The sequence below is a fragment of the Erpetoichthys calabaricus genome, chromosome 6, assembly GCF_900747795.2.
Source record: "Erpetoichthys calabaricus chromosome 6, fErpCal1.3, whole genome shotgun sequence".
Classification (NCBI taxonomy): Eukaryota; Metazoa; Chordata; class Cladistia; order Polypteriformes; family Polypteridae; genus Erpetoichthys; species Erpetoichthys calabaricus.
In genome coordinates, this window is record NC_041399.2 from 181,760,013 (window position 1) to 181,832,101 (window position 72,089).

Below are 72,089 nucleotides of genomic sequence, written 5' to 3' on the forward strand. Positions count from 1 at the left end.
CTGTTCAAGGTTTTCTCAGTTTTATTCAATGTTTTTACATTTAGTTTACTATTACACTGTGCATTCTATGGTATAATTAACGATTTTTGTGCTTAAAAATGTTTAAAAAAACACATTCACATACAGTTGATACGGACTGGAAGGGATTAATTGTATTTACATACAATCCTATGGGGGAAATTACTTCAGGTCACGACCAAATCGGGTTACGACCAGAGTTTTGGAATGAATTATAGCCGTGACCCAAGGTTCCACTTTATGTGGAACACCGAAGCCAAGATTGTGCCACAAGTAAGGGGTCCACTGGGATCCATCAAGAAAGGATTTGAAAAGTTGCTGGAGCTAAAGCCTATTAAACCATATGACGAGCAAAAGAACACACTACTGGGATCTGAACATATTCTGCATAAAGTCTTCTCATAGAGGAAGTCCTTAGAAAATAAACTGACACACTGTTGAGAAAACAAAAAGCGAAATATAATAATAACAGTAATAGTATTTATTGTAATGTGAAAAATAAATGTCTTCACAGTCACAATGTTTTTTAATCTTACCAATGAGGAATGTTTAAATTAGAAAGTCATTAAACAGTTTACAGGGAAAATTGTGCTAATGATAAGTGCTTTTAATTATTTGCTGGCTATGGTTATAACATTAACTTTGTTACTACTAATTGGCCAAAGCAGTAAGACAGAAATAAATTAGGGATGACCAGGAATATCTAACAGTATGGAACCCTATTTTTAGTGCAACCATTTCTGAATTCTATGATTTTCTTATTTATTTTTAAATAAATGAATAAAGAAACAGAAAATGAAAGACTGAAAATTTGGGTTGGTTTGGCACATATAATATTTGATCATTTTTAAATTTCAAATACCATAATGAAGTTTCACTTCTGAGACAAAACTGTTATTAATGAAACCTGAGAAAACTTTTATGAGTATTTTCCCTTTCTGATCTTTGATGTTATCCATTAATTAAAAATCTGTGATTAGCCACTTGATTGATATAATTATTGGTGAATGGGTGACTAGCAGAAAGTTGCATCTTATGACTCATTAAGTAACTAATCACAGAGAAATTTAAAGAACAAGATAAAGAGCTGCTATTATTAGGTAATGCGTGATTGAAGAAGCTCAGGATTTCATAATCTCATAAAATTAAATATAAAATACAAACTGCACTTTTGTGTAAATCAGAAATAACTACTACACCATAAGTAGTTTTACAGAGAATAAGATAATGAGTTAAAAGAACAGAATAAATATTTAAATAAAAAAAAACATTTTTTAATAAAAATATAAATAGTGCCATGAATCCAGTGACAATGGGCTTGTAACATTCACATACATTATACACAGTTACAGTTAGTTGTTATAAAATATGCCATTGAAGACTTTGTCCGTTTATATTCAAGAAACAGAATGCAGAAAACAGTAATTCTTCTCAACGCTGCCGAGAAAAAAGGTTTCTGAAGGCATTGTTATAGTTTTTATTAAAAGCCGTGTAAATGAGAGGGTTGAAGAAGGAGTTGGAGTAGCCAAGCCACAGGAAAATACTTTTCCAGATTGGTGGGATATCGCAAGAGCACAAAGGGTTAATAAGCTCGGTGATGAAGAATGGGATCCAGCAAAGAACAAAGACTCCAATGAGAATTCCAACCATCAGCGCAGCTCTCCTTTCCTTCTGCTCCCTCCAAGTATCCCCGTCAGTCTGAAAGGTGACAGTTGCATGCCGGACTGTAAATACCATCTGTGGCTGGTGGGAGGCCTCCTTAACCTGCAGAATGTGTATTAGACATAGAATAATGAATTTTAATATAAAATAATCAGGGGGCAAAATTTTAGCAAGTGAAGATTTTTTTTAGGAAAAGGACTGGGAGAAAGGCAAAAAAAATAAAGAGCAAGTTATGCAGATAAATTGTTTCAGTTAAATCTTTTTAAAAAAATTTGAATATAACAGTACAACATATTGAATATATTTTCTGCTTCTTTAAATTGACCTAGTACTGTGACATGGTGGAGAAGTAATTAGTGCTTTAACGTTTCCATACTGAGTACGTTCACAATTTTTAACGTTTTTTGGATGCAGTTGTTGACATAGAAAATTTCTTTTATGGAAAAGCATGCGTCTTTAAGGCTACTCTCACATGGTAGGTAAAAGTGACTCTGTCCTGATTTTCTCTATCCTAATTTTTGCTCTGTATTATTTTTTCTTGACTGCTCAGATAAATTTTACGACTGATCTAAATCTGTCTGTACTGAAGAGGCTGGTTGCTGCTCTACATCAAAATTGTGCAAAATTGTCAGCTTATGATAGCAAGTAAGAGAATCAAGAAACAAAAGATCACAGCTGTTGGTTTGAGTACATTTCTCCCTGTTGGTATTCTGTACATATGACAATATGCTTTTGGATCGGATTTTAAACTGACAATAATATTGCGTACTGTATTGAAAAGCACTCAATCATTTGGTTGATGTTTTTTTTCTATTATGACATGATAAAGCTGTTGGAAAATCAAATGTTGTATTGCATTTCAATATACTTAACATTAGAATTACCAAAGCCTACGAAAAAACTCGTAAATCCGGCCCACCTTAAATCCATTCGCAACTCTCCATCAGCGTCTTTTGTTTTGTAAATGTGTCGATAAGCCCAAAAAGCAAGTAGCCTGCTATCCCATTCCCCCCATCGCCGCAGAAAGGGCAAAAAGCTCTCCCAGCTCAAGCCTTGTTTATCAGGGATTGAGGAAGTACCTAGAGCTGTATAAGCTAAATAATATATCGTTATTTGGAACACATGCATTTCATGTGTGTTCTGTGTCTACAAAGATCTTTGTAAGTGTAGGATGACAGGAAATGCAAGAAATGTTGAACACATACCTAAAAGACAAACTTTTTTCATGATTTAGTACTAATGACAAAATTTTGACATGAAGTGTATAATGTGTGAAGACTGAAGTCCAAATATCAAATAAACACTTTCACAAAAGGTACAAATATAGCAGAACATGTGCGCTTTAATTCAAGACTATAACTGAAGAAAAAGAAATCGGGTTAGTGTACTTCATTGTCACAACTTCTTTGGTAAGAACTGCTGACTCATAATGAAGAGGTTGTGGGTTCAAGCCTTCCAAAATAAACATTTTGAGTAGTGAACTGCTCTTATTGTTACTATTATACAATAAAAACATATATTTGATTTGAGTCTTTAACAGCCGGTGTAAATGTATGGTACCTGTAAAGGTTAGCATATTTTTCAAATTCAGTTTTATTCTCTCAGTCGTATTCACACTCCTCCCGATCTGACACTGCTGTTTTCAAATAAAGACGTGCGATAACAGACGTGAACTCAGATGAGGATGAGGGTTCTACATTGGAGAAAGAGAACAGAAGCCATCCCCACAAGAAACGTCCACTCACATATAAGAACAATGCAGCTGCACCAGGCTTAATAATAATAATACACAGAGTGCAGGTTAGTGTGAGGCACAACAAGATTACCAGAATCAGAGGACCTTAGTAGGAGCATAGTGATTTAGAAGGTCACTGATGTAGTTTGGTGCAAGGCCACATTAAGCTTTGTAGGTTATTAATAGAATTTTATATTCAATCCTGTAAGACACAGGGAGCCAATGAAGGCGAAGCAGGATGGGTGTGATGTGCTCACTGTTGCTGGTTAGAGTAAGGACTCTTGCAGCAGAGTTGTGAATCAACTGGAGCTGTGATATAAGATTAGAAGGGGCACCTGCCAGCAGCGAGTTACAATAATCGATGTGGGATGTGATAAAAGCATGGACAAGTTTCTCACCATTAGAAAAGGGGAGGAATGAGCGAACACGGGATATGTTACGGAGATGAAAGTAAGAAAGTTTCTTAATGTGGTTTATGTGGGCGGAATAAAAAAGGGAGGAATCAAAAATGACACCAAGATTCCTTACATCAGAAGAAGATCTGATGAGATCACTGTCAAGACTGACTGAAAAGGAGCTCATTTTCTTAAGTAGCGCTTTAGTGCCAATTTGCAGGAGTTCAGTTTTGTTGCAATTTAATTTTAAAGAGTTCTGCTCCATCCAGGTTTTAATTTCACTGAGGCAAGTTGTGAGCTGAGAAACTCTGATGAAGTTGCACTTTTGACTTTGAAATAGAGTTGAGTGTCATCTGCATAAAAATGATAACCCAGTTCATAGCTACGAATAATATGGCCAAGGGGAAGTATATAAATACAGAAGAGAAGAGGGCCAAGGACAGAGCCCTGAGGAATTCTTTGTGTGACTGGCGCTGAGCTGGATCTGCTTTTGCCAAGACTAACAAACTCTTGCCTATCAGTCAGATAGGACATGAACCACTGGAGGGCAGTCCCAGAGATACCCAGCATATTCTCCATTCTGGACAGTAGAATGTCATGTCTGACAGTGCCAAATGCCACACTGAAGTCTAACAGAAATAATATGCTGGTTTGTCCAGAGTCTGCTGTCGTAAGCAAATCATTGGTTACCCGAAGAGCAGTTTCACAGCTGTGCTGCGCCCCTAAAAACCAGAATGAAAGGGTTCCATCAAATTATTAGAGGTTAAGTAATTGGTGAGCTGGAAGGTTACAACACACTCAAGAACTTTTGACAGAAAAGGTAAGTGGGAAATAGGCCAAAAATTGTTAAGATCGTCACCATCAAGACCAGACTTTAACATGGGAGTTAAAGAAACGATTTTAAAAGTGGCTGGCACAAACCCAGTGTCATTGGATGTATTGGTTATTGTCGTAACAGTCGGGATTATGGCATGAAGGCAGGATTTAAGAAGTGTGGAGGGGATGGGGTCCAGTACACAAGTAGTTAGCCTCATCTTACAAAGCAGGTCATTAACAAATGCCGATGTGACTGGTGAAAATTTAGAAAAGGAGCTGGATGGAGTGGGAAGACAGGGAAGGATATAAATGGATGATGGATTTATGTTAGTTTAATTATTTAGATCTTTAATTTTATTACGGAAAAAGTGGAGGAATTTTTCACAGACTTCAGTAGAGGAGGTAATTGGGCCAGATGCAGGTTGAAGTAATTTATTAACTACAGAGAACACATGGCCACTTTCTATTATTCTGCCATAATGTTTGTTCTTGGCTGCAGTTAGTGCATCCCTGTAAGCCCTTTGATGGTCAGATAAAGCCTGGTTGTGAACAGTGAGGCCGGTCTTATGTGACATTCTCTCAAGACGTCGGCCAGTTGCTTTCATAGATCGTAGCTATGAATTATACCATGGAGCTGAACGCTTAAAGGAAACCTCCTTATGATTTAAAGGAGCAGTTTTATCTAGTGTTGAATGAAGGGCTGAGTTATAGTGATCAACAAGACTATCTAGTGTTGATGGAATAAGTGAAGACAGAACAAGATCAGAAATGGATCCAGCAAGAACAGAGGGACAGATATTTTTAAGATTTCGGAAAGAAATTTGACGTTTACAGGTAAGAGGAGGGAGAGGTAATGAGACAGTGAAAAGTACTGCTTTATGGTCAGAGAGTGCCAAATCACTGCTATAAATGTTCCCAACAAATAATCCAGATGTGCAGATCAGGTCCAGTATATGACCACCAGAGTGGGTGGAAAAATTGACATGCTGCACGAAGTCAAAACAGTAAACGTAACCCCCGCGATAGGTGAGGGATTACTGTACATCTACAGGTTTTACAGCCAAAGAAATTTTGTCATCTGGTACAGTATTAGTTGAATAGATTTGGCACTGCTTCATATCTGTTCACTTCACCTGCTTCTCCTGTTGGCTGGAGTTGAATCTGCTCCTTGGATTCACCTTTTGTGCCAAATGGTATCCATTCAATGCAACTAAACTCTGCAAAAGTAATCCACTTGGGCTGTACTCACTTGCTATAGTTTGACTGTTGTGTTTGACTGTTGAAGTTTTATTTCAAATTAATATTTAAACAAAATGCCCCTACATGTTTAACCAGACCACATAAGAATGTTGATGAAACGCTAGGAGTGAGAGACTTATAAATACGTTTTGGATGGAATAGTGCCACAATGGACCCTGCTTCCTAGATTCAAATCAGTTGACCACATGGGTTTTCCCCACACATTCCCAAAGATGAGCAGGTTACTTAGCAATTCCAAATTATTCCTTGTATGAATGTGAGTGTTTAAGGTTTGTACCTGTGTTGGACTTTTCTCTGTTTAGGGCTGGTTCCTGCTGGGATATACTCTAAACCCCCCACAGCCCTCAGCCCTAAATTAAGTGACATGTGGATTAGATGAGATAAGACGAGTAAACTGTCTTTCTAAATATTTACTTGCTTTTCTTCTTTACTTTTTTTAATGGCAAGCAATGCGGTACAGTGGCTAAAGTATTAGACTAAATTTTTAAGGCTGCAGATCATTTTCTATGTGTACTGTACCTCACTGTGTGACTGTGAGCACGACATGTAGCCTGCCTGTGCTTTAGATGTAAGAAATGTCAGGAAAAAATTGTAATCCATCCTGTTCTTATAAACCACCATAAAATAACACGACTTTTCAACTGAAATATAAACACAGTAAAATATGAAACTTATAACATTCAGCTCAGCTCAGCTCAGCATGTCAATATTGTGACCCTCTTCAGAAATATAAAGAACGAAAATAATGATAATAACAAGAGATATACTGGAATACACTAAATAGTTATTGGGCAACTATACATACATATATTACTTTCAAGATGATACAGCTTAGAACAGTTGCTGGCTCCAATCAGACTGTGTTCTTACTTTGCATTATGGGTAACGTTATTACACCTGCTACTTTGAGTTTTGTGAGTTGTGATCACCAGACACTCATAAACATAGGATTGCGGTTCACTCTCCAGCTTTTTGACTCTGTATTCGCTGACTCAGTTTGGGCAAATGATATCCTTCAGAAAAACGACAGCAACAACAGCAGACACACCTGAAAGGGACACCAAGGGAACCACGCCAAACTGCACAACAGCCTGAGAGCTTGAGCACACTGACCACTGCTGTTCAGTGTCCTACTTACCAATTTCTAGTCACTGGAGAACAAGCTGGAGATAAGAGTAAGGATAAAGTTCCAGCGAAACATCTAGGACTGCAACATCTTTTGTCTTAAAGAGACATGACTGAGTCTGATGGTACCTGATCATGCAATTCAGCCTGCTGAATCTCTCTCTCTTTACCGTATTGAACAGAGCAAAAGACTCCAGCAAATTGAAAGGTGGAGGTGTATATGTCATTGCCAACCTCAACTGGTGTGACAGCAGGAATTAAGCAATTTTATCACACCACTACTTGACCAATCTGGAGATCCTGAGGATTATATTCAGACCATTTTATCTTCCCCAGGAGTTTATTTTGATTAGTGTTATGCCTGTATACAGTATATTACACCTCAAACAGACACTGACACTGCACAGACGGAACTGTATGAGACACTGGGCCGCCATCAGAACAATAACCTGGATGCTACCCTCATCATAGTGATTTCAAAAAGGCTAGTCTCAAATAGGTAGTGTCAAACTTTTATCAGCATGTTACATATTCTACCAGAGGGACCAAGACACTGCATCATTGCAATACTCTGTACAATTTCAACAGTCCGATCCTAGGCAGGTCTGTGGATAATAATCAAATATAAAATAACTACTCCCACCACAATATGTGCAGACATCTTTCTGGCAGACAAGCTTAACAATTTCTACAAATGCTTCGATGTGAATGACACTAATGCATGCCTGCAGTCCAGCCTATCTGCTATAGGAGAACCGGTCAGTGAGGAAGCAGCACTCACTTTCTAGGAACACAACTTAAGGAGAGCATTCAGGAAAGTGAACACTAGAAAGATAGCAGGTCAAGATGGCATTCCATTAAGTGTTTAAGATCTATGCTGCTCACCTTTCAACAGAGTAATATTTAACCTCTTCTTAACCCAGTCTGTTGTTATGTACCTAGGAAATCATATCCAGCCTGCTTAAATGACTAATGTCCTGATATTATGCAACTGGATTTTGAACTTCCTGACAGGAAGGTGGTTCGAGTGGGTGGCTACACTTCATCATCCCTCACTCTTCACACAGGTGCTCTACAGGGCTGTTCTCTGCCGTTATCCCTCTACACATATGATGGCACCAAGGTTATTACAGTTTTGCCTTTTTATATTAGTTTTTATTTCTATATTTTTTCTGACATTACTTGGAAATTCAGTTTAGTTTTAGTTTTCCTTAATCGTATATTTTTAGTTTTAGTTTAGTTTTTATTTCACAAAGACATTTCTATTTTATTTTTATATATATTAGTTTTAGATTTAGTAATTATGGCATGGAACGCATACAGAGTTAGTTTTGTGTCACAATCAGACAGAACTATACACTTAACAGATTTGGGTATGAGTTTAATGTTAGTGGAAGCTTACTACACTGCCTGGTTTACTATCTGGTTTTGTTTTTTGTCTGATAAAAAAACAAGCATAATCAAAACTAGATACTGAATATGAATAGTTTTACACAATTGTATAATTTTTTAAAATATTTTCTCATGAAAGTCATGGGGGCTTAGGAAAAACAGGGCTCTTAGACTTGAATGAGTGTGTAGACCCCACCTAGCTGTACTGAGGGAAACAAAGAACAACAAGCATGTAGTGTGAAGGTTAGGGGTAGTGAGACTTGAATAGCCTACCATAAGAACAGTAAACCCATAATGAGCAGAGCAAGAGCAGGTAATAGGAATATGGACAGGCACAAAACAACAGAGACAGCATCTGAGATTAAGAACAATATATACATTATCTAAAACCTGTTTATCCAGAGCAGGATCACATGAAACCTGGAGACTTCCACAGCAGGTTTGAATGTAAGGCAGGAAAACTCCCTGGTATGCAATATGTATGATATAGCTAATGTTAAGAACAAAAAGAATATGATATTTCAACTATCTATTTTGAGAGAGAGAGAAAAACATTGAAAAAAGGGTGGCAAATATTTTAAAATATAATTCTGCTAATGCATTACATTGCACAATATCAGGTATTTTGAGTTGTGAATATGAACTAAAAAAGATAAATTAATAAATCTAGAATAAATACAAAAACCCATTAGTATGTTTAGTTTTTCATCACTTGTCAGACTCTCTACCTTTGTTTGTATTGCTGTGTTGTTAAACGATGTTTTTAAAGCAAAAGTGACTGGTCAGCAACAATGTGCTGATCTTGTATGATGACCTAGTCAGTCTCTCGATCAGTGCCGTTTGATTTTCAAAAATCAGGAGTGGTCTCCCCTCGACTTTCTTGTATACAGTAATCCTTCTTCCCATCACGGGGGTTGCGTTCCAGACCCCCCTGCGAAAGGTGAAAATCCGCGAAGTAGAAACCATATGTTTATATGGTTATTTTTATATTGTCATGCTTGGGTCACAGATTTGCACAGAAACACAGGAGGTTGTAGAGAGACAGGAACGTTATTCAAACACTGCAAACAAACATTTGTCTCTTTTTCAAAAGTTTAAACTGTGCTCTATGAGAAGACAGAGATGACAGTTCCATCTCACAATTAAAAGAATGCAAACATATCTTCCTCTTCAAAGGAGTGCGCGTCAGAGAGAGAGAGAGAAAAAAAAGCAAACAGTCAAAAATCAATAGGGCTGTTTAGCTTTTAAGTATGTGAAGCACCGCCGGACAAATTAGCTGCAAGGAAGGGAGCAAGCATTTTTCAGCATTTTTTAGAGGAGCGTCCGTATCCTCTAGGCTAGTATGCGAACAGCCCCTCTGCTCACACCCGCTCCGTGAGAGCGAGAAAGAGAGAGAGAGAGAGAGGAAAGCAAACAATCAAAAATCAATACGTGCTGTTTGATCTTTTAAGTATGCGAAGCACCATGCGGGAAGCATATCGCTTGCAAAGCAGCCACATGTAAGCCCTGCAAAGAAGGGAGCAGTGTGAAGGTAATCTTTCAGCGTTTTTTGAGGAGCGGCTGTGTCCTCTAGGGGTGTGAACAGCCCCCGTGCTCACAATATATTTGAGGAGTTTTATTTAATAGATAATACGCGCTGTGGTTGGGTAGCTTCTCAGCCATCTGCCAATAGCGTCCCTTGTATGAAATCAACTGGACAAACCAACTGAGGAAGCGTGTACCAGAAATTAAAAGACCCATTGTCCGCAGAAATCCGTGAACCAGCAAAAAATCTGCGATATATATTTAAATATGCTTACATATAAAATCCGCGATAGAGTGAAGCCGCGAAAGTCGAAGCGCGATATAGCGAGGGATTACTGTACTCAGATATGGGGATGGATATTTGAGGAGTAAACTGCAAGACAATGATTATATTTTAATATTACGTGCATTAAGGAACCATCACCAACAAATCAAATTAATAATATATTGAACAATTATTATAAAAGTAATGTTGAATAAATCGGACTCTGCAGCTGCATAAATAAAAAAAAAATCGTATGTGTTTAGGTAAAGTACCACTTCTAGATGATGGATTTGGCCCAAAAGTTAATACAGATCTACAATTGTGGTGTAACAACCACATGCCGAATTTCATCCATCTATCTAGTTGCATTTTTGAGTTATCTTGTTTACACACACACAGAGACACACACGCGCCCGCACACACACAAAATTCCAAAAAAACAGTATTTTTGGACTCTGGGAGGTCTATAACGTCAAGATTCATCAAAATATCGAGGTCAAATTTTTTCGTGATTACTATATTTTCTCTATACTTCGTATATGAAAAAGTAAAAACGATTTCTCCTGTGCGAAGTGGCAGGTGAATTGCTGTCAACAAAAAGCAGTCACCTGAGAATTAAACTGAAATGTTACTCACTCGTGATTTTTCTGTCCATATGATAAAGTTTTTGTTGACCAGCACATTCTGATTTCAGCCATTGTACAGTGTCCATTTTAGGACATTCTCCTCTATCCGACAAAAACAAGCGCAAAAAAAGAGAGCACGCAAATCGCTTTCTATTTCTCACGCTTTACGCACCCGCACTCAGCTTCCTCTGTCTCTGCAAATGCTGTGTGAACAGACGCCCTCCATCACCAGCCACCATTCACTGGATGAAAATGTGCGGGGACGGCTCGTGGTGGATGACTTTCTGTTTTAGAGTTAAAACTTACAAGGGTTAAAGACTAACGGCAAGAATATTCATTCAAAAAACGAAAACTAAAAATATTTTAGTAAATTATTATTTTATTTCAGTTAGTCTTTCCACCTACTTTAATAGTTTTGTTTAGTTTTAGTTTTTCATTTCGGTTTTGTTAATTATTTTATGTCAGTTTATGAAAATGTTTTTTTAATAATAGTTTCAGTTTTGATTTTAGTTTTAGTTAACTATAATAACCTTGGATGGCACAGCTGCACATGACTTGAAATCATTGTTATGTTTGCTGATGTCACAGGCCTAAATTTCTAACAACAATGAGCAGGTTTACCTGAATGAAGAGCAGAGTCTGTCATACCAGGACAACAGTCTATTACTGAAAGTCATCAAGACAAAGAAGATGATTGTGGACGTTCAGAGATTTCAGCAGAGACACTCCCTCAGTACTAAAAGCACTCAGGTACAGAGGGTGGATATTTTTAGATACCAAGGTGTCCACGTAAAAGAGGACCTAACCTGGTTCAGACCCACCAGCACCTTGGTAAAGAAAGCATATCAACACCTCTGACACCTCAGGGATTTCAGGATTCTCTCCCAATTATCTAAAGAGCTTTTATAAATCCTGACATGTAGCATTACTGCCTGGTTTGTGGACAGCACACAGCAGGACCACAAAGCTCAGCACAGAGTGGTGGGGTCAGCTGAACACATCACTGGGTGTGCACTCTCAAACCTCCAGGACATCTACACCAAGCAATGTTTGACGAGGGCAAAGAAAATTATCTGTAACGCCAGCCATACCAACAATGACCTCTTCTCTGTGCTATGGTCAATTAAAAGGTACTGTTGCCCAAAATCTATTTCAGAGAAACAGTGGAGGAGCTTTATCCCAAAATCTATCCATATGTCGAATAAAGAAAGTGTAGAGTTATATGATTATCTTTAGTTAACTCTTGATCATTGTTATTTATTTATTTAGTTATTATTACTTATCACATATTTATAATTCTATTTAAGATGTGTGCTATTATAAAACAATGTATTATTGTTATTGTCCCTTTATATTCATCTTAAAAGCAGTCATTGGAATTGAGCAACTAAGCATTTTACTACATATTGTACCATATGAATAATCTGTATGTGACAGACAAAATTCAATTTGATTTAAATGAAAAGATTTATAGTTTATATTACAAATTCTGCAGAGTATAAAATTAATAGCAGATGAAAATTATCAGTGTTCAAGGCAGTAGATATTCTTTTTAAGTACAACAATGAATTAATTTATATGACTAGCATTATTTCCCATTAAAGCATCTTCAAAACTCATTTTAAAGGTGTTTAAAAATGCAAACACTGAGCACTTATAGGATACCTGCTTATTAATATTGCAATCTGCTTGCAATCAAATGAACTCTATTTACTATTTAAACTCTTTCAGCATTTCTACATCAATAATAACAGTAGATTAAGGAATATTTTTGTCTAGCTATGAATATATAATCATGTTTTTATGCTGACATGAATTAGCTGGTTTCTCTCCCTAGCCCACTGCCATTATTTATAAATTACAGTGTCACCTTAAATGTTCTGTTGCCAAGACTTGATCTGGCACCCTGCCACCATAAGGATAAAGAAGCACATACTTATTGTTCCTAGGCTTCTTTATATATATATATATTTTTTGATGGGACACCTCGAGAATGAAAAGATGGGGGAAAGCAGCAACTTTTGGACACTGCCTCCCACAAGACACTAGATGGCAGCTCCCCTGGAGTATAGCGGTGCCCCAGATTCCCGCAGGGCATCCTGGGACTTGGAGTGCGGTTTCACAGCCCTGTTGGGTGCCATGGGTGCCGCCAGGGGGAGCTGTCGAAGGACCGGGGGAGTCATACTTTCCCTATAGCCCAGAAATACTAATGGATCACATGGACAGGAGCCCCGAAGTACTTCTGGGCTGAGTAAAGAATTGGAGTTCTACATCTGACCTGGAAGTGCTGGCAAGTCATATTGAAGGAAGAACAGAAGCACTTCCGGGCCGGGCACTATATAAAGGACTGCTGAAGACCCAGCAGGCAAGCCGGAGTTAAGAGGTAGAAGACAAAACTTGCTGAGAGGTCTGGAGGAGAGAATTATATTGATTTATTGTTTATTTAATTGTTTATGGTGGCTGTGGTGCTTGAAAGGCACTTTGAAGTAAAAAAAAACAATTAAAAGAACTTCTTCGTGCTTTTACTCTATGTCCGCGTATCTGTCTGTTGGGTTAAAAGGGGCAACATTGATAGGCAAGTGAGGCCAGCATGTAAGCAAAAAGAAACAAGAAAGTCACTCGCTTAGCCGCTAATACACACGTCAGCAAAATGAAACCTCCTAGGAGAGAGATGCTCACAATAGTTCCTTTCAATTTACCTGACATCTCTAGATTTCAATTTTTTTCTGACGATTTCAATAGTTTCTAGGACCCTGGGCTTTTTACAGCACGGGCATACACAGCTAGTATATATATTGTGGTATATGGCTGGTAGTTCATCTCGGCCAATACCCCCACGCCGCCAGGTGGTGCCCCGAGTTCCAGCAGGGCATTATGGACAGTGGAGTTTTACATCACAGCCCTGCTGGATACCATGGGGGCCTCCTGGGAACACTACAGGGAGGCTCAACAATTTATATTTTCAGTATAACCCGGAAGTACTTCCCAGTCACGAGGACGGAAGAAATAAAGTACTTCTGGGTTGAAGAAAAGAAGAAGTTTTCATCTGATCCAGAAGTGTTGGGAAATCACGTGGACTGGGGGATCAGAAGCACTTCCAGGTCAGGGAATATAAAAGGACTCTGGGAAATCCCAGCAGTTAGCCGAGTTGGGAGGAAGGGTGACTGAGCTGCTGGGAGTGGAGGATTGATTATTGTTTATTGATTGTGTATTGTTTATTGAGAATAGTGGAGTGGAGGGTGCTTTGTGCACTTATTTATAATAATAAAGTCAATATTTGGACTTTTATCTGGTGTCTGACACATTTTCCGAGGGTTCAAGGGGACGACAATAACCGTGCTATTCCTGTTTCAAGTTGAACAAAGCTGATTTTGCTAAAGTACTGAGACTCAGCCTTGTGTTTTGGGGTGCAAGACAGTGACTCATGCGTCACTATATATATATATATATATAATGAATTCCAACCCCTTCACTTTCTGCATGCTTTATTGTTGTGCTAAATGGATACATTTGCCCTTTTTGGCCACCAATTAACATTTACTAACCCAAATTAACAAAGTGAAAACATGTTTACAGAAAGGTTTGCAAATATATCCATTCATCCATTATCCAACCCACTATATCCTAACTACAGTGTCACGGGGGGTCTGCTGGAGCCAATCCCAGCCAACACAGGGCGCAAGGCGGAAACAAACCCCGGGCAGAGCATGCACACACACACATCAAGCACAATTTAGAATTGCCAAAGCACCTAAACTGCATGTCTTTGGATTGTGGGAGGAAACCAGAGTACCCAGTGGAAACTCCCACAGACACTGGGACAACATGCAAACTTCATGCAGGGAGGACCCGGGAAGTGAACCTGGGTCTCCTAACTGTAAGGCAGCAGCAGTACCCACTGTGCCACCATGCCACCCTTACAAATATATTAAAAATGAAAACCTGAGATCTCTCAGTTACATAAGTATTCAGACCCTTTGCTCTGGCCCTCCACATTATGGTCAGGTACTTACTATTTGCTTTAATTATCCTTGAGTTGTGTCTAGAACTTGACTGAAGTCCATCTGTGGCAAATTGAATAGATTGGACAGCATTTAGAAAGGACATTTTTTAGAAGGGCCTATACCTGTGTGTACTTTATAAGGACCCACAATTCACACTATGTGCCAGGAGAAAAGTTGAGGCATGAAATGCAAAGAACTCTCTGTAGACCTCTGCAGTAAAATTATAGATGGGGAACAGATCAGGGTAATGGTTTAAAACATTTCTAAATCTCTGAAAGTTCCCAAGAACACAGTGGCCTCAATAAGTGTCACTAGGACTATTCCTAGAGTTGGCCATCCAGCAAGACCAAGTAACTTGGCTAAAAGGACCTTGGTCAGAGAAGTCCTCTGCTGAGGTGGGACAACCTGTCAGAAGAATGACTATCTCGTCAGTACTCCATCAATCAGCCATTTGTGGCAGAGTGACTAGATGGATGCCACTTAAAAGGCATATGACATTCCTATTGGAGTCTGCCAAATGATCTTTGAAGTAGAATGAGAAGAGAACGATTCTTTGATCTGAGAAGACATAAACTGAACTCTTTTCTTCAGAACTTCAAGCACTATGTTTGGTGAAGACCAGACACTGCTCCAAATTGAACCCCATGAAACTTGAGTGTAGACACCTGAAAATGGCAGTTTATAGACACTTCCCAGGCAATCCAATGAAGCCTGAGAGGAACTTCCCTTCCAAGAAAAATGAGATAAACAGATCAATCCAAGTGAGACTTACGCAAGAACATTTGAAGCTGTAATTGCTGCCAATGGTGTTTATACAAAGAACTGAATTAATCGGCTAAATACTTGTATGAATGAGTATTCATATAAGTTTTAATTTAAAAATAATGTTTTTCAATTTAAAATTAACTCTACAATACAAAAAAAGAAAGTTCAGAAGTGATGGAGTCTATATACTTTATAAATCCACTGTATTTAGAGTATATTTATATGCTGTATACATACACATATACACAGACACATAATATACTAGACTTTTAATAATATTGTTTACCCTTTAAGTCAAGTAAAAAACATTTAATAAAAAACTGTCAAATAGAACAGTAGTGAAGAGAACTAAAAAAGAAACATTCAGTGTAATCTTTGTTTTGTCAATGTACTGTTTGAGAATGATTACATAATTGTCAACTGCCCATGAAATATGCATTTCAAATGTAATTTGATGTGGAAAAATAAACACATCCACCATCAACAAGAAGAAAAGGCTTTGTCAAATGAAATGCCTTTTATGTATATTTTCATGATGTGGCTATACTTTAAACTAAAGTACATTTGCAATTATTTTTTTTTGTTAGGAAGTGAAGAAGAAAATGAAAGTGAGCAATTAAAATCAAACACAATTTGGTGTCCTCTGATATGCAAAATATGAGCACCTTTAAATACGCTGACTGATATGCTTTCAATTTGTTTTCCATTTGAAACTAATTGTCTTCTTCACCGATGTAGCATCAACAGGTTATACTTTCATGGACAAACAGATTTCCTGCATTGATCTCATTAGACAGAGAAACCTCCCAAACATCTTATTACCTTAAATTAAAGTTGTGCTTCATAGCAGGAGGAGAAGTGAAAATTATCATTATCTCCAGTAAAAATTATAAAGGAATAAAGGAAATCATGCATGTACTTCCAGAACAAGAGTGTTTTGAGAGTCTGAAATGCATTCCTTATTTTTAAAATCAAGGCTAACCAAAAAAAAACTGCTATTATATTAAAAATGTTTTAATGTTCCCTTTGTTCAAATATTGCTTGATATTAACAGCATACAGTATAAGGACTGAAAATTGATATCAGCTTAAAAAAATTGAACTTTAAATCTTGAGTTGATCAACATATTAATCTCAGAATGCATGTGATTAATAATAAAAGCATAAAGTACCATTCATGTAGTGAAATTTGATAAGTGTCATCCTGTTCTTACAACTCTTTATGTAAATAATCAGTATACCACAATGTATTGCATGACTACTTCTAAGACTTTGCTAAAAATACAGACACATTACTATGCTGGTTCTAAAATGAATGGTTTTAGTTTTTCACAATTTTTATTCTTCTGTCCTTAGATGTTGACCCTAGCAATGCTCTTGAATCTATTGCCTCAAATAAGCAAGTTAATAAGAATCTTCATTTGCTTGCTATAACTATAAAAATAATTTTGTTCTTCCCATTAGCAACAAGGTGTAGGACCAGCAGATGACAATGATCAGAAATCAGATCATGATGCAAGGGTCAAAAGGCCAAACAGAAAAGAAAACTGTAAAAATCCCAATACGTCAGGAACAAATGTCTGAAAATTTCAAAGTCTGCAACAATTACTAACACACAAAGGTTTCTGGAGAAGAAATCAAGTCACAATTGGACACTAAAGATAGCACTCTGCCATCCTAAATAAGAAATGGCTTGTGATATTGCGTCCATGACAACTTCTGGTCATGCAGCTGGAACAATCCAGGCAGTTGTCAACAATATGGGCATGACCAGAAAGAAACATGCAAAATGGTGACATCCCTGAAGAAATACAAAACACAGAGTTACAGCACAAAATGATAACAAAATTCTGATAAAGAAATAATCATAACCTAAAAATAAAAAAGTAAAATGTCATTAAAACACAAGAGAGATGTAAGGAGAGTTGGGTTCCCGCCAGGCAGCCCTGGCTCCAGACCAAAATGGTAAGGAGGCTATTTGAAATGCTAAGGGTAGCAAAATGTGTGATGAAGTCTTAAAAATTCAATAATATAACAGAGAGCAGGTCTGACGCATTTAAATAATACAAATGTGACCCCAGCAACAGTTAGTAATAAAGGAAGCGCTTATGCTGGTGAGTGCAATGCTCACAGTACTTATCATAATGCTGCCCCAATTCCCATATGTCCTTACTAGGCACGAGATGATACACTTAATTCACATCCAATATACAGTGGAACCTCGATTCACAAATGTCTCTGAACACGTACAAATCGGGTTACGACCAAAAAGTTTGCCAAACTTTTGCATCTGTTCAAGACCACACACTCGGGTGATGAACAAGCCAGTTTCCCTTTTGGTTTGTGCGCGCCAATAGATTTCCGCACATGTTGCATTGTTCTTGGTCAGACGTGCGTGCTTTCGCTGTGAACTCTTTGTGCTCTATTTTGTTTCCCTTCTAGGTCATACGCGCCAATTACTGTATTTAAGCATGTGTTCAGCCTCTCACTGTGCATTGTTCTCAGTCAGACATGCGTGCTTTACTTGTGAACTCTTTGTGCTCTACAGTATTTCCAGTGGCGTAGCTAGGGGGGGCAAGGGGGGACATCTGTCCCCGGGCGCAGCATCTAGGGGGCACCGAATAGATGTTCCCCATTGCATTTTGGCAAACAGGAGGGGGCGCGAAATCTTCAGTTGTCCCCAGGTGCTGAAAACCCTAGCTACACCTCTGAATATTTCATGTGCTTTTGCAGTTAACCATGGCTTCTAAGCAAGTGAAGAGTAGTGAGAAGAAAGTTTTGAAGAAAATTGAAATCGAAGTAAAGAAGGAAATTATTGAAAAGTATGAGCGTGGCGTTCGTGTTACTGATCTTGCCGCCGAGTACAAGAAGTCAAAATCGACTATTCTAAAAGGTAAGAGGCCATTAAAGCAGCTGATGTTGCAAAAGGAGTTACAGTGTTAACCAGGCAGAGGTCTCAAGTGCTGGAAGAGGTGGAAAAACTTTCATGGCGATTTGCTGCAAAACTATCCTTCTATGAGTGGCAAAAGTGAGGAATTTAAAGCCAGTAGAGGATGGTTTGAAAAGTTTCACAAGAGAAGTGGCATTCATAGTGTGGTAAGGCATGGAGAGGCTGCTAGTTCCGACGCTGAAGCTGTGAAAGAATTCATAAAAAATTTCACAAAATTAGTGGAGGACGAAGGCTACATCCCACAACAAGTCTTCATCTGCGACAAGACCAGATTGTTCTGGATGAGGATGCCGAAGAGGACCTACGTTACCCAGGAAGAGAAGGCTATGCCCGGCCATAAACCAATGAAGGACAGGTTAACCGTTTTGCTGTGTGCTAACGCTAGTGGCGACGTAAAAATCAAGCCGCTACTCGTTTACCAATTTGAGAACCCTAGTGCTTTTAAGCAGCACAATGTAAACAAAGCCAGACTGCCCGTGATGTGGAGGGCAAACACGAAGGGTTGGGTCACAAGGACCTTGTTTTTGGAATGGCTGCATGAGGCTTTCGTTCCCGCTGTGAAGCAATATCTCAAAGAGAATAACCTGCCTAAAAAATTCCTTCTTCTGATGGACAATGCGCCGGCACACCTTCCAAATTTGGTTGACAATATGGTCGAGGAGTACGACTTTATTAAGGTCGTGTTCCTCCCCCCCAACACGACTCCTCTTCTGCAGCCCATGAACCAGCAGGTTATTTCAAATTTTAAGAAGCTGTACACCAAAGGACTATTCGCCAGGTGTTCCAATGTGACCGAGGAGACGTCTTCGACCCTGAAAGAGTTCTGGAAGAACCATTTTAGTATCATTCATTGCATCGGCCTCAGTGATAAAGCTGGGGAAGACGTCACACACCGGACCTTGATCTTGGCCTGGAAGAAACTTTGGCCTGAATGCATTCCTGAACAGGTTTTAGAAAGCTTTGAGCCTCCTGTTGTGGATGAGATTGTGTCCATGGGCAAGAGCATGGGTCTTGAAGTGGACAATGAGGACATCGAGGTTGAGGTCCTGGATCACAAGAAGGAACTGATGACGGAGAAACTTGCTGAACTCCAGCAGGAGCAACTTAGGTTGCTAACTGAGTAGTAGTCCTCCGGGGAAGAAAAGGAAAGGGTGGTTATAAAAAGTGATGCGATAAAAGCCATCATGGACAAATGGAACGAGTGCCAGGATTTTTTCCAAAAGAACCACCCTGACAAAGCGGTTACGAACAGAGTGATAAACATGATGAACAACAATGTCATCTCGCATTTCCTAAAAATTTTAATGCGTAAGAAAAGGCAAGTCACATTAGACCGCTATTTCGCAAAGTCTGATCCACCAGCTAAACAGCTAAAAACAACAGAAACCCAAGAAATCACAACAGAGAAAACACCTGAAAGAGAACATCCCTGCATCGCGGAGCCAGACTCTCCCTCAAAACTGTAACCTCCTCTCCTCTCAGTTCCTCCTCACTTCATGCCAGAACTCGACTCATGCAAGGTTAGTTTTCTTGGTGGTTTATGGTTAGTTTTTGTATTACGAATTTTTGAAATGTTCATTTTTCAGTTCGTAGCGTGAATTGTTGCAATATTACTTTTCTTGGTTGTTTATTAAATTACGGATTTGTTCAAACGTTCATTTTTTTCCCTGTGCTTAAAACTCATTAAAAAAAAGTGTTTACAGCGATCGAGTTGTAAGGCTATTAGCGTGAACTCCTGCAATGTTACTTTCTTGGTGGTTTATGGTTGGTTTTTAAATAAAGTTCGGATTTTTTCAAATGTTCCTTTTTTCCCTGTGCTTAAAACTCATTAAAAAAAAAAGTGTTTACATCGATCGGGTCGTAAGGCTATTAGCATGAACTCTTACAATGTTAGTTTTCTCTGTTGTTCAAGTTTTTCTCAGTGTTATTCAATGTGTTAACATTTAGTTTACTATTACACTGTACATTCTATGGTATAATTAAAAATCTTTAAAAAAAATATATCTACATACAGTTCATACAGTCTGGAACGGATTAATTTTATCTACATACAATCCTATGGGGGAAATTACTTTGGGTCAGGACCAAATCGGGCTACGACCAGAGTTTTGGAGTGAATTATGGTTGTGACCCGAGGTTCCACTGTATACTGCTGCACAGACTTTCCGAAGCAGTGTATTCTCTGGACATCAGACATAAAATACATATATTATTTTTGGAAAAATGTAAAACAATAAAAATTATTAGCTTAAATACAATAAAAATGGTGTTGAAGACAATAAAATGTATAATACAAAACTGAATGCAAAATGACACTTGGCTGTAGCCTTGTTCTGTGTTCTAATTTAAATATCTCAGTTGTTTTAAACTGTCCTACAAGCTAAAAGGTGCCTACCCTGTTAACTGCAAACTTATGAGACTTTTAACAGACATTGTGACTGACAATTTAAACAGATTCTGGAAATTAACAAAATTTTATAAAATTACATTATTGGTATATATGCTGTAACTCCCCGAGTTTAAACCAGAGGAGCATGTCCCTTCAGGTTCTTGAAATACAATGCAATGTGTATAGGCACAGTCCCGCCATAAATATTGGAAGGACAAAAAAAAGTATACAATATGTTACAACATAGACAATAATGATTATACTCTTCATATTCCTTATACTGTAGTTGCATTTTCCCGTCCCGACTTTTCTCTCGCACCACTCCAGCTCACAATTTTGAAAAGGTTGTATATAAAGAAGGCACTGGATGTGTATGCAGTTCTTAGGGTTCACAGAACTTTTTTGTTTTATTTCAAAATGTTATAAAAGAAAGTTACATGACAATGCTGCCCTTAGCTTCCTGAGGCCTTGTTGCCTCACTCCATGCCAAATCAAGCGTTACAATGTGGGTGGAGGGCTGACATGATATTTGGGAAAACTTAGGGCCTACAACCAGGAAAACCCACTTTATTTGCCACGAGTATTGAATCCATAAAAGCGAGTCAGCTTGTACGCAAGCAGCTTGGGATCTTTGACAGAGTGATCTGTTTTTCGTGGATGCTTCCGGGTGTAGCATTTCCTTTATGTAGGCACACTGGAAGGGGCGAAACTTTGAGGCAGGGCAGAAGTGGCATCAGGCTTCTTCAGTTGCCTCTTCCTCCACTCTAAGTGTAGAAATTGAAGGAGTGTTAGAGATACTGTAGCACCTTTTTTCCTCTCCATGTATCCTTTTAAACATGACCAAACAAGACCCCATAAGGCACTCATCAGACTAAAATGACTGTACAAAATATGTGCAAAAACAGAATCAGTGTGTACTTGCTATTAATGAGCTGTTATTGACGATCAGTAAGAATGAATGAAGCAAAGTCCAGTGTGGCTGCAGCTAACAGCACTAGACAGCTGCAAACTTATATTACTTAGTGCCTGAAATATATATATCTACTCTCTATATATAAAATCCTAAGCATAAAAATGCAACGATTATGTACAACGATTTTATGTGACGTTTCTTGTCACGTTTTAAATCGAGCTTATTTTAAAACCTACATATATATGTTTGGTATCATTCTTTTCATAATTTATCAAACTTGAATGTGATGTTGTCAGATTCTTATTACGTTTTTAAATTCTAAACTAAAATATCAAGAACTCACGTCCCACGAGACGAGACTTTATGCCAAGAGATTTAACCACGCCCAGGGCCGGAAATAAAAGACAAAGAGTAGATGACAAAGACAGCTGCTGTACAGGCTTTTAAATGTTCGAAGCGTCGCATGAGATGCAGATCACGTGGCATGGCAATAGCAGCAGCAGCAGCAGTAAGCCAGCAACTGATCAAGCAAAGAGTAGGTAAAAAAAACAAAACTATCTTTCCCATTGTATCACCGTTTAAGAGGCGGTTTCGGAGGAGCGACTGAGTCTCCTCAGCCCCCTCTTCTCAATGCGAGCGGCAGAGATGCGAAGTGGCTGGCGCGTAGTGCACGCCAAGGGGGTTGGCGAGCAAAGACAGCAGGGGGTAAGCCCCCTAGTATGCATATATTTAAATAAAATATATATATATATATACTGTATATATATATATATTTTTTTTTTCTTAATGCACAATTGTGACACTGTGGTTAATACCACTGTCTTACTGGTCCAGTGGCAGGGTTTGAATTCTGTACACCATCTGTGTACAGTTTGTCATTCTTTTTCTATTCTGGTGTTCTTCCCATATCCCAAAGAACTGTGTGTTAGTTTTACAGATGGTTCTAAATTTGCCCTGTGTATTTAGGAGGATGCTCAGTCTGTCTTGTGTCTAATGCTGCCAGGATAGTCTTCAGCCTTTCACAACCCTGAACAAGATTAAAAGGTTTTGAGAATGTTATGTTAACAATTTATGCTGTTTTAAAATTTACAGACCAAGACCGAACCTGATTGCTAGTTACAATATGTTCATGTGCGAACACAGGAAAAGGATTATAAAAGCAATATATTCTTGAATGTAGATAACTTTGTTTTGATGATGATATATTGCATCACTTATGAATGTTTTGGAGAGCTTATACAAGGAGGGACCCAAATATTCCTAGAATTGATCAAGAGCACATGCATAGTGCGAATATGCTAAAAGGGATTGTATGCCTACAGTCTTGTTAATCAGTGCGTTGCATGGCAACATGCTAAGTTTATTGTGTTTGTATTTCTCACGTTTATTCTACGATCATGCAGGAGGCTTAGCAGATTTTTTTTTCTCCAAGACTGCAAGAGGCAACGATGATCGTGTTTTTTCAACAGAGACTTGTTCATAATGAGTTTGATACACAGAAACAGATTGTTAATCAGAGACATTACATTGAACTGCTGAGGCTTCTACAGGGGAGCATTAGGAGAAAATATCTGGAGAAGTGGAGCACCCAAAACTGAATTTTGCATCATGACAGTGCACCTGAACACACTGCGTTGCCAGTCAAAGATTTTTTGACTAAAACCCATGTGACTGTTGCTTTGCCAGATCTTACTCCCTGTGGTATTTATTTTCCCCAAAATGAAAATTGACACTGAACGGAATAAGATTTGCTGCTGTGGAAGAAATACAGGAAAAAGTGCAGGCAGCTTTAGATATAGGAATGGGAGAAGTGATGGGACAAGTGTATTGCATCTGAAAGAGTGCATTTTGAAGGAGACTAAAAGCGAATTGCTGTTGGTTTTTTTTTAATAATTTCAGGAATTTTTGTTCACCCCAAGTATTTAACATCTCCAAACACACAAGAATGAATCTCAAAAACATAGGAAATAGTTAAATTGATCAAAGAAAATAGAAACTATGTTGAGATGAGTAATATTAAAGTTAGCTTTCACAGAGAAAATTTGTTTTTGTCATATTTAAAATTTTTAGAATAAAAATCAGGTGGCATGGGGACTCAGTGGTTAGTGCTGCTGCTTCACTTTTAGACCTGGACTTTGCCTTTGCGGAGATTGCATGTTCTCCTGCTGTTTTCATGGTTTTCTTTATTTTATCTGGTTATGGCACATACTTTAAATACTTGTGAGTTGCTATACCTAGAAGCTCTATATTGAATTAGCATGCTCTGCAATAGGCTGGCACACCATAAAAGGTTGGTTCTCACATATCATGCTGCTTTGTCTCCTGGTGACACTCAGTTGCTGCTTCAGTGATACTGAACATGAATGTATCTAAAACGTAAAAACACATTTGACTCTGTAAAAAAGTCTTACCACATAAACAAGTTATTTAAAAGTAAAATGCTGATTATAGTATATATTTAGTTAATGGCTAAATTTAATATCCACTGCCACCATAAAATACCTCACACTGTTCCATTTCCATCTTGTTATGATGTGAAATTTTGCATACAACTTGATAAATATTTTGAATGTCTTTATTTGTAACTTAGGCAAAGCAATGTAATATTAGTGTTACATTAGTGAGAAGCATTTATGTTTACCCCCCCAAAGGAATAGGTCTCTTTGAATTTTACGATAGGGTTGGGGGGGAAGGGCCTCAAACCAGTTTGGCAAATGTTTCTCTGCTAAAGTCTCTCTCTCACTCCCCACACAAAGCCAGGGTGCCTAACTGCCAAGCTTTACCTTAACATATGGTTTGGGGGGCAGGTGTGAAGATGTTCTATCCCTCCATTGGTCTGAAGTATGGCTGTTTGGAACTGGCCTGTCAGAAGCCTTTAAGTACTATGACGCCCTATTGGCTCTAGAGGTTGGACAGAAGATCTATAAATTTGCTCACTCCCTCACTCTCTCTCTCTTACCAAACTGCTGAATGACCATCTCACACACACCATGAACTGAAAAGAACAACACAATGAAGAGCACAGCTCGGCAGCCATATTGAGACAGGCAATGGGCCTGTTCTAAAGAAAGCTGACCACAAATGATGCTTTAACTAGAGACATTTTTAAGTAACTAACAAGTCTGTGTGCTGCCTGAACTGCACATCACCATTTATCAGGTTGTATGGTTGCCAATATTCAAATGTACTTTGCATATTGTTATTATTTATGAATATTATCAATAATACATTGTTTAAATTGTAACTTAACTCCTGCTTGTCTTTTACTACACCTAATTACCTGAGGTTATACTGTAGATGTAGGTGGGAAGGTGGGGAAAAGTTATATACTATAATACCTTATAAACAGTGGTAAGCCTGGGAGATTTGAGGCATTCCGACAAAAGCTACATATTAATAATACAATAGGGGAAAGTAGAGTAATATAATACTCTACCAAGACAAAACACATCTGAACTAGTGTGGTGCTAAGTTGTCGCCTGTTGCATGGCTGCAGTTGAGTCCTAATCTGGAATCCTGAGTTGGTTTGTCATGTGGTGGGTGCGGCAATGTGCTGTATTCGCGCGTGCTCCTAACCTCTCTAAATATAATATATGAAATATCAAGGTGTAAATTATACTGTTATTCATGCTTTATTTAGAATAACTATGTACTTATGCATATTTGTGGAGTTCCTGTGATACTTCCTGAGAAGATGACACAGACACATTTCTTCACATACTGCCTTTCATTTAAAGTAATTATCCTATCTACTAGCAACAAGGTTATATGAGGTTTCAACAGTTTGCAATCAGGAATTTAATTTAAGAAAGTTTACCCAATTACTGTATAAGCCTTTATACATCAATGACCAGGATGTAGAGGCATTACAAAATTTCAAGTTCCTGAGTATCACCATATATTTAGCACAATATCATAGAAGGTCAACACATCTATTGGTCAAGTTAGCTCACCAAAGCCTGTTTGTTCTGAGTAAGGTAATGGCATTCATGGTATCATAGGGAGCAATAGCCATTTTTAACAGGTCCATTACTGAAAGTGGTTTGACCTTCACCATCACTGGATAGTATGTAAACCTCTTTCCTGAAGCAAGTTAGCAACCAGAGAGTGATGTGTACAATTTCTAAAATCATTAGTCACCACTTTTCCAATATGTGTTTACTGTAACTTTACAGTATTAATGTAATGTCATCTCATCCTTCCTATATCGCCTGCCATCTGTACAAGTTTCCTTCTATCTGGGAAATGACTTAGATCAATTAAAACAATGAACAACCAGATTTGGTAAAAGTACTTATCCACAAGCTGTGAGATGCATGAACCTAAAATCTTCACCTCAACTAATGTGATGACTTTATCTAAATGCATTTGTGTTGAATTTGTTTTTTGGAGCCTTTGGGGAAATGATGCTTATTGTACTTGTAGTTATATTGTTGATTTGTATTGATGTTTTACTAGCATTAGCTTCACAAAGTCATATTGCATGCACCTAACATTAAAATGGCAATAAGGTTTTTAATTTACTTTGCTTTTTATCAGCCTTGTAATATTGTTACAGGAGTAGAACACAAAAGGCAATAGCTTCACTGGATGTTGTTATTGAATTTATCACAGTCACATATATATCATTTTATCTGATTGATCCCTCCTTCCATCCATTTCTGCATCTACTCATTCCCTTTAGGAGTAGCCTCAGCCTATCCAAACAGCAGTGTAACAGCAGAAACTAACTTGAAGATTCAAACGTAGTATCACAATTATGTGTACTGGGCTAACAAAAATTCACCAGTTAGCCCATAACACGTACCATATTTGTGATGTGGCAGAATACAGAAGTCCTCAGAAAAAAAGCCACATTAAAGGAGGGAGAATATATAAAGTCCAGACAGCAAATAATCAGGTCTACAGTCAAATCTCGAGTACTGAAACTCCAAGGCTGTTCCACTGTTTCATCATACCCTCTCTTCAGTTTTCAATATACCTTTCCATTTATTTATGTCTCTTATGAGTCTTGTGTGCCATAATACATTGAACATATATGGTTTACCATTTGACAAAACATAGAAGTAAAAAAAAATCACAAACTTTGTTAGGTTTTATAGAAATACAGTATATGGATAAATACCTTTTCACTCTTTCAAATTTTCTTAACAACATGAACCTTGTTATCCTTTCTTCCCAATTCCATTTTAAAGTGGTAGAAAGTATAATATATTTTAATACTCATTAAAAAAAAACAAGATTTAACAAAACAGTTCCAGATACAATTTATGAAATGTCCTGTGATGATGCATACCAGTATACTGTAGAAACAAAAGTTAGTAAGTGCATTTAACTCCTTTGATTTCTTTTAACGATACCATCACTGAAAATGGTTCTCCCTGTAAACCTGAATTGCACTGTTATGTTTTGAATAAATGGATTAATATACTGCATGTTTCAATTAGCTTTGTGTAATTCTATGCAAGTACCTATTCTCCTAAATATATAGGGAGAAAATTACAAAAATGTAGTAGTATTTATTCTGTCCCCGAACGCCGTATTAGCAAGGCTTCTCTTCCAAGACCCAGTCTGTACGGAGTGTGTGTCGCCCCACTGTTTGTAGTGAACGTGGACAGATAGTTTACTCACCAAGAAGTCAAGGCTGTGAATCCGTATACTTTAATGTAGATTTCTTGCCAGAAGTAATACAAGTATTAGGACATAGAACCATTGATAACTTGAAGGTAAAAGGACGATAATTTCCTTAACCTAAATACAATATGGTGGGAACTAAAGTAAAAACAAAAGCAGCGCCAATAGCAAAAAGGGAGGTAGGGACATACCAAATGTATTACTTAAATGGGGGTGGAGGTAGGAATGTACCAAACAGTTGAATAACAATATTAACACGGGCTGCTGTAGCAGCACACTCCCCGTCTGGTATCGTCAGATAGCACCATTAATCTTGAATATTAACATTACAAGAACAGCCACAATCAACAATAAACCTTAAATGAGTTCTCAGATTCAATAGTCACAAGTAAAACCTTTTCTAACTGAAGATGGTAGAGATTGGTGTGACCTCTGAAGGTTCACGGTACATCAGCCGTGGTGGGACTGAATTGGTCTTTCTGACGAAGTAACAGGACAACTTCGGTGACTGGTCTGAAGAAGGTCTTAACAGTCCCATCTCTGGCAGTCTTTACTTCAACCTTGCGGACCCTTCCGTCATCACTGGGCATGGTCTTTACAATAAGACCCATGGGCCAATCGATCCGATGAGCTTGGTGATCCTTCAGTAAGACCAAATCCCCTTCTTGAAGGTTAGGTATTTGTACTTGCCATCTTCTGCGGTCTTGTAAAAGGTTCAGATACTCTTTTCTCTCTGGTCGTTTCTTCAGTGTTCTCTTAAGTGAAGCAAATCTTGACACTCACGATTATTGGGAAGAATGGGCCTTGGATTGTGGAGGGGTAATGGAGCTACCCAACTGTTAGAACTGTTAGAACTATGTTTACAGAATTCCTCGTCCATACTTTTGATGAACTCCTTATCTTCAACAGAAGGAGCTACCTTATTGTCGTCGCTGGTTGTCTGGAAAACTGTATGACCAAGATCGTCTTCAGGCATAACCATACCGAGCTCTTGTATGTTATCAAATACCTGTGTGTGCAGATTAGGTCTCTCTTTCACGAAATAGTGGCATGGGCATTGTCTGAAGTAAGAGACACGCCCCCTTTCAATCACACTTGTCTTATAAGAATGGATGCTGCAAGGTCTGTGTGTTTTATTTATGCAGACATCTCCCACAATGACCCAACCTAAATCAAGTCTCTGGGCATAAGGGGCATCATTTGGGCCATTACACTGTTGACGTACCTTATGGACTCTTAGAATGTCTCTGCCCAGCAAAAGCAAGATGTTAGCATCCTTGTCAAGAGGTGGGACACAGCTGGCTATATGCTTCAGGTGAGGATGGCACCGTGCTACTTCAGGCGTGGGGATCTCCTCCCTGTCACTTGGTAACTGGTCACATTCAATTAGCGTAGGAAGTGGAAACTGTGCGTTCCCTCGCACCGCTTCCATGATAAAACCATCTGCTCTTCTTCCTGTAGCATTCACTGGGCCTGCACATGTGCCTAGGGTATAGGGTGAAGAGTTCCCCTTTATATTGAACAGATCAAAGAACTCTGGATTTGCAAGTGAACGATTGCTCTGTTCGTCTAAAATAGCATACATTTTAATGGCCTTCTCTGGTTGTTCCTTGTGGAACACCTTTACAAGACATATTTTGGCACAGGATTTTCCACAAAGTCCTTCTCCACATACCTTGGTACATTTAGATGATACTGGCCTTGGCACTTCTTCAGAGCTCTCCCCGCCATGCCTGGAGAAGGGGATAGAGTCCTCTTGGGAATCTGGATGGAGCGCAGTAACATGCTGGTCGCTGCCACACTCAGAGCATTGAATAGTGACCTTACATTCTCTGGCAAAGTGCTCCATTGAAGCACAACACCTGTAGCAGATTTCATGCCTTCGAAGAAATTCCCTGCGCTCTTGCATGGGCTTCTCTCTGAAAGCACGACACTTCTTTAGAGGGTGCGGTTTTTTATGTATTGGGCAGTAATGGTTGGGATCGTCAATTTTCTCTTCTGTCACATCCTTGCTGGCAGTTGATGTGTTGTCTGAGATTCCAGTCTTACGAACGGAAATAGTGCTCCTTAGGTCCTTATGTCTAGCACTCAAGTTCTCATACCTTGCTGTTGTTGAGCTTGGCACGTGTGCTTCATTCATTGAGAAGCTTGGATCATTTTTGGCCTTGGCAATCTGTCTAACAAATTCTGAGAAAAAGGAGAAAGGTGGAAAGGAGACTTGATGCTGCTGCTTGTACTTGGAACCCGCCAAAGTCCATTTCTCTTGAAGATGGTATGGCAGTTTTGCCACCAAGGGGTTAACACCATGAGCAGTATCTAAATAACTGAGACCGGGTAGATGTGGATCTGTTTTAGCAATTTCAAGTTCAAGAAGAAGGTCACTAAGTTCCAAAAGCTTGCGGTCATCCTTGTTGGACAGTTTAGGAAAGTCCTGTAGTCTTTTGAATAAGGAAAGCTCAATGACTTCGGGGCTTCCATATGTTTGGTTTAGTCTCTCCCAGACAAGGGTGAGGCCTGTGGATGGATTGTTTATATGGACATTTTTAAGTCTTTTGGCATATTCTGTCGATTGCGGCCCAAGCCATCTCACCAGTAGATCTAGTTCTTCCATAGGTGAGATGTCTAAGTCGTGGATTGCTGTCTTAAATGTGGATCTCCAGCTCCTATAGTTTTCTGGGAGGTCATCGAACCTTGTGAGACCAGTATTGATGAGTTCTCGGCGGATCATGTACCTTGCAAAGTCCGACATTTCAGCTCTTTCTGATTTCATGCCCACAGGTATTCCTTGCGGATTACTGTAGCTGATGGCATCTGGATCATGCTTAGGTACTAGTGGGGTAAATGGAGTTGCAGATGGATTCAGCTCAGGTTGTCCAAAGCCTGGGTGTCTTACATGACTCATTAAAGAAAACTGAGTCTCTGGAAGCATATAGCATTTCCTGGGAGGTTTAACAAATTTCTGATTATTTGCATCTGGGAAAGGTCTTGGCAGTGCATCAGTAGGTGGTATGAGTTTTGAATACTTGTGGGGATTCATGGTACTCACAATGGGGTGTGGATTAGAGTGGTCTTCCCTACTGGGTGGTGTGGCATCTTCTGGCAGGTTATGTGCTGGGGTATTGTATGTAAAGCTTTCTATTGTGGACTTAAAGGCATTGTCAGTATTCTGATCTAAGACAAACTGGTAAGTTCGTTTTACGGGATCTTCTGTGGTGGTCAGCCTGAGGGGATGGTTGACTTCGTCCTCTTCCTCTACGGCCTCTTCCAAAATACTCAATTTGGCCAAAGCTGCTGCCTCCTCTCGTTGCGTTTGGAGGACCTCTAACTCTGTTTGCATGCGGGCTGCTTCTGCCTTAAGGGCTGCTTCCTTTTTAATAAAGGCAGTCTGAATCTTAGCTGCCTCTGCTTCTGCACGGGCTAAAACCAGTTGGTTGCTTAAGTCTGATCTCTGGGAATTTGATTGTAGGGATCTAAATGATTTTCTAGAGTGCCTAGATGAGACAGAATAGCAGGATGCGGTATCATTAAACTGCCTTATCCTATTTTTTAACCTTGACTTGACTTCAAGAAATGTGATGTGCCTTTGCTGATTAAGGAGAGTAATGCTATTTAACTCCTGTAATGCTTCTTCCATGTTTATATTTAACAAAAAGGCAGAATACTTCTCAAAATGTCTTTTATAGTTCTCATAGGTATGTTTAAGTCTTGCAAACAAGTCCTTTAATTGCTCTGGACTGTCACTGGCATCATCAGCAATGGCAATGCAATGAATAGTTTTGCTCCATAAATCTAAAAGTCTGTTTGACATTTCTATCCTTTGACTTTCAAACCCTTCTCTGATTTTTAAAGATGGCTTAACTGTGCGTTTAGGTCGGGCAGACAGTTCACCTTCTATTCCAATATCATCTTCAGGTGGGAGTAATTCACCTTTTGGTTCCTGGGACTCCAATTCTAGTGAATGCGCTGATTCCTGCTGAGACATACTGCGATGAGGAGTGCTGGGCGGGGCGGGGCCGAGTGCGAGCACGCAGGGGTCACGGAAAGTTCAGCAAAACAGCAGCGCAGCAGTGTCGGCGCGAAAGTTCCAGCTCCTTAGCTACGCCGTGAGTCAATAAACAATGATATTTATACAGAGCCCTTCAACTGCGTGAAAATTGAAAGTAAAACTACTAAGTAAACTGAACAAAGACAAAAATAGCAAGATAGTCGCCGTTTGAGCTGTCGTTGACTAGTAGCGTTTAAAGAGTTCAGCGTTTTAGGTATAACGAAGACAAGTACTTAAGGAACAGTTCTTTGCTAGTTGCCCCAAAGTAACGGAGTTAGGAATATATACAGCAATCTTTGATTAGCCCCAGGCTTGACACGATCAGGCATTAGAAATCCGTCCTTTTACTATTCTGTCCCCGAACGCCGTATTAGCAAGGCTTCTCTTCCAAGACCCAGTCTGTACGGAGTGTGTGTCGCCCCACTGTTTGTAGTGAACGTGGACAGATAGTTTACTCACCAAGAAGTCAAGGCTGTGAATCCGTATACTTTAATGTAGATTTCTTGCCAGAAGTAATACAAGTATTAGGACATAGAACCATTGATAACTTGAAGGTAAAAGGACGATAATTTCCTTAACCTAAATACAATATGGTGGGAACTAAAGTAAAAACAAAAGCAGCGCCAATAGCAAAAAGGGAGGTAGGGACATACCAAATGTATTACTTAAATGGGGGTGGAGGTAGGAATGTACCAAACAGTTGAATAACAATATTAACACGGGCTGCTGTAGCAGCACAGTATTAGATTCATTCATAAACAATGAATGTTGGCTCCTCTACAACAAAAATTAAACATACCCAACTGGTAGCACTTTAATTTAGGTACTGCAAAAATGCATCTTTAACTCATTTACCATAATGTAACAAGATCTTAAAATATACTTCAAAGGGTCTTCATAACACTTACAAAGCATCAGTAAAGTATTTATTCATCTCTGCAATGTGAGCAACTAACAAAACTTCACTTTGGAGTGGTCTGAGGAGGCTTAACTGAGACTCATTTATCTTGAAATTACATAGTTAGTATGACCTGTGAATCCTTCATATTAACAAGTAATTTTACCATCATGTCAATATGGCACAGTGCCCACAGATGAATAACCCATCTACTAATATTTCATAAGAAATGGCAGCGCGGCAGTAGCACGCAGCGGCCGCTCCGGAGCAAAAACGGTGCTACATTGTTTACGTTTTTATGTGTAACGTGTTTATTTTACTCTATGTATGGATATCGTCGCGACTGGTGTTCGTACATACAACCGCCAGACACTCTTCTACCTAAACAAACCGGTTAACGACATCCATGATGAGCTGCGGGAAACGCTACGCAACCTCGGCTTGCTGCGCGAACCAGGCCTCGAAGCCTCGGCGTTGCCTGATGCCGTCGGCTGGAGAAGGGGACATCGGAAGCGGTGCGCGAGGAAGCAGAAGCGCGGAAAGCGGGCGGGAGTCTGTGCTAGGCTAAAAACAAACCCTAGCCGGCCGGCTCTCCCGTCCATCATCCTATCCAACGTCTGCTCCCTGGACAATAAACTGGACTACATCCGACTCCAGCAGGCTACACAGCGTGAGGTTAGAGACTGCTGTGTCTTTGTTTTCACGGAGACATGGCTCAGCGACAAAGTACCGGACGCCGCTATTCAGCTAGATGGGCTAGCCTCGTTTCGCGCCGACAGAAATGCAGCTTTGTGCGGTAAGACTCGCGGTGGCGGCTTGTGTGTTTACATCAACGCGAAATGGTGCAAGAACTCTGTGCTAGTTTCTAGTTATTGCTCATCGCTAGTGGAGTTTGTGACTGTTAGATGCAGACCTTTTTATTTACCACGGGAATTCACCACCGTTTTCATTATCGGAGTGTACATTCCACCTGGCGCTAATGCTAAGGAAGCGCTATGGGAACTGTATACAAAGATCAGTGAACTGCAAAATACACACCCGGATGGACTGTTTATTGTTGCTGGAGATTTCAACCATGCAAATCTCAAGTCAGTGCTTCCTAGATTCCATCAATATGTGGACTTTGCAACGAGAGGGGAAAACACGCTGGATCTTGTTTACACAAACATCCCCGGCGCATATCGGGCTGAGCCCCGCCCCCACCTCGGCTACTCAGACCACATCTCTGTTATGCTAATTCCAGCATACAGACCACTCGTCAGGCGTTCAAAACCGGTTCTGAAGCAAGTGAAAACCTGGCCAGCAGGAGCCATCTCTGCTCTTCAGGATTGTTTTGAGAGCACTGACTGGAACATGTTTAGGGAGGCTGCAACTTACGGCGACTTCACTGACTTGGAGGAGTACACTTCATCAGTGACCAACTACATCAGTAAGTGCACCGATGACGTCACTGTCTCCAAGAACATCATCTCACGACCCAACCAGAAACCGTGGATTACTGCGGAAGTGCGTGCACTTCTGAGGACCCGAGACTCTGCCTTCAAAGCGGGAGACAAGGTGGCCCTTAGAAGAGCAAGGGCCAAACTCTCTCGGGCCATCAGAGAGGCGAACCGCGCGCACGCCCAGAGAATCCACAATCACTTCATAGACAGCGGCGACACACGGCGCATGTGGCAGGGCTTACAAGCCATCACACACTACAGGACGACATCACCTGCCTGTGACGGTGACGGCTCCCTCCCAGATGTGCTGAACAACTTCTACGCTCGGTTCGACAGGCAGAACGACGGCGGCGAGGAAGACCACCCCTCCTCTGAACGACCAGGTGCTGTGTCTCACTACAGCGGATGTGAAGAAAACTCTACGCAGAGTCAACCCACGTAAAGCTGCTGGACCAGACAACATCCCAGGCAGAGTGCTCAGAGAATGTGCAGAACAGCTGGCAGATGTTCTTACCGACATCTTCAACATCTCTCTGAGCAGCGCCGTCGTTCCCACGTGCTTCAAGGCCACCACCATCGTACCCGTGCCCAAGAAGTCTTCTGTGTCCTGTCTCAATGACTATCGTCCTGTTGCACTTACACCCACCATCATGAAGTGCTTCGAGCGGCTTGTCATGAGACACATCAAGTCCCTGCTGCCCCCCCTCACTGGACCCACTGCAATTTGCGTACCGTCCTAACCGCTCAACGGACGACGCCATCTCCACTGCACTCCATCTTGCCCTCACACACTTGGACAAGAAGGACACATACGTTTGAATGCTGTACATAGATTTCAGCTCAGCATTCAACACGATCATCCCCCAACAACTGATCGGGAAGCTGAGCCTGTTGGGCCTGAACACCTCCCTCTGCAACTGGATCCTGGACTTTCTGACCGGAAGGCCTCAGTCAGTACGGATCGGGAACTGCACCTCCAGCACCACCACACTGAGCACTGGTGCCCCACAAGGCTGTGTGCTCAGTCCCCTGCTGTTCACACTGCTGACTCACGACTGTGTAGCAACATACAGCTCAAATCACATCATTAAGTTCGCTGATGACACGACCGTGGTGGGTCTCATTAGCAAGAACGACGAGTCAGCGTACAGAGAGGAAGTGCAGGGGCTAACGGACTGGTGTAAAGACAACAACCTGTCTCTGAATGTTGACAAGACAAAGGAGATGGTTGTTGACTTTAGGAGGACACGAGGTGACCATTCTCCGCTGAGCATCAACGGCTCCTCTGTGGAGATCGTCGACAGCACCAAATTCCTGGGCGTCCACCTGGAGAAGGACCTCAGCTGGTCCCTCAACACCAGCTCCCTACACAAGAAAGCCCAACAGCGTCTCTTCTTCCTGAGAAGACTGAGAAAGGCCCAGCTCCCACCACCGATCCTGACCACCTTCTATAGAGGAACTATCGAGAGCATCCTGAGCGGCTGCATCACTGTCTGGTTTGGGAATTGTGCCATATCGGACCGCAAGACCCTACAGCGGATAGTGAGGACAGCAGAGAAGATCATCGGGGTCTCTCTCCCCTCTATTGAAGACATCTACACCACACGCTGCATCCGCAAAGCCACCAGCATTGTGGCTGATCGGACACACCCCTCTCACACACACTTCACCCTCCTGCCATCTGGAAAAAGGTACCGAAGCATTCGGGCACACACATCCAGACTGTGCAACAGCTTTTTTCCACAAGCCATCCGTCTTCTCAACAAAAAGGGACTGGACTGATAAACACACACACACGCACGCACACACACACACACACACAAACATTATCACTTAGCTTAACTCAACTACCTCAAAACATTGAGATTGGACTGACTAATCAACACAAGCTTAAACACACTGACCTACACTACCAAACTATCGTACACACCAACCTGTAAATGCTTTCTTTTTTGCACAATATCCATTACTGGTCTACTTTTTGCACTAACTTCTTTACTTCCTAATTTTTTTGCTGCTAAACTAAGAATGTTTACTGTTTCTCCACTACCTCAACTCATCACCACAACACCATATTATTATGTTACGTTTGTGTTTTTTGTTGCACTGTCACTTGTTGCTTTTGTTTGCACATTGCACGTGCACTTTGTTGTCTGCTGTCTGGTTAAAAAAGTCTTCCTTAGATAGTTAGTTAGTTTTTGTTGATTTATGCTGTAATTCATGTTAGGTAATTTATGTTAGGTCAATCTGTCTTGTCTCTGCTAGCCAGCTAACTAGGCCTCTTAGTTAGCTAGTTTAGTTTTTCTGTTAATTTATGTTGTAAATTTATGTTGCATGTAGCACCTTGGTCCTGGGGGAACGTTGTTTCGTTTCACTGTGTACTAACTGTATATGGTTGAAGTGACAATAAAGCCTACTTGAACTTGAACTTTAAGTGTCATGAAGACTAAAAGAAGCCTTTGTTAAGGTTGTGTTACATAAGAGTAAATTAATAATAGATGCATTTTTGCTGTACCTACCTAAAGTATTGCCCATTTATGTAATGCAGTATTTATAGTATCATAGCATATGCTATGGCAGCATGGATTTTGTCCTCATTCACTTAACTGCCAGGTAGGGATCTTACTGTTCAGCAGAATGACTACTCCTTTAGTTCCTAATCACATACACTATACATTGTTCCAATTTAAAGTATCAGATTCAAGATGATAAAAGATCAAAGTGAGGACACAAACATATGAAAATTCAAATCATTCAGTCCATCAAACTTGCTTATCTGTTAACTGAGCTGTACCAATATATCATCCAGATTCTTCTTAAAGGTAGTAAAGATTTCTGCTTCAACTACATGTCCCGATCGTTTGTCCCGGAACTCTTTGTATAAAAAAGTGCTTTCTGGCTTCAGTCCTACATGCACTATCCTCTTAATTTTCACTGGTGTCACCGAGTATTGAATGAAAGTCTACTTCAGATTGTGTAATGATGAAGGAACATGAAGGAACAGAGCCTGTCGCTCTGACGTCACATGTGATAAAGACCATGGAGCGGCTGCTGCTTCACCACCTGAGGCCACAGGTCCGCCACACCCTTGACCCTCTGCAGTTCGCATACCAGGAGAAGGTGGGAGCGGAGGATGCCATCATCTATATGCTACACCCATCCCTCTCCCACTTGGACAGAGGCAGTGGTGCTGTAAGAATTATGTTTCTGGACTTCTCTAGCGCCTTCAACACAATCCAACTTCTGCTCTTTAGGGACAAGCTGACAGAGATGGGAGTAGATTCATACCTGGTGGCATGATTCATGGACTATCTTACAGACAGACCTCAGTATGTGCGTCTCGGGAACTGCAGGTATGACATTGTGGTCAGCACCACAGGAGCGCTGCAGGGGACACTATACTTTCTCCGGTCCTGTTCAGCCTATATACGTGCAAGTTCGCTGACGACACTGCTATCGTGGGCTGCACCAGGAGTAGGCAGGAGGAGTATAGGAACCTAATCAAGGACTTTGTTAAATGGTGCGACTCAAACCACCTACACCTGAACACCAGCAAAACCAAAGAGCTGTTGGTGGATTTTAGGAGGACCAGGCCCCTCATGGACCCCGTGATCATCAGAGGTGACTGTGTGCAGAGGGTGCAGACTTATAAATATCTGGGAGTGCAGCTGGATGATAAACTGGACTGGACTGCCAATACTGATGCTATGTGTAAGAATGGACAGAGCCGACTATACTTCCTTAGAAGGCTGGCGTCTTTCAACATCTGCAATAAGATGCTGCAGATGTTCTATCAGACGGTTGTGGCGAGCGCCCTCTTCTACGCGGTGGTGTGCTGGGGAGGCAGCATAAAGAAGAAGGACACCTCACGCCTGAACAAACTGGTGAGGAAGGCAGGCTCTATTGTAGGCATGGAGCTGGACAGTTTGACATCCGTGGTAGAGCGACGGGCACTGAGCAGGTTCCTGTCAATCATGGATAATCCACTGCATCCGCTGAACAGTATCATCTCCAGACAGAGGAGCAGCTTCAGCGACAGACTGCTGTCACTGTGCTGCTCCACTGACAGACACAGACAGACTATCTATCTATCTATCTAAATTATGCAATGACTAATATTTTTTGACCCCATAATATTATATGGCGGAGTGGAGCTCTGAGGCTAGGGATCTGCGGCAGGAATCAGAAGGCTGACGGTTCGAATCCTGCAAATGCCAGAATAATTCAACTCCATTGGACCCTTGAGGAAGGTCCTTAACCTGCAATTCCTTCCTGGGTTTGACATTAATCTGCACCCAACCCTGCAAGCAGGTCCTCCAACTTGCAAGTGAAAACGCTGGGATTGGTTGCAGGATTGGCATTCCAGCCACTGTAAAAAAAACTAACATTGTTCTATTCCATTCAAACTAGTGTGGTGTTGAGGTGCCACCCATTGCACCTCTGTGTTTTGGTCCTAATTTGGAATCTCTATCTATGATATTATATGGCTTTTTAATACCACTGTCGATTCTCATTATATATATTTATCATTTATACCAGTGCTCTCAAACGCCAGTCCTGGAGGATCACAGTGGCTGCAGGTTTTCATTCTAACCCTTTTCTTAATTAGTGTCCTGTTTTTGCTGCTAATTAACTCCTTTTCCTTACATTTGGTTTGACTTGTTTTTTAAGATTTCTTCCCATGAATTTCTTCATTATTCCTCTGAATTGCTTCATTTCTTTCCTTAACTGGCACCCAAACAGAAAGGAAATGTGAAGTGAGGAAGCCAACAGAAGACCAACTAAGTCAGGGCCTTAAACTCCAACCAATTTCACTCCAAACCAGTCACTTAAATAGGCACCAATTCTTGTTGTTAATTAAACCTGTTCTTTAATTCCATGGCTTGTTGCTGCTCTCATTGTGCAATAGCAGATATTTCCAAAATTGTTGATTTTCTCTTTTCTATGAGCACTGTTAAAATGTTTGTGGGATCTGAGCAGAGCAACATTCCTAAGACCTTTATCTTTCTTTATTTTCAGATATTTTATGATGAACACAGTTTGCTGGTCATGTTTAGGCTCATTTTGTATCTCATTATTATTTGGCTGCTAATTAAGGAAAAAGAAACAGTGAAGGGGCCTGAATCTTCAAGAGCATGTCAATTAAAATAAATGCAAAATAAGTTAATTAGCAGCAAAAACAGGACACTACTTAACAAAAGGGTTAAAATGAAAACCTGCAGCCACTGGGGCCCTCTAGGACTGCAGTTTGAGACCACTGATTTATACTGTATCTCTCCTTATCAGAAATCACCAAGTATCATTTTGGACATGACCAATGAATAAAAGAGAGATCTGAAATCTCTGCGATCAGTGGCTACATAAACAGAAATGGACTGTAACCTGCGTACCAAAAACCTTTAACAGATTAAACAAGAAATCCTCATATGCTATAAATACAGTAGAAATACATTAATGATATCCTCAACTTACATAAAGATTCAAAATAATTAACTGTAAACACAATAAATTGAAAAATGACTATGATTATATACTATAATAACAACATATAAAGAATATAGAGAAGGACAAACTTACCTCAACCACTTCAGCCATGGGTGTAATAGTGTTTGTTTTACGGGATCCAATCCTAAATTTTGCTGCTTTATAAATTTTCCAGTATACAAATAGAACAACACAAAGTGGGAGGTAAAAAGCCCCAAATGTTGAGAATATGGTGTATGATGGTTCCTGGCTAACTTGACATTGTTCAGCCTCCTCTGAATATGTTTCTCCCCAGCCAAACAAGGGTGAAAGCGAAATCACTGCAGACAAAACCCAGGTCATCACAATCATAATATTGGATATTCGTTTCCTTGTCTTTAGTGTATACTCTAAATGTCTGGTAATTGACCAATATCGGTCCAAGGCAATAGCTGTAACATTCCAGATGCTAGCTGTGCAGCAGAGGACATCAAAAGAGATCCACACTTGGCATAGAACTCGCCCCAGTTTCCAGTGCCTGCTGTTGAGCTCATGAACTAGACTAAGAGGCATCACAAGGGCAGCCACCATCACATCTGAGATGGCCATTGAAGCAACAAGATTGTGGGGGACACGGTGAAATGTTCTTACCCTGAGAATTGTAACAAGGACGAGTACATTCCATACAAACGTGGCAATGACTAACATGGCAAGCAAAGTTAATATTAAAACACTGAAAACTGAAAAAGGTCTGTAGAAGTCCTCATCTTGTGTGCCATTGTTGGCTGAAACAGTTAAATTCGAAAAAGTCATTTCTTCTGGCAGAGCTGACATTAATCTTGGTTTGAGTCAAATTCCTTACACGACTGATCCCATTGGACTTAACCTGCAGTATTCAAAAGAAAGTCAATGGATTAGAAGTGCAGATCAGGACTGTCTGCTGCTAATTTCTAGGATTACAAACAATGTAACTTTATGATAACATCTGAAATTTATGCGTTAGACACTGTTACAGTTTCAGGTTTATGACCAATTTAAACTCTTGTATCTGATAGATAAATAAAACGAAAGCAATAAATGCATACATTGAACAGAATAAAAATAAAACCAGAAGTCTAAAAGCAAATGCAAATTTTAACAGGTTCACATTTAATCACATTACTATTATTATCATATTAACAATCAATATTTTGTATAAAATTATGTTAATCTAAATGTTTTGCTTGATTAAAATTAAAGAAAGGCTGAGAATTCCTTCAAGTCCTCTTGGGTATTCAGTCATAATGAACTTTAACATTATTACCTGCTATACATACAGTATTGTTAAAAAAAAGCTTAATATTGATTTTTTAAAAGTATAACAAATGCAAAACTGAACAATTTATATCATAACAAAAATAAATACAATAGTTACATTTAAAATGGGAAATGACATGAGCTTACTAACTAAAGCATACAGATATTTATATGCATAATGTGACCTGCATATGTAAAATAAGCAGAATACATATAGAAATTTAAATCCCTTATTCCAACTACAGCAGAAGATAAGATCTGATAGTAGAATACATATAAAGATTTAAATGTAATATTTATTGCATTTTTAACAGAAACCCTTTCTCAGTAGTTTCAATTTCATTTTACAAAATGGCTTTTCATTATTTAAAAATTAAATTCTGTTCTCAAAAATACCTCAGAGTTTTAAATATAATGAATTTTCCTTAAAGGAAGAACTATGTACAGTAATTACTGAGTGACAAAATCGACAGTATGTATTACAGTGGCAGTTTTCTTGTGATTACATTATGCCCAAATAACACCACACTTTGTAATTTTCACTCAAATGCTATTGTCTTCTTTTGCATTTGAAGCCTCTCATAGAAATTGTGAAGTGAAATCTAAATATAAAATCCTTCTTTGTGATTGCAGCAATGCTCACAAGTATGTTAGAGAGGTCACTTTTTGACGTCATAGTGCATGTCAAGCCTCACGCAAGCCAAGACTGGCAAGACACTCTAGGCTTCACCTTTCGCAGGAGGAAAGCTGTCGTGGGAGTTCCTTATACATCAACCCTGCTTAAGGCTGACCCTTAGAAAACTGCAGCCAACTTTCTTGAAGCTCCTTATGTCCTTCTTGTGTTTAAAAAATGAATAAGGGATACAAATCCAGTCTTCACTTGCATGAATGCTGATTGAGATATGCATTCTGTTGAGCCCACACAACCATAGGTCATGTGAATTGATCACAAGTGAAAATAAGACATTTCTCCATTCTCCAGTTAACAGAGTCAGGTTTGACTTTTGCAGCTTTATTATTTAACTTGATTTCTATGCCAGGGGTTTTCTAGTTCAGTCCTGGGGTACCACTGTGGCTTCAGGTTTTCATTTCAACCAGCTTCACAAATGAATGCATCAGCCTTACTTCTAATTTATCTTATCGTTGTATTAGCTAGCCTTTCTTTTCGCTTATTTTGCATTCAGAAAAATGTGCTAATATATTTATACAAAAAATCAGAACCAGAAATGCCATTACTTTAAATGTTAACTTTCTTTTACCATAGTCTTTTAAATTCACATTTTTCTGTGGAGTTTGCTCCATTAATTGTATCCAAATACTGACAGTAACAAGCAGTGCACAAGCAGATGCAAATGACACTGAATTCTATGCTAATTAGTAGGAAAGGCTTAACCAAACAGAAAAGAAAAATATTAAAAATCAAAAATGCTTGCTATATTCCAGTACTACAATAGCAAACCCATTTATGTCATTTTGGACTGATGCAAAAACAGCAGTAAACAGGTAAAAACAGTTTGACTCAAAAATGTGGGAGTCCAGTTTTTAAAAAGAAGGTGGTATGAATGGTCATCTCAGTTAAGGTCATCCTGAAAACCACCAATTTAAGTTTTTACTACTAATTTGCACACAAATGAACATGACATTGACGTAGGGGCTCTCTTTAACAATCAATATCATTTGCACTTGTGACTGCGCTGCTTCTGTCAGTAACTGTCATGTCTTGAGACAATCAAAACACCAAATTGCAAGGTGAATTAAAAACCAAAATGGTTAAAAGGAATTTATGTGTTTAAAAGTATGGCAGAAATATACATTTCTTCTAAATGTAAATATCTTTTCTGAAGGCAGAATAAAAAGAGGAAAAGGTCAGCATAATTAAACAGATCAATTGGAATGAAATGAAGTGGCACGGTGGTGCACTGCTGCCTTGTAATAAGGAGATTGGGGTTCAAGTTCCGGGTGTTCCCTTTCTGGAGTTTGCATGTTCTCCCTGTGTATGTACAGGTATTCTCTGGGTACTCTGATTTTCTTTCAAAGACATGCAAGATTAGGTGGTTTGGTGATGCTAAATTGGCCCTAGTGTGTGTGAGTGTGAGTGTGTTCACCACGTGATGGACTGACACCCCATCTGGGGATTGTTCCTGCCTTGCGCCAATGATTGTTGGAATAGGCTTCTGCTGCCCTTCGACCCTGTACTGGATAAGCACGTTAGGAAGATGGATGGATTAATGGATGGACATAAGAGTTACTCATTGATTTGTGAACCTGCAGCCACAGTGGTACCCCAGACTGAACTTGAGAACCCAGTTCTAGACCAAAAACCTGACTTAAAAAATAAAACAATCTGAGACTTTCACTTGACAGAATTCATTTTGACCTCTCAGACTTCTATATCTCATATCTTTATCAGAAATGGACAAAATAATATTTCAAGTAGAATCTTTCAATATGCTAGGCTTTCAAGAACTACAAAATTAAATGTTTAAAATTATATCTGTGCATCACAGAACTATTCCACTATAACATAATGCACACAATTTACAAAGATGTTAAAAATCAGTTTTTAAATTGTAACAATTGGTTCCCTCTAAAACATGAATATCCCACAGTTTCCATTCATGTCCACAATGTAATGCATTTAATAAAGGTTACAAAAGATTTTCTCCCTGCAGTCTTTCTCTCATACCCCTTTATGATGTCTCATCTATGATTTTGATGCTCCTGCTTCATTTCTTCCTCCTGTTTAGCTAAGATAGAGTAGATGTCTTAAACTACCTTTTTATTACAGCAATGAATATTGTACTTAAATTTTCTGTTTTTGTAACCCATATTCCTTATGAGGTGGTAAGCTGCTGTAGTGACATAATTTAATTAATTTATTGTTGATTTGTGTATCATTACTCTAACACTGACGGCTGCTTATTTTATAACCTTGTTTTCTAAGAATACGTGTTTAAACTTTCAAAGTTGTTTTACTTCTAGCATTCAGAACCTAAAGGGCCCTTTTTGTACAGTATAAAAAATTGCATTTTTACAGAATTTAGAAAATGTTGGCTCGAAGAAATTTCTGTTTCTTACCTGCTTAATCTTTATGATCAGTTAACAGCTATTATTCAATACCTTCAAAAGAGCTGATTTCATACTTTGCTTGACAACACATTGATTTTTATCTGTTTACCATCCATCCATCCATTTTCCAACCTGCTGAATCCGAACACAGGGTCACGGGGGTCTGCTGGAGCCAATCCCAGCCAACACAGGGCACAAGGCAGGAACCAATCCCGGGCAGGGTGCCAACCCACCGCAGGACACACACAAACACACCTACACACCAAGCACACACTAGGGCCAATTTAGAATCGCCAATCCACCTAACCTGCATGTCTTTGGACTGTGGGAGGAAACCGGAGCGCCCGGAGGAAACCCACGCAGACACGGGGAGAACATCAAAACTCCACGCAGGGAGGACCCGGGAAGCGAACCCAGGTCCCCAGGTCTCCGAACTGCGAGGCAGCAGCACAACCCACTGCGCCACCCTATCTGTTTACCTACCTCTTTAAATAAAAAAGCCTATTAAGGTGATTTACCTCTTATCTAGGAACCAGAAAACACAAATGTTTATGTAGCACTGATGCAACATGCCTTTCCCACAAACTTCAAGCAAATCAGTCATTTTTTAGGTATGTTTGCATATAATCCAAAAGGCACCAACAGTACTGTAATCATTCTGAGTTTTTAAGGAAGTTTGTTTGGAAAGTACACTTTTTGATAAGATATCCTGAAAGCAGAGCACTGTATAAACTTTTGAAATTTCAAAGTCCCCCATTAAAAAACTACTTCTCCAACTCATCTGTCTTAAAAGAGAGAAACATTCCTTGCAAGTTCAATTGCAGATTAGTTTACATTTTTAGATTTATCTTAAAAGGTCATTTCAATCATACCTGTATGTTATCCTCTTTTGCTCATCTAACAGCAGCTCTTGACAACAACATGGATCCCCAATATAAGTCAGTCAAATGCAGAGAAGGCATTCTTTTCTTACATTCTGCACCTCTAGTAAACCAACTCTCTTCTCCTATTGATATAATGTAATCATAAAAATATATATACAGTGGAACCTTGGTCTGCGAGCATAATTCGTTCCGGAAACGTGCTCATAGTCCAAAGCACTCATACATCAAAGTGAATTTCCCCATAAGAAATAATGGAAACTCAGATGATTTGTTCCACAACCCAAAAACTATTCATATAAAAATGATTAATACAAAATATAAAGTAAAAATACATGAAACAAATTAACCTGCACTTTACCTTTGAAAAGAATCATGGCTGGTGTGAGTGAGTTTCTAAACTCTTGTGGGATTGCACCCAACGGGACGACATGCGGAAGAGCATCCCAAAGCAATCGCAGTCTCCCAGAGCTGTAGCAGTTCGCTGTAAAAGCGAATCCGAAAAGATCATGGACATGCTATAAGCACCTGCCGTCGATAGGTGATACAAGGAACAAGGAACATTATAAATGTGCAGGGTCCTGCCTGATTGCTGTGTCTGTTTCAAGCTGAATAAAGCTGGTGTTGCTAAAGTACTGAGACTCAGCTTTGTGTTTTAGTGTGCAAGACGGGGATTCGCACGTCATAGCACACACGCGTGCGCGAGCACACACACACACATGAGCACGCGTGCACACACACACACACATACACACATGCACGCGAGTGAGCACACACACATACACAAACACGCGAGCGAGCACACACACAGTCACAATGCTAATGCTGTAGTAAACAGTATACGCTCGTACGGATGTTTACTATGAGTGAGGCACGCTGACTCAGACGAAGAATAGGACACGATTGCCCAAAATCCTGCAGCGAGAGAGAGAAGAACCATCAGCTCAGTTGTGATCACATGACACTCAGCAGACAAAGAGTATACATACTACTCGTACTGCAAGACCTCGCTCGTTTATCAAGTCAAAATTTATTAAAAATTTTTGCTCATCTTGCAAAACACTCGTAAACCAAGTTACTCGCAAACCGAGGTTCCACTGTATATATATATATATATATATATATATATATATATATATATATATATATATATATACTGTATATATCTTATCTACAAATTCAAGAGGAAAGAAATTATGTGTACACACTCAGTATTTGCATTACCCTAAAAACAACCTCACAGCTACACTATCTGCACATTATATTCATTCAGTGTTTTTCTGACACCATAATATATTACCAAAGCTACTGACCTGTTTTCCATCATGGTTCAAAGCAGCCAACAACTTTACCTAGAGACTTAACAGATTTAACCCCAATGACTAACAATAGGACATTATTTAATATCATTTTACATTACTTCAATTGGAGTTACATTTCTGCGTAAACCACAACATTCTCCATTTGGGCTATGTTTTTGAGTACATGATCTTATAAAATACTGTTAAAAAATATGTTTTAATGTAGTCTGCTTACACATGTATCAGCATTCTATTATCACTGCTATTTTTGAATATGAATTAGTGTTATAAAAATGTTTAATAAACAAAAATGTGGTAACTGATATTTCAAAGCAACTACAAAATGTAAAATACTTTCAAAGTTGAAAAAAAGACCTTGAACATACCTGAATATTATATCATCTGTGCATTTCCTTTACCATTCCGAGAAAAAACATCTGAAGGCCAGTCATGCGCCCAAATGACACCTGGACAGTACATCTCACTCTCACTTACAATTAATTATCATTTGGAGCCCCTAATTGAGATCATAAAGTGGTGTATTCGTGCTTCATAATTCTATGAGAGTACTTGACACTTATTAAATTACTGCTGCACAATTTGTAATATATTTGCTTTACAAAATTTAATTTGTGTATTGAAAAGTTAAATTTTGCGTGCGTAACAAAGGCTTTGAGAGGCAAGGCTGCCATCAAGCTGGCATAGAACTGGAGGCTTGTCAGTTACTGGGGAGATTCTGTATCAGGCCTATAACCCTCTCTTTCTCACCCTTAGCAGAGTCTTTTCCTTTCTCAACAAAAACAGCACAACTTCTAGGTTATGACATACCCCTTAGATTAGTGTTTCACAACCACTGGGTTGTGACCCTCTTTTGGATTATGGTGGGTTGCAAGGGATCTCATGGCCAGCTAATGTTCTTGCCCCATCCTGGCTGGGGCACCTGCCCATGTGCACCATCCATCACACTACCTTAAATAGAATATGGCTTAGTTTTTTTTGCTTGATTAATTTCTCAAATGCAGGAATTTGGAACATGTTCTGTTTATGATGGAAGTATTTGCTCAGAGTTGCATACAGCATATGTTTAGTTTTCAGTTTATTCATATTCTTGCTGTAATTTTGAAAGTTAGATTTATTTTGCCTCATTCTCCACATGAATCACACCAATTTAAATATAATATGACTAATGGAACATTAACATAAAAATGCTTCAAAGACACGGCTAGCGAGGAAAAGATTTGTGATATTAAAAGGCAACCTTTTGAATGATCATTCCCATCAGTTATATGTAGACACACACATATTATTATGAATAAGGTAAAAAAAAAAACAAACCTGAGCTTGTACTTAACATCTGTCAAAGTTTTGACACTCCTGATCTGCCTTTGGTAAAATGTGCTGAGCAGCAATAGACTTTTATTCGACTACAGTGCTGAGGACTGTGATGGATGACCGGCTATGGACTCCGGTCGCCACCCCCAGGCCGCTAGGAGGAGCCCTCCGGACAGCATATTCGTGCTCCGAGTTCCAGCAGGGTCTCATGGACTTTGTAGTGTTGTGACACAGCCCTGCTGGATACCTTGGGGGCCGCCAGGAGTCGCTGTAGGGGGGCTAGTGGGCTCTTGCATGCCCTATAACCCGGGAGTGCGTCACAGTCACGTGACTGGAGGAAGCGACGTGCTCCCGGGATGAAGAAGAAGACTGTTTGCCCTGACCCGGAAGGAAATGGACTTGTGGGTTGTGCTTAGAACCACTTCCGGGTCAGGAGCTATAAAAGGACTCTGGGAAGCCCAGAACATTGAGCTGAGCTGGGAGGAAGGTGGGCTAAGTGTCTGGGCGTGGAGGAGAGTTATCATTGTAGTTGTTATTGAAGTCTTTATTGTGTTTATGAGTGTGGGGAGGAGAGTGCTTGGTGCACTATTGTATAATAAAAAGAAGAATTATTATACATTCACCTGGTCTCAAGAGTGGTACCTGAGGGTTCAAGAGGTGGACAAACGCTATAACTGCTACAGGACTTTTTCTTGCATGGGAATGGATTAGGACAGGAAGTCATGAACATAACAGGTAAATGGGTATGAATAGACATCAATGAAAATCCTGTAGACCATGTCAAATTACAGCAAAGCACAAGGTCTACACAAAGGACATTGAACTATTATTGCTTTATTGAAGATCATACTAATTTTTGCAAGAAAAGCTTCAAATAAGACTTTTTGCTATTTATATTGCTCCACCTGCTGACACTCAGGCAGCCAATATTGTTATTAATAAACTAGTGACTGATGATGTGTTAGAATCTTTGGTAGCAACCATATTAATTATTGTATGCATTGTGTCTGCAGAAATGAGAATTCACAACTGCACATTCAGGGTGTCACTGTTTCCATCTAGAGCTACAACTGTCATGATTGCTGCTATAGCACCGTTAACAGTTATATCTCAACAGTACTACCTGGTTTCCGAAATTCACCTTTAAGTCATCAGTATGGTAGACAAAAGCAAATAGGGCGGAAGTTACTGTATACATAAAGCAAATGAAGCACTTTAGTAGTTTTTTCAATACATTGACTAAGGTGTTATAAGCAGAGAATGTCAATGTGTGATAGACATCCATTTCCAGATAAATTAATATCTTTGACGATGTATTCATTCTAGGTAAGAAGAATACAATTTAGCCAAACAATAACCCTTGGGACCAATAGAATAAAATAACCTTCACAATTAAAAATAAATGTTTAACATGTGCTGAAAGAATGTAAGCGTACAGTTAAGGAATATGAGGCAATTTGTATATACAAACTATGCTAGGTAAAGAAAGATCCCCTAGGATTTCAATTATCTATTTGCTATATGCCCAAGAAGCATTGCATTAAAGTTGCTAAACAACTTAATTTTGCAAATGATCAGATTCATTTTTACTGCAGGTTTGATACCAATAATCTTACTTTCAGAACAGACAAAGGCAATAGACAATGTCAAGGATGTTCAGTTTGTTGAAGAAATTGAATTAACACTCAGGTCACCAATTTACATAAGTAAAACTTGCCAAACCTTATAATACAGGCTGAAAGTGTTGTTGAATTTTATGTGCCTGTGCAGATCAGTTAGCACATTCTTTTTCAGAAGCTTTTTCAGTAGTCCATAGGTAGTGCTATTTTCTATGAATTTTGAAAAATATCATGATTAGCTCAATCCCTAATAACAATGGACTATACACAATAAATGATCCAGTTGCTCTAAGTTTAGCATCAAAACTGAGGATCTAGCAAATTGTAGTAAAACACATTATTTATATTACCTCCAAACCAGTATGTCCTTCCAGGAGCAAGGACTGTTGAAGAAGCCATGTTAATCATACTAATACCTTAGAAAATATGATGCAAGCTAAGAAATCTAGCAGTGAGTTTGCTTATACATATTAGCACTTTGTTCAGTACTATTCAAATGTATCTGCTGAATGAGAAATTGACAGAATTTTGTAACAATTTTTCTTATGAATTGCGGTCAGTTAGTAAGATATTATTTCATCTTTTAAAACTGACAACACAGAATACATAACAATAAGAAAAGTGCAGTATCCACCTGTATGATGCAAAAGCAACCATTATGACACCAGTATGCTCACGACACATTAGCTATTAGGTGGTGAAAGGGTGAGAGAGATAATTCTGTATATTAGCTAAGCAGCACATCCAGTATATGGTTTGAATTATCATTTGACACCTCGTGAAAATATACCTTGTGGGTTTTTAACTTTTGTGAAAATCAGCTAGCATTAAAATGTTATACAACACTACTCTACGCAACTGGATCCTGGAATTCTTGACAGAGAGAGCCCTGACATTCTCCATTGGAAACACCATATCCAGCACCATCATAATAAGCACTGATCCCCCCCCCAGGACTGCAACATCTGCCCACCTTTGTTCACTCTGTTAACTCACAACTGTACAACTGCATGCAGCTATCATTACATTTGCTGAACACACAATGGTAGTAGGTCACATCATCAATTGGGATGAGCCCGCTTACAGAATAGAGACACAATGATTGGCATACTGGTACATGTGTAACAAGCTGATTCTTAATGCGGACAAGATGAAAGAGAGGACTGTTGACTTTAGGAAGGCCCATGCTGCACACACCCCACTGTACATTGAGGGCCCTGTAGTGCAACTGACAAGAGCAACAAATTCCTTGGTGTGCACCTGGAAACTGACCTGACTTGGTCAATTAACACCACTTCCATAATCGAGAAGGCACAGCAGTGTCTCCACTTCAGACAAGACAAGGCTACCCCCCTCATCATACAGGGATACCGTCAAGAGCTTTCTAACCACAAATACTGCACACCACAGAAAAGATAATTGGGACGTTCCTGCTCTCCATTAAAGTCATCTTTATTAAGCCACCCCTGAAACAATCACTTGGTCCAGCTTCTATTAGGCAGAAGGTTCTGTAGCATCTGAACCAGTTTTGCTAGGTTCTGCAATGACTTCTACCCCTTGACTGTCCAGGCTCTGAACTTTGTGCTGCCTGTTCTACTCCTAGTAGTTTATTTATGCACAGTACAATTGTTACATTTGTTACACCTGTTGTTTTTATTTGCATTTACCATTTATTTATTTAATTATAAATTTAAAGTACAGTATAGTTCATCAATTGTCTTGCACTTGTCCTGTGTTTTTGTACAAGGTTTATGTTGCACTGTGGTCCTGATTAATGCCATTCTGTGCCATTATATGTTGCAATGCTGTGTGGACAGTAAAGCCAGTTGACGTGACTTGTGAGATCCCTCTAGAGCTGGAACACACCCTCTTATTCCTCCCATTTATAAAATAGAAATCATCACCTCCCCTATTCTAATCTTGGGGTACTGTGTTACCAACCCATGAAACATTAAAGAAGCAATCCCATAATATACCTTTGTTCAAATGTTTACTGGAAAAGACGATAAACTAAACAAAGCCTATATAAGCAGAAATAATCAGTTTATACAGTAAAAAAACAGATAAAGAAAAAGAAAACCCAACAGCACCCACACTGTGATTGCTAATCCTTTCAGGGTTACCAGCTCAATAAACACTTTTTTATTAACCATTTTAAATTATGATCAGTTTTCAAATGGATATTTAAATAAAGGAAAAGAAGGGCTTAATGAGTTTGAATAGCCTTGAAATTAGCAATCTTTGTGGAATACAAAAATAAATTGAATACATTTTTAATTGGAGTAGAGGAAGAAAATGAGAACAAAATGCAGTGAATAAATAGATAGTTATTATGTTTTTTTAAACAAAATATTTTTAAAATTCATTTTACTTCAAGAAGGTAACATCGTATACAATCAAGCAGACAAAATCTGCAGAACTTATAAAACACACTAGGAGGCTCCACCCACTGCATGCTTCGCTCGCCAAACCTGGGGGGTGGGCGCAGGGCCTCTATCTATCCCACTACTGAGCCACTCCATTAGAGAAAGCGATTGTATTTAAAGATATGGTACAAGTCCCCTTGGGGCCTAACCCCCAGTTGCAGCCTAGTAGGCCACCCCACGACTTTCTTGATATTTTTGTTTATAATTTAAAAACGGAATAAGAATCTGAAAATCTAATGACATCACATTAAAGTTCGATAAATAATGAAAAGAATCATACCAAACATATATATGTAGGTTGTAAAATAAGCCCGATTTAAATCGCGACAAGAAACGTGACATAAAATCATTGCACAAAGTCGTTGCACTTTTAGGTTTAGGATTTTATATATATATATATATATATATATATATATATAGAGAGAGAGAGAGAGAGAGAGTAGATAACTTTAAAATCCATCTAGATAAAAAACACCAGAGAATGAAAATACAAAAGAAAAGAAAATAAAGAAAACAAAACCCAATAAAACATGAATTCAATGACCACCCAAGAAAAAGAGAGGAGAGCCAAGAGTCAAGGGAAAAAAACTTTCTATATGACTGCTTACTCAAATTTTTTGAAAATTAAGTCTTGCCATGTGTTAAAAATGTTTAGGACAGATCCTCTAAATGACAATCTAATTTCTTCTAATTCCAGATTCTACATAACGTCAGTTGCTCACTGAGTTATAAAAGGTGGATTGGGATTCTTCTAGTTAAGCAAGATTAGTCGACAAGCTTGTAGTGTGGTGTAGGCTATTACAATCAATTTGTCCTTCTCCACTTTAATCCCTTCTAGAAATATACCAAATACAGCTGTTAATGGAATAGGAATGTTTGTGACCCCAAGGCTGTCTGATAAGTATTTAAAGATTATTGTCCAAAGTTATGTTATTTGGTGCATTACGAAAACAGTGATGCTGGCTGGCAAGGCCTGCAAGTTGGATCTTGCCCTGGATACATTTACTTAAATAAAATATACTAGCCAACCCGCGGCGTAACATACGCCGCATAATTATGTATTGATGGGTGAACACTTGCTGAACGACACAGTTGTCCAGATGGGGTGGGTTTGTGGATACCACTGTGAGTGAATGAAAAGATGGACCCCTGGAGAGAGCAACATACAGTTGTCCGTGACTGAAAGCGGGATAGTCTGTGACGATGTGCTTAGTGGTGCTTTGTATATTTGGACAGTTATTTCTTTCTTTCGCTCTTCTTTATTTTCACAGTACTTAATTATTAGTCATCAGAGAATTGCTTACAAAGAAAAATCAGAAAAACGCAGAAAGGAACATAGATTAAGATGATCACTTTTATCCTGTTACACTTTATTAATATTATCTTCTCATGTGTAAAAATGAAGCAACCATTGGTAAAATAAGGACCTTTCTCTATTTTCACACATCATGAGCTGAAAACAAAGTGGTTAGGTATCAACTGGAGTGAATCCCATTCATCATTCACTGCAGTGAATGTAATTTACTTTTAGCAGGATCAATAAGCATACTGCTTCAGCATCAAAAGGATGAGCATGTCTGCCATAAAAGGTATTTCACAAATTATACTGCTACTTAAAAGTGGGGTATTGTAATTTCTTGACATTCTCAACCACCTCTTAGCAGCACCCTTCTTAAATCCTGTGCTGTAAAATAGAAAGAAGGATCCTGCTGTATCACGTACTGTTTTCACTTGAATATTTAATCAATTATTACATTTCTCCTTTGTACCTGGAGAACCATTGATGGTTCGATGAAAACTCGTTTTGAATCTTTAAACAGTGTTGATTGTTATTCAGAGTTTTATTACAGCCTTTCAGTAATTCACAATAATGGTAAATGAAACCCATACAGTGTGTTCTCAAGCGCTGATTATTAGAGAACTTTGAACTGGGTTAACAAAAGGAACTAATAAGAACTGAAATACATGCTTACTACTGAATCTAAAATACTCATTACACTGCACAACAATTTTTTTTTGAAAAGTCTTGCTTCCTGACAAGTTTTTGCTGATTGTGACAGATACCTACTGGGTATGCACAAATATAGTTTTGGTTTTACTACATCACATAGGAACTCTGAGAAGAGACATTTATATGATTACTGACAAACACGTTTCCTTATCTCATACTTCTAATCACCTACTGAGTACTACTAGAGTCCAATCATAGCAGAACATTGTATTTGGGACTTTTTTTTGCGTAGTACTGAACATATTACAGTTGTCATACTCTAGCATGGCATAAAGCCTTCAAAGAAAGCAAATTTGAGTTACAAAATTACCTAAAATGCACACTAGAGGAAGAGGAAAATCAGCAAACTTCAACTAGTCACAAAAAGGCAAACAAAGAATCTTTAAATCTCAGAGAAGTACAAAAAGGCCCAGAATGAGCTGCCCGAAATAGGCAACAAAGTAGAGAACACAAATTCAAAGACAGATTGAAAAAAAAAAACAGAGCAAGGGGTTAAAAACCAGTAAATGCACAAAAAATAATCAAAATTTCAAACTCAAAAAGCGCCACAAGCACATTCAATAAACCCTAAGGGCCCTTAGCCTTTATAGGGTTGAGGGTAGTCCTTTTACAAAGAAAGATAGGTGGCCCCACCTCTTAGGGAATCACCCACAAAATACAAGGAACATGGTAACACCAGCATAGATAAATACAAATAACATTATACACAAAACTAATACAAAAATACAGAGTTATCCAAATAAATAACAAAGGCAACAATCTTAGCATAGACAAAGAATAAAAAAGAACAAAAAAGACATAAAAGAGGAATTTAAACCGCTGCCAGGGGAGGAACCCTACTAAAACAGTTGAATTATGTGACACATGTAATTTAAAAAAAAATTTCTAGGACATTTCAATATTTTTTTCTTGTTGTTCAAACTGGGTCTCCATTCAAGCCCATTATGTTAGGAATTTTGTTATCTCTATCTATATAAATAAAATCTTCAGTTGTTTGGTTGTTTGTTTGTTAATCACACAAAAATGGCTGAACCAATTTTTATAATATTTTGCATGTGATCTGACTTAAAATATAGAGTATACACTGCAAAAAATACATATATCAAAAACCAAACAAAAAAACTTTAATGGGAGTTATTTTGCTTGCATTTAGCAAAAACATTGGGAGTGTGCTCTCCTCGACTTTCTCGTATATTGAGATAGAGGAAAAGGTCATCAGAACCACTTCCAGTTGCACAATATTTCTCAAATATGATATCTCTTTGTTTCTCATGATAACTAATTTATAATATCGATACACAATCATTTATTTCTATTTATAAAAAAAAATATATAAAAATATAAAAATAAGATCAGACAATACTAAGTAAAAAAAGAATAAAGTAAGGTCCGACGGCCAGGAAGACAGAAAAACAAAAAAGAACTTCAGAGGGCTGGAAAAAAAAATCTGCAGGGGTTCCGATGCCATGAGACCGCCAAGCCCCCACTTTACACACAGACAAACATAATTTCAAAAATGGTAAAATCTCAGGGTCAAATTTTTTCATGATTCCTATACTTTCCCTATACTATGTATACGAGAAAGTAAAAATCTGTCAAAGGGGTAAGCAAAATTTACTTGACAAGATGACTAAAGCCAAATAATTGTAAATACAAATTTTTGGATAAGCCAATAATTCTTAGAATAAGGAAAACTAGACTTGATGATTTAGATACTTTTCACTTGGCTTTGCAGTATATGTCATGTCTGGGAGAGGGGTTATAATGGGATGGGAGCACCTCTAAAAAAAACAGCACCATTGCGAGGAATGCAATTTCCATCAGGCAGCAGGATCTCGCTATGGCTAATACGGGACATTGTTATCAGTACACACAAAGTTTTCTGCCAGCCAAAGTGTGATCTTAAAGACCAATGGTATATACAGCATTTTCTTCTCAACTAATCTGAACACTAGTTTCATTGTTTCCCTGGATTCTAGCTCTTGTCTAAGAGTATGTCTTTTTGTCTCACTATGGGTTGGAATAAGCCATGTTGAATTTTCAAAAGAAAGTTTTCCCTTGTTTATTTATACCAGCAATTCCAGATACTTCAGCTTCACAATATTCTTAGAAATCACCTTAGTCAATAGATGGGCCTCTCTGGAAGTGTCTTAAATTGGTTTGACTCTTACCTGGCAGGTACAAAATTCTTTGTTAGTTGTGGTAATTATTGTATATTTCAAAGACACATGATATTCTATATAGTGTTCCACAAAGATCTATCCTAGGTCCACTGCTCTTTTCGATTGACATGCTTCCATTAGGTCAGGTTACCTCAAGGCATAACGTGAGCTACCACAGCTATGCTGATGACACACAACTGTATTTATCCATAGTGCCTGATGACCGTGACTCTCTTGGTTCGCTGACACAATGTCTTACTTGTGTTTCTGAGTGGATGAGTAGTCATTTTATAAAACTAAATAAGGAGAAAACAGAAATTTTAGTGATTGGCAAAAATGGATATGATGAAGGTATTAGAAATAAACTTGATCAAGACAGAGGTAAACAATTTAGGGGTAATTATTGACTCTAACCTAAATTTTATATCACATATTAATCAGATTACTAGGACAGCATTTTTTTCACTTCAGAAATCTTAACTAGGAAAAGAAAATCCGAGCACATCTCTCCAGTTCTGATGTCACTCCATTGGTAACCTGTGCCATTTAGAATTTACTTTAAAATATTTTTTTACATGGTTTGCAAAGCCTTAAATAATCTCGCTCCATCCTATATCTCAGAATGCCTGTCACCTTACACTCCAAATCATAACCTTAGATCTTCAAATGAGTATCTGCTTATAATTCCAAGAGCTAAACTTAAAAGAAGTGGTTAGGCAGCCTTCTGCTCTTATGCACCGAAAATCTGGAATAATTTACCGATAGAAAATTGCCAAGCTAATACGGTGGAGCACTTTAAAAAACTGCTGAAAACTCATTATTTTAACATGGCGTTCTCGTAGCTTCATTTTAGCTTAACCCTGATATTCTGTATATGCATTTAATTATCATTATCATTCTTGGTGGCTCTGAAATCCGTCCTAACCACTACTATCTCTGCTGTTTTTTTTTTCCGGTTTTCTGTGGTGGCGATCTGCGCCACCATCACCAGATCAAAGCATTGTGCAGTCCCTACATTGATGGATTGAAGGCCAGAGGTCCACATTACCATCATCATCAAATTCTTCCATGTGATGGCTGAAAACCATGAGGACTGATTGAGATCATTCATATTCGGTAGAATGCCTAGAGGGGGCTGGGTGGTCTCATGGCCTGGAACCCCTGCAGATTTTGTTTTTTTTCTTCTCTTCAGCCATCTGGAGTTTTTTTTTTGTTTTGTTTTTATTTTTGCTGTCCTCCATGGCCATCAGACCTTATTTTTATTCTATGTTAATTAGTATTACCTAATTTTATCTTTTGTGAAAGACAGAGGCCCGGCGGTCCTCTTGAACCCTCAGATCAGACATCAGACACCAGATAAAAGTCCAATATGATTTTATTTTATAATAATAAAGTGCACCAAGCACTCTATACTCCACTATACTCATATAATAAACAAATCAATAATCAATCCTCCACTCCCAGACGCGTTGCCACCCTTCCACCCAGCTCAGCTCAGCGTACTGGGCTTTCCCATGGTCCTTTATACCCGCTGACCCGGAAGTGGTTCCTGTTCCACAACCCACAAGTCCTTATTACTTCCGGGCCAGGGTAAACAGTCCTTTTCTTCAACCCGGAAGCACACCATTTCTTCCTGTCATGGAATTATGACACACTTCCGGGTTATAGGGCATGTAAGAGTCCACGAGCCTCCCTACAGCGACTCCTGGTGGTCCCCAAGGCATCCAGCAGGGCTGTGCATAAAAACTACAAAGTCCATGAGGCCCTCCTGGAATTCAGGGCACGTCCACGCTGTCAGGAGAGCTCATCCTGGTGGCCTGGGGTTGAGGGCCGGAATATGTAGCCGGCCATCTATCACACTTTATATTTTGTCTTTTTTCCCTTTCTTCATCCTGTAAAGAACTTTGAGCTACAACTTTTGTATGAAAATGTGCTATATAAATAAATGGAATTGTTGTTCAGTCGGTTTTCCCTAAAACTTAAAATTAAATATTTGTCTCAGCTATCACGGCAGAAAATGTAGCATGAGTAACAGATAAAAAAATTTTGTAGGGAGTATTCCTTTAAAATGCTTCTTGCTTATAACATATGCTTATTACTGCAAGCTTAAAGTGCTGGTATACTCACCTTATCCCAATTTTGTGTGTGCATGTAAATGCACTCAAGGAGATTCAAGGACTAGAGGAGAAAATTTTATTTTGATTGCTTATGTTAATAGTTGTGATTGAAAAGAATGTAAGAAGTAGCCAGCAGTCATCATGACAACAGCTTTTGGTTCAGTTTAGAAAACAGTCTCGTCCACTCCACGCTCACTCCCAATGTCACACTTCAACAGGTCACCAATAGCCAGCTGACTGGCAGGACAGCAAAGGCATCACAGACTCTGTCAGAGAGGGGTGGCTGTTTTAGGATTTTTTTTAAATTCTGTGTGTTTAATTGTTGGCTTGCTAATTATTTCAAGAGCTAAGTATAAAAGAAGTGGTGAGGAAACCTGTTGCTGTTTCACACCAAAATTTGAAATTCTTTACCAACAGAAATACACTACGCTGATACCATGAAACATAAAAAAACCTCCTAAGGACCCACTATTTTAATTTGGCTTTTCCATAGCTGCATTTACTTAACAGTTTTATATGCAAAGGAATATCATATACTTCTTGGATTTGCAATCATTATTATTCTGTACTCTTCGCCTCTTTCTCTTCTGTTTTTTCTGTGCTGGTGTTTTGTGTAGCCGTCTATGATACTGGAATAAAATCAATACTCAAACTCAAAGTGTAAAAAACAATAAGGAACTACTTAAGAACATTTATGTTCATTAGAATGTCCAGTGAGGGCTGAGCAGCCTTTTGGCCTTGGAACCCCAGCAGATTTTGTTTTTTTGTTCAGCATCTCTTCCCTGGAGTTTTTTCTTTCCTCCCAATAATTAGAGACTTAACTAATCTAAATGTAAGGACTCTGTTTGTTCTATTACTTGTATATATTTGTGTTGTGCAAATACAAATTGATTAATTGTAATTTACTATTTTTAGCAATTCTTCATTCTTTTTCTTATGTTTGAGATACTTTCTTTGCATGAAAATGTGATATAGAAATAAACGTTTTTAATGACAAAAATATCATTTTTTTAATTTTTTAACTAAACCCTAAGTTGGTTACAAACAGTTAACTAACCTTTCTTTTATTATAGTTTAAATCTTTATTCAATGATCAACATTAATGTGTCTTGTTTAAGGTACCCTTTAGACAATAAATAAATAGTCTCCTCATCTTTCTCAAATATATGTAGTCTACTTCTAAAGTGGAGTAAAGTGGAGCATTTTGCCTTTCTTACTATTGGTTTTTGGTCAAATGCTTTCATTTACCATTGCCGATGATTGCTTCTCATATTTACTAAACTCATGATCTCATTTACTATATATGAATATTTACTCCCAATATTGAAATGAAGCTGAAAGAAAGCTAAATTAATGACATTCCAACCATACAAAATAATGTAAAGTTAAAATTTACAACACACTTAAAGACCTATAGCATTTCTTATGGAAAGAAGGTTACTTTGAAGTTGCCAGCATTTAAAATAATATATGTGCATCTTCTCTGAAATAAATGATGAGTCTTAAAAAGTATAAATTATTATACTTATATAAATCATATTAACTGGGACACCTAGTTATTTTAATGATAAAAGATATTCATGGAATAAAATGACTGAAAAATCTTTTTCATGTACTGTATTCTTTGTAATTGTAACTGAAGACATATATGCATATTTCAACATTCTAAGTGCTTTAGCACCATTGTCATTAGCTTGTCGGTGTTGTCATCATACAATGAATGACACAATATTATTTCACTCAACAACTGCTGGAGGTTTCAAAGCAAGTGTTACAAGCTAAGCTTGCAATTGAAATTTTCAAGCTTAATTAACTTTGTTTAATCAATGAGTAATTTTCAGTATTCCATAAAATTATGAATTATATAAAGATATTCATGGAATAAAATGACAGAACAAACCTTTTTCATGTACTGTATTCTTTGTAATTGATATTCATGTATTTGAAATTTGTACTCTTGACTCTTAATTTCATGCTATTAATTTTAAAATTTATATTTTTGGTGTTTGTACTGCAAAATGATGTCAAGACTGTATCTAAAAATTAATTTGTTGTTGAACACATAAAAACATAAACTGTCCTGCACTGGCCACCAAAGTAAATGCCAGTTACATTAAGTTTCCTAAGAAATTGGTCTTCATTAATTCCTAAAATACTACAGGACAATTTAAACCGTCTGAGTGTTTTTCCTTTTTTAAAAAGGGCAATTTTTATTTAGTTATTTTTTTTCCATGATAAACATCATCATATTAACAAAGCTTCTAACTGCATATTCAAATTGCAAGATTCCTGACTGGAAATTTTAGATTCAGTATAGCAGCAATATACATAAGATAAATTATAGGAGAAGGTCACTGAATGTACAATAGATAGATAGATAGATAGATAGATAGATAGATAGATAGATAGATAGATAGATAGATAGATAGATAGATAGATAGATAGATAGATAGATACTTTATTAATCCCAAGGGGAAATTCACATACTCCAGCAGCAGCATACTGATACAAAAAACAATATTAAATTTAAGATTGATAACAATGCAGGTAAAAACAGACAAAAACTTTGTATAATGTTAACGTTTCCCCCCTGGGTGGAATTGAAGAGTCGCATAGTTTGGGGGAGGAACGATCTCCTCAGTCTGTCAGTGGAGCAGGACAGTGACAGCAGTCTTTCGCTGAAGCTGCTCTTCTGTCTGGAGATGATACTATTTAGTGGATGCAGTGGATTCTCCATAATTGATAGGAGCCTGCTGAGCACCCGTCGCTCTGCCACAGATGTCAAGCTGTCCAGCTCCATGCCAACAATAGAGCCTGCCTTCCTCACCAGTTTGTCCAGGCGTGAGGCATCCTTCTTCTTAATGCTGCCTCCCCAGCACACCACCGCGTAGAAGAGGGCACTCGCCACAACCGTCTGATAGAACATCTGCAGCATTTTATTGCAGATGTTGAAGGACGCCAGCCTTCTAAGGAAGTATAACCGGCACTGTCCTTTCTTACACAGAGCATCAGTATTGGCAGTCCAGTCTAATTTATTATCCAGCTGCACTCCCAGATATTTATAGGTCTGCACCATCTGCACACAGTCACCTCTGATGATCACGGGGTCCATGAGGGGTCTGGGCCTCCTGAAATCCACCACCAGCTCCTTGGTTTTGCTGGTGTTCAAGTGTAGAATATAACTTATATATAACTTATAACTTTAGAATATATATTTGTGTCGATATTGTTATTCATTAGAATTTATATACTAATTCTTATCCACATATGAATGGCATTGGATATCAAGACTGTTCAGGTTATGTGAGCACTTAGCTCATAAGTACAAAGCTAGGCAAGTAACTGAACATATATGCATATTTCAACATTCTAAGTGCTTTAGCACCACTGTCATCAGCTTATCGATGTTGTCATCATACAATGAATGACACAATATTATTTCACTCTACAACTTCTGGAGGTTTGAGAGTAAGTGTTACAAAATAAGCTTGTAATTGAAATTTTTAAGCTTCATGAACTTTTTAAATTGAAGAGTAACCTTCAGTATTCCATAAAATTATGAATTATATAAAGAGCTATGCATTACAAGAAGCAGTTTCAATTTCTAATAAATGTCATGATATTTTAAAATTAATATTTTTTGCCCATTATCTAGGTCTTTTAATTTTCAGTTTGCACTGTTTCTGGGGTTTTGAAGACCAAGGAATTAATTTTGAATGTTTTATTTTCACGTTGCCATTTTTAATTTAGCACATTCTCCTTTGACATTATTTTTCTTTTTTCAATGGGAGCCACACTTTTGGGCACCCATTGCTAAAATGTGGGTTCCAGTTGCTAGGTCATGTCTCCTGAATGTTGCATCTTGTGGTGTCACAAGTGCAATGCTAGTTAAGCAAGCGTTGTACTGGGCGGTTTGTCCAAGACTGTGAATTGACTCCAAACATTTGTTGCTATTTCTGAAAGTCTGGTTAACGGATTACGACTGTGTTTTTAATTAAGAGTTAAGACCAATGTTTTGGCGCTAGTTATTCACTATTTTTCTTGGTCTTGACATGCTACCCCTTTAATTGACTGTGAATATTGCTACATGTATTAAGCTATAACTTTTAGTTTATTATGTTGTAAGACTCAAATTTACAAAGGACTACTCTGTAGGAAGGACCAACCACAATTAGCTCTGCCAATATGATAAAAAATAAAACATAAAAACATCCTTTTAGGTTATTAAAATGGTGTTTGTAGATTCTGAATGTCTTTGGTATTGACCATGTTAGGATACTATTCAGTATGTATTGAGGATATATTGTATTTTTTTAAATTAATAAGACAACAAAATCACTCTAGCATTTAGAATTACAACAAAACAAAAGGGGATATAAGCCAAGAGGCTGTGTAAACGTCTGGGCTAAGATATGGACAAAAGCATTCTGAAACAATACTTGAAGCAATGGGGATGCTTTATTTTATCATGCAGATGTTAAAATTGTATTTTTTTGTTTTATTCTGAGCTGCACAGGCTGCCAAGCACATATCCTGTGGGAAATCATACAGGATGAAAGTAAAGGCTTGAGTGATCCAAGTAGGAGACAAAGATGTTCATTGATATTTCATACTATTTCTGTGAACAAAAATTGTGGCTTATTTTGCTCACTTGAAAGAATTCCAGTCCATATTATTCTATATTATCTCAAAATGGAAAAATGTTAAATTGTATGAGGATCTGTTCAAAACTTTTTCAAACGTTGGCAAGATCTCATTAATTTAATCCTAAAGTAAATAGGTTGAGCCAATGCTTAACCTTTTTTATTTTACTTGCTGATTTATTCTTTACAAAGAATCATTTTAGACAGAGGTCTCAAGCTGCATGGCTCTCTTATTTGGGTGGGTGTTCAATGATGAGTTTCAAGGATTACCTTTGTAGCATACTGTTCTACTTTCCATGCTATTTTTCAAATGTCTGATGGAATTGCTTTCTGTTATAATATTTTTTTTCCAAATATTATATTAAAGATTAGTGGTCAAGAAAGTGCCATTATTTTTCAACTAATGCAAAATACTATAGTAAGCAAAAAATCCTAACAAACCAAGGAACCAAGTCTTGTGTGGGTATCGTTAAATGGGTTTCAGAATGATACGTCCTATGGTTAGGTAAGGTTTACTTTGTGAAAAACATATATAATATGCATTGTACAGTTCAATGTAGCATTTTTTCTTTACATTATTAAATGATTCTGTGTTTCAAAATAGGGATTGAGTGCCAGTGCCTGTTACAATACATTGATACAACTGTTTACATTTTGCATGATTCTACAAAATAAGGAACTGATTAACAAGCATACAGAACTAATTTGTCGCAAACAGAGGGTAATTTTACACTTATTGCAATCTGAATACTTATCACAAGTCACCATTTTAATAAACTGATACGGTTTGAAGAAGTGTTCCCTTTTAATCATTTCCTACAAAAAGGGAAAATGAATCTTTTAAATGTCCACCATTACCTATAAAGTGCTCCAAAATGATCTCCTGTAAAACGTGTCAGTTATCTCATTCTCACATAATACACCCAGTACAATAGTTAACAGTGTGCTCAGGTTTCTCAAAAGTACTTTCAAAAGTCAATAAATTTGTTGCACTTCAAACAGCTATCTATTAGTGAGTTTCTAAAATTGACAACATTTTGCACAAGCAAAAAATGAACTCTAGCCAGAACACCAGTATATTCTTTTAGAGCCAATTCATTGTCACTTTTTTTTCCCATTCCTTTACTTTTCATCCATCACCTTGTGGTATATCAGGTCCACAGCTCTCTCAGCAAAGGCCAGTTTTTAAAATAATCACCGCACTTGCAGCTTAGCGAGGGAGCGTGGTAGTTGTGGCTGTAGCGGGTCTCGGGGCGATCTGCGGTGTGGGTGTTTCTCACCTAAGTGCACAGGTGAGAGACTGCCCACATCCGTGATTGTTCCTGAGGCTGCTAATGTGCGGCAGCTGCTAGGCCCTCTCGGCATATATAGAAGCGTGAGTCGGCTTGAAAGGAAAATGGAAAAAAGACAAAAGGAAAGAAAGACGGAGGTTGCTGGAGAGTGAGGAGCAGGAGAGAAGAGAGAGAGAGCCGGTGCGGGTGAGTGAGCGAGCGTGTGAGTGAATGCTCGCAGGCAGCTGAACGGAAGCCTGGGTGTTAGGCCGACACCTGAAAGTCGTAATAGTGGTTGCTCCCGCTGAGTGATCGAGTAGCGGGAGTGACCAGTGAAGGGCAACTGGCCGCGTAAGGCCAGGATGGCAGCAGGAGTCGAGAGGCTTGGTGGAGAAGTCTTTGACGTGAGCGTCCTGGTTGTTAAGGACTCTTAAGTCTTGGGCCTGGGATGAGTGCGCGACCGAAGCCAGGATCGGGAGGCCTCCAGACCTGTGTAAGAGAAAGAAGGACAGCTGCAGAGAGAAAGTCTCGCCTGCTGCAGGGCCCAAATGGGAGAAGCAGGTGAGACACTAGTGCAAAAGAAGCACCGGGCTCTTAATTGTAATTGTTTTAAAGGACTGCTTCCAGCAACGTTTTAATCTCATCATCTTTTTATGGATTATTTATTGGTTTGACTGCACTATTTATTTGAACACTTTTGATTTTGCTGATTTTAATAAAAGCACTTTTGCACATTTGTACCATCCCCTTGCTATTGCTGCCTCACTGTCTAGCTCATCGGTAACATTACCGACGGTGTTGGGTTCAAGGGCTCCCGAACAGCAGATGGGAGCATGGAGCAGAACCCGCATCGTCACACACCTCCACCACATGTAAGTATCATCTTATTACTCTCCTGACTCTGACTCACTCAGCTGAGGAGAATGGGCAAATTTTAAAGTGGAACCCAGAAGTACTTCTGGTCCATCACCAAGGTACATTGGAAACTCATCTAGGTTAGTCAGATGAGGGCAAGAAAGCTCCCCCACAAAAGCTCCCTCCACAGGTCCTCAACAGGGTTGCATGCTCCAATTACAATTCCCATGCAGCCCTGTGGGAATCCAGACTGAAGCTGCTCATGTGAAATTCTGCCACCCAACTTACTGGGGGAACATATAACCCACGGGAAGTGTTCCACTGCCTGGCTATTGTTTTGATATCCTGTCTTGAAAAAAAACTCTTACAAACATGGGGGGAGAATGCAAACTTCACATAAACTGTAGCTGGGTTGCAATTGAAACTTATGTAAAAGGAGCTACAACTCAGCAAAAGCAGGGTTCAGACAAGGGATGAATAAATGGGTAGATATATTAAGACACTCTTAAGTGGCACATTCTCTTGTTTTGTATTTCAATGTGGCAATTCTGTGCCCAGTTCTTGCCCTAGCTGCCTCAAAGATCTAGAGATTTTGTGATGAAAACCCTGAACAGGGTATATGTATACAAGGCCAATTTAGAGTCGACAATTATCCTAACAAGTTCATCTTTGGGATGTGAAACAAAACAACATATGGGCACATAGAGAATGCAGAAACTTCACACAGACCGATCCTGGGCTGATAATCTAAACCAAGTCACCAGCGCCAGAATGCTACTCTAACACAACCACAGCAGATTAACATCATAAAACAGCATTATTATTGTTTCAAGACATTGCTTCTGATAAATAACTACATTTAGGGTGACAGGGTGGCACTACTACTTTATGGATCCAGCATACTTGATTCTTATGTCTGTGTGGATTTTTCTCCAAGCATTCCAGTTTTCCTTCCACTTTTCAAAGATATTCAGGTTAATTGTTGAGTCAGAATTGGCTGCTGTGTTGTTGTGTGCAAGTGGGCCCTGTGATAGACTGGCACCCTGCCCAGGGCTGTTCCCTCCCTTATACCCAGTGCTGCAGGGATTGGCCTTGGCTCCCTTTGATTGTGAATTGGTTTAAGCGAAATTGAAACTGTAATGTTAGTTTTATTATCGACAATATGAAGAGTTAAAAACAGAAATTTCATGTGAGACAACATAATAAGTAATTATCTTCAGCTAACTTTTGGAAATAAATATTTAAAGAATACATAAGCAGTTATTGAATATGAATGAATAAATAGCACTATAATCTGATGCAGTTAACTGAACTGAATGATTATAAACTTGTGAACTAAATCCCATAAATAAATTACATCAACGGTAGTCTAGCATTATTATTTGGATATTTATATTTGCATATTTGAACAGAATCTTTTAATAATATGTGTAATTTCTAACTGAGGCATTAAGCATTTACCATTATTGTCCAAATACATTTGTTAAGCAATTTTGAAACTACAATAAAACATACCAAGGGCAAGAGGCTTCCCCCTAATTAGAGGGAAACATTTCAATTTTTGGGCAGCCTGGTGGTGCAGTGGTAGTGTTGCTGCCTTGCAGACCTAGTTTCATGTCCCAGGTCCTCCCTGCATAGAGATTGCCATGTTTTCCCTGTGTCTGCATGGATTTCCTCCTACTATCCAAAAACGTGGGTGAATTGGCGACGCTAAATCCTAATGTGCATATACTGACCCTATTATGTGGATGGTTTGTAGATATGGGTGTGTTCACCCTGCAATGGACTGGTGCCCTATACAGGGTTTGTTCCTGCCTTGCGCCCTATGCTTGCTGGGATAGACTCCGCCCCTCCATGACCCTGATCTGGATTATGTGGGTTAGAAAATAACATGATATTTGAGACTTTTTATCTTCTTTAATTCCATCCATCCATTTTCCAACCCGCTGAATCCAAACACAGGGTCACGGGGGTCCGCTGGAGCAAATCCCAGGGCACAAGGCAGGGAACCAAACCCAGGCAGGGTGCCAACCCACCGCAGGACACACACAAACACACCCACACACCAAGCACACACTAGGGCCAATTTAGAATCACCAATCCACCTAACCTGCATGTCTTTGGACTGTGGGAGGAAACTGGAGCGCCCGGAGGAAACCCATGCAGACACGGGGAGAACATGCAAACTCCGCGCAGGGAGGACCCAGGAGGCGAACCCAGGTCTCCTAACTGCGAGGCAGCGAGCACTACCACTGCGCCACCGTGCCGCCCCTTCTTTAATTCATTTTATGGAAATGCATCAAGCATTTTAATAGATATTTGTGACCTTCTACCATTTAAAATTTAAATAAGTTTCACTACGGCCTGTACAGGCATCAATGTGCCAAGAGCACAAATTAATTGGGGAAAAAATGTGTGACAATGCAATTGGTTTTGGTTGCTTTTAAGTGAGCTTAAAAGTGATGAGTTTCTCTGGTGAGGGACCAAATGCACTTATGTATGCCAGTACATCTACAGATGCAACATTTTGATTGTTAGTGTTCATCATGAGTACAAAGAAGGAAAAAGAGACAACAAGTCAGGACAGATGAAAGCAGAAAAGGTGAGAGTAGGAGAGAAAAAGCTGCCATTAGAGAAAACTAAGGGAGAGTTTAAAAAGTTAGTCGGTCATTAAGACTTGAAGAAATATGTGGTCCCGAGCTAAGAATGAGCTTAGTTTCTTCTGTTTCTTCTTTGAAGCCCTGTGAAAGAACACAAAATAATAAAGATCAGTGTGGGTATGGTCAAGGGATGTGAAGTGTTCTACAATAGGCTTTTTGAACTGAAGTATTTGATCTTAACAGCTCGAACATTTTTCCTGAAATTGTCTGCTGTCCTTCTCCCTGTTTCACCTATGTAGATGGCTGGACACGTGCTACAAAAAATGCCGTAATTAAGACTTTTAGATTGGCAAGAGGCCTCTAGTTTATTATTGACTTTACTAGATTGACCAGATACGAGGGAATTGTTTGTAACATATCTGTAAATGATACAGCAGCTCCTGTTACAGCTCAAAATGCCTAGATGTGTCTCTTCTGCGTAAAGTGAGCTGCAGATGAGAAGTTTGCGTAAGTTAGGTGGTCGATGAAAGGAGATCAAGAGAGGGTTAGGGAAAAAGGCTCCTATGGATGGTTCAGTCTGCTTAATGGAGAAATTTTGTTTAATGACCTATGGGATAGATACAATATTAGGATGGAATGGTCACACCAGCAGATTGTAAGTATCATCATTGGGATCCTGACAGAATGGATGTTACAAAGTCAGCACCTGGCTTGATTGTGCTTCATTACAGAAGTAAAACGAATCACTGCTGAGGCAGTGGAGTCTAGGGAGAGTTTAGTATGCCAGGAATGGAAGGAGGTGTAGAGAGGTTAACTGTGTGAGTTGGCTGGCTTGTAATAAACAGTTTTTAGTCCTGGAAAGCTGATAGAAACACTGATATTTAAAAAGGTAGAGCTGTGGTAGAATCTTCAGCTGTAAACCTGAGAGATTGATAGAAACTGGTAAAGTCATTAGTGAAATCTGTTACATGTCCTCTGGAGCAAGAGGAGACACCAACACAATCATCAACATATTTTATATGCAGGTAGAAAACAAAATGGTCTTTAATACCTAGTTGACAAAGATGTTGGCATAGCAAGGCCCATTCGAGTACCTATTAATGGTACACTGACCTGGTGAAAAATGTTATCAAAAGAGAAGGCACTGAGATTAAGAACACGTTCTGCTGGTCTGATGAGGGTGTCTAATCACTTAATGATGATGACACATTGCCTTAGTTCAACTGAGTTAAAATTGTTTAGCTACTGATTTTTGCTTATACTTAGCATCTGATATTTCTTATTTCAGTGTCCAAAAATAGTTGGCCAGCATTAATAGATTCCACTTGCCCTGATGTTGCTTTTCCATCGCTGCAATTTCCTGGTGAAACCTTTCACCATATTTTTCAGTTACTACACCAAGATTAACAGTGAAGAAATTCCAAGTGTGACTGCAGAAAATTAATATTCAACAACTTTTTGCATTTCATAGTTTTATATGCTTGAACCAGTTAAATGTAGTTTGCTGCTCTGCATTTTCCAAAAAAATTTCAAAAACATTCTTGAATACCTTCCATATGATTTCCTCTGACCCCACCAGCAAATCTTCAAACTACCTGTCATTAATGACTGATTTGTCAATCAACAAATATACCTTCCTTAATCTTAGCATCAATTATTCGTGGAGACATTTATCTCAAATATTAAAATCTTTTACCTTCCTTGTTCATCAGTAAAAGTGAACGGGATGCAAAAATAACCTTTTTGAGTCAACAAGTGGTTTTTGTGACACACTTTTCTGCCATGAAATCATATGTTTATGGAGTAGCCAATTCTTTTTAAGGTAATGAGACTCTTCGGCATGGCTATCCTATTTGCAAATTAAACAACAGTACCTCCACATATCCAAGCTGCATTCCCAGTAGCAGTGCCACTACTTTTAGATCATAAGAAAGTCCAGAGGCCTCATGTATAATGCCTTGCATAGAATTCATCCTAAAATATGGCATACAGGCAAAACTAGAAATGTGCCTACACATAAAAAAATCCATATACATAAAAATGTGCGTAAGCAAAACTGTACGCACTTTCCCTATATAAATCCCAATTAACGCACATGCACGCGACTACAGCCTCACCCTTACTCCTCCCAGAATTTTGCCTAATTGAATATGCAAATCAATATAAATAGCCCCTTCTGCTCAATGTTTTGTTAAAAGGTAATGACAAAAGCAAATGTAAAAAGGAAGAATTTCGACAAATGTGAAAAGGAGGTCCTGCTCAGTGAAGTGGAGACAGTGGCGCAGCTCGAGTTCGCGCCACTCGGGGCGGGGCTTCAATTTGCCGCCCTCCAACGTATCTGAATATGTTAACCTATTTAAATAGAAAATTAAAATGACGTATGGAGAAAAATTAAGATACATTTTGCATATATTTATTTATATATAGAGAAACAGCAATATTTTTTTACATATAATTATTTATAAGCATCAACTAGACAAGAATATAGTATAGACGCACTGATAAGCTGTGTTCTGATTATTAGTTTAATATAATTACGCTGCGAAAACCAGAACCGGTGTAGTGTACAATCGATAAGTGGGGATGAGCAAGAATGCATTCGGATTGTTAACAAAACGAAATTATACATTGTGAATTAGTTGTTTATCTTCCTTGAAATAATTATTGGTATAACGTTTCTGTTTATTTTTGTTATTGCCTCATAAATATCAACTGCTGTGTCTGATGCCGTCACAAAAGGACCGTCTGAAAATGATTTTTGAAGCATTTGTGGATGAAAATCAGAGAATTTGACTTTTTTCATTCATGAATGATATTTTTCCGAACCCTGCTGCTTACACGTGAAGTGTTCTGAGCCTTTTGGCCAATAATGCCTCCCCCAAAAATGTGCTGCCCGGGGCGGACCACCCCCTCCGCACACCCCTAGCTACGCCACTGAGTGGAGACATGGAAAAATGTACTATTTGGTGGATTACAAAGTGGTATAAGCGACAAAAGGAAATTAATGGAGTTGCACAGCATGGCTAAGGCACTCAGACATTCAAGTTCAGAAAGTCGCACAGTGCCCAAAATAAAAAAGAAGTGGTTGACGTGAAAAGACGAGTCACACCACTGAAGGAGGTAGTGGAATTCCGGAGCTCACAACCTTTTGAGCAGCAAGCTGATGTGATTATAGGCTAGACACTTATATATCTTGCCACAACATTATGAGACACATTTTTGAATTAGAGACAATTTTCATATTAATAGAGTGGAAATGCTTTCTATTTACAGTACATAGGCAAATTCATTCTCTGAAGGCAACTTTATAGCAATGTGCATGCAGTCAATGTCTCTGATTACATTTTGAAAAACGGATGTTGCTGAGAATTGTGCTTTGATGTTTGCCCGTTCAGCCACAGTGTAAAGAAATCTTATATATCTGGATGCCAAACGGATAATACCATCCCATACAGCTGGTGAGGTGTGACTCAGTGATGCCTGAGAAATACCCAGTTGTTCAGCCAGTTCATGTTGAAAGCTCCTCCTGTGGCTAAAAACCTGAGAGTGGACAGAACTCACAAAGGAGCAGGTAGAGCACAATTCGTCAAAGTCTGACTTTGGTGAGTCAGGTATTATCTAGAAAGAATTAAATGCAAGAAAGAAATAAATAACTTTGTAGAAACACCAGTCTTTTATTAAGTATTGTTGTTGTTTTTTTTGTTTAACTGAATTCAGTATTTGCCTTTTTTTGCACAGGCTACATACAATTGAATCACACAATACTTTGCTTCTAGTTATACAATTTCAAGAAGAGATTTGATTAAAAGTGCACAAGCAGAAGGGCACTTATGTTGATTGTGTGTGAAAATATCACAGCATTACAGAACAGCTTAACTCATGTAAAGGACTGAATGTCTAAAATATCTTTTAACTCGAGTAAGAAATACATTTTTATAGATATTATTTATGAAAAAAAGCTTTCATAAATTCTAGAATTGTAAATGTTCTGAATAAGTTATCTGTGAATAACTGGGGGGTTGGGGTGCATTGTTCTTTACTAAATGCACCTCCATCGTAACCAAATTAGAATTGTTTTATTTACACAAATACCACGTGTTATACCATCCATCTCACATCCAACTACTAAAACAGATATTCCTTAAAAACAAATAAATGTGCTATATGATCTGTTCTGTTCACTGATTTGTGAGCAGTATGTTATATAGATTATAGCTATAGTATATACTGCAATAGCAAGAACATCACAAAACAATACCATCCCACATCACCAGTTTACTTTCAGTTATTCCAGAAGACATTTGAATCTACTTTTAAAAAATGTTATAGCATTTAATAGTCAAAAACGTAATATCTAATAGAAATAATTGTCAAATGCCAACCAACATATACTCTTAGACTTACTGTACATACTCTGGAATACTTTGCATCCCTAAGCTATACTTTTTAAAGAAGCAAGGAAGCAATATTAAATTTCTACATGTCAGTGTGATGCAACACTCTCCCATAGTACATCAATGCCTCAACATTAGCTGATAGGTTTAAGAAGTAGTTTTAAAACCAAATTACTGTATATGCAAAGGCATTTAGCTCTCAAGCATTGCTTGTTATTGTTGTGCAACCCATTTTTATATTAATCATTGCATGTACACGTTATGTCTTATAGGTTTGCATCTTTTTAAATATATGCATATACAAATTTTCATTTTTATTATGTTTATACCTTTGAATAATCTATTGTTTGTAGATATTCCTTCAAAAATCTATAGAATATACTGGAAAGGCACCTCAACTGTAAATATTTTATCTGATGATCTGCAAAAATAAATTTTTAGCATTATATGAAAAACACATAATGTAATAGTCATTTTAATAATAGCATATTAATCCAATTTAGGATTGGCTGAACCATCAGGTGCTGAAGCCTATCCCAACAGCACTATGTACAAGGCAAGAAAAAGTCCTGGACAGGGTGGCTGTTCATCAGAGAGGGCATTAAGCACATACAGTATCCACACTCACACTAGGCCAGCTTAATAGTCATAATTAAACTGATACACCCATGATTTTGGGGACAAGAGAGAACAATCAGAGTACCTAGAAGAAAACGCGCCCACATATGGGAGATTGTGCAAACTCCAAACAGACAACAACTGGCCATGTGGCTTGAAATTACCAGGCTGCAT

The 72,089-nt window shown here is 38.7% G+C and overlaps 1 protein-coding gene across 1 annotated transcript; it reads right to left on the reverse strand.

The window, feature by feature from the left end:
* Positions 1-1,237: 1,237 nt before the first annotated feature.
* Positions 1,238-40,192, reverse strand: LOC114653699 (5-hydroxytryptamine receptor 5A-like). Its single transcript, XM_028804161.2, has 2 exons — positions 39,435-40,192; positions 1,238-1,782 (listed from the first exon to the last, which is right to left on the reverse strand). Exons 1-2 carry the CDS (start codon positions 40,152-40,154, stop codon positions 1,450-1,452), a joined length of 1,053 nt encoding a protein of 350 aa, XP_028659994.1. The 5' UTR covers positions 40,155-40,192; the 3' UTR covers positions 1,238-1,449.
* Positions 40,193-72,089: the final 31,897 nt, after the last annotated feature.

What these genes read in the sequence shown, in the direction of transcription:
- LOC114653699 (XM_028804161.2), bottom strand. Translation starts at nt 40,154, where the DNA reads ATGTCAGCTCTGCCAGAAGAAATGACTTTTTCGAATTTAACTGTTTCA. An exon ending in CCATGGCTGAAGTGGTTGAG is followed by an intron (nt 1,783 to 39,434) that starts GTAAGTTTGTCC and finishes CACATTCTGCAG; the next exon opens with GTTAAGGAGGCCTCCCACCA.